At 55.6% G+C, this 59,314-nt stretch overlaps 1 protein-coding gene across 1 annotated transcript; it reads left to right on the forward strand.

The window, feature by feature from the left end:
- Positions 1-37,537: 37,537 nt before the first annotated feature.
- Positions 37,538-40,293, forward strand: LOC148591720 (uncharacterized; the record flags this gene model as incomplete). Its single annotated transcript, XM_088537089.1, has 3 exons — positions 37,538-37,546; positions 38,042-39,661; positions 39,832-40,293. Coding segments are annotated over exons 1-3 (2,091 nt in total), but the record flags the coding sequence as incomplete, so codon positions are not given.
- Positions 40,294-59,314: the final 19,021 nt, after the last annotated feature.

The raw sequence follows: 59,314 nt of genomic DNA on the forward strand, positions 1-59,314 counted from the left end.
TTTTCCACATTTTCCTCTACTTTGATAATTTTCCCATGCTTTCACTTTTTTTCCTTCTCTTTCACAAACATTCCCTCCCATGTTTGTGACCATTTTCCCACACTTGTGAAGATTTTCCTACCCTTTTGTCTTTTCCCCAACCTCTCCTTCTTTTCCCATGCTTTCTCAATATTACCGAGCTCTGTGTTCTTTTTGCACTTTCCTTTTTTTTCCCATCACTTAACTCTTTTTCCACTTTTGTAACCATTCCCGCACTTTTGACTATATTCCTACACTATCGTTCCTTACCCATGTTTTTCCCTATTTTCCAAGATCTGGGCACTTCTCCAATGCTTTTGCACTTTTTCCCACCATTTCAATCTTTTTCCAATGCTTATATTTGCCTTCTATTATTTTCCAACTCTTGCGTTCATTTGCTGCACTTTTCCCTATGCTTCTAGTAATTTTCCCATGCCTTCACTTCTTCCCCTTCCTTTAAGTGTTCTCCTACACTTGCTATATCCTTGCCACTCATTTCCACTTGTACAACCTCATTAAAAACCTGTATGTATCAATAAAACCCATTACAATTTCTTACATATTAAGATGATAGCTAATGTCTCTTAGCTAGGCATGCACCTAGATGGGGACAAGAACAATTTCTTTACATTTTGATTGCAATTAATAAATGGTATTAACTCCCTTCTCCACTCTTACCACTCAATGCTGCACCCACAGGGCAGTAATTTTGGAGGTGGTAAATGAGTGTGGGCAGAAACAAGCCCATGTGGGGAACCTAAGCACAAGAGTCCCAAGTGTTTTGTCTTTTCGTGGAGGCCGGTTGGGGGTTGGCGTCACATGGAGCTGAGGGGGTGTAAAACGCGGCTGTTCCCATGTGCTGACCTGATGGTCGAGCAGGTGGCCACGCTGGTGAGGAGAGCCTCAAAGTGGGAGCAACTCGGGGAGGAGGAGGACTCCAAAAAGAGTGAGGAAGTGATGGCCTGGGATGGCAAGGAATAGCCACGGGGTGATGTGGGAAAGAGAAGCTCAGGGAGGGAGCAGTGGGATGCAGGGAGCCCTGCCTTGGGGTGAACCAAGAGACAATCGAGAGCACAGGGGTGAGGACAGGGGTGGCCTCGTGGTGGGTGTCTGCTATGGAGCGCCTGACAAGGGGCAGCCTCTGCGAGGCCCAGGGAGCGCAGAGTTGTGGAGGGGACAACTCGTCCTGCGCCCCAGGGACCTGCTGAGGAGTGGGGAGAGGAGGTGCCTGGTGTCCCCATGGCGACTCCCAGGGCTTTGTGATGGGGGTGCCCTCACACCCCTAGGCCACTGTGATGGGGCAGTCCCCAAGGTGACCGTGTCCCTGCTAGGGTCTTCACTCTGAGGATTGCGGCGCAACCAGCAGGGAGCAACTCCCCTTGGTGCCCGTGCGAGAGGTCCTCAGAGAGGTTCCTAGAGATGGAGAAGGAGCAGCAGGCGAACGCCTGCACCTCATCCATGGAAGGGAACTCCAGTGCGCAAGAGTGCACGAGTGAGGTGAGTGTTGGGGCTGGAGGGAGAGCTGGGAGGCAGGGACAGGACCCGCATGGAGAGCACAGGGGTGGTGGGGAAGGAGCCCTGGGTCAAGATAGCCGCGCAGGAGCTCCTCCAGCGAGGGGACGTGCATTCCTGGGCACGGGAAAAGCAGCCTGACCTGCACTCTCCCCCTGTACTTGATGCTGGTGATGTTGCACCTCAAACACTGTGTTCAATTCTGGGCCCATCACTAGAAAAAGTAAAAATAAAAGCCATGGAGGCACTGGAGTGTGCCCAGAGAGGGGCACCTAAGCTGGTGAAGGCTTTGGAGCATGGACCCTATGAGGAGTGGCTGAGGGAGCTGGGGTTATCTAGGAGCCTCAAGTGAGACATTATTGCTCTGCGCAAGAACCTGAGAGGTGGTTGTAGTGAGGCAGGGTTGATCTATTCCCAGAAATAGCTATCTATAACACAAGAGGGAATGGCTTCAGGTTGCACCAGGAGAGGCTCAGGTTAAATATTAGGAAAACTTTCCAGGTGGAAAGAGTGGTGAAGCATTGGAAGAGGCTGCCCAGGGAAGTGGTAGAATCGCTGTCCCTGGCAGCCTTCAAGAAATGCGCAGATAAGGCACTTTAGAGCGATGGTTTAGCAGACATGGGGTTGAGGGGTTTACAGTTGGACTAAATGTTTTTGGAGAACTTTCCCAACATAGTGATTCTGATTCTCTGATCTGGATGCTCCAAGGCCCACATGAACCCCATGAGGTCTGTGCTAAGAGCAGAGAGCAGGTCCAGGCCACGCACAGCCGCATTGTGATCAGCCAGGAGGTTCCCTTCGACACGAGGCTGGGGTTTCCTGTGCTTTGGAGCTGCTTGTACCAACACAAGTGTCCCCATCACGGGCCTCCTTCTCCCCACAGGTGGGCCAGCAGGAGCTGCCCGCAGCAGTGCAGCGCAGCAGGAGCCCGGCTTCGTCCCACCAAAGGGACCGGCTGTCGCTGCTGCCCGACCCTCAGGGCTCATGCCCCTCCGAACACAGCATCGCACAGGTACAGAGCTGAGCGGTGGTGGAGGCCGAGCCTCTGCCTGAGTCCCCATGGGGCCGGGAAGCAGGCGGGACCTGCTGGGAGACACCAGGAGGTCTCTGTGCCCGGCAGGCCGAGCGCTGCTCTGCACGGCAGCCTGCACGCACCCGCCTCGGGCTCTCCGAGGAGCTGCCTTTGCCCAAGGCTTGCCCATAGGCACGAGCCCTCTCCCCAGGCAGCCTTTGGGAGCAGGGCAGCAGCCACCTGCATGGCAGAGCCATCGTCAAGGGGGTCAGAGGCTGCCGGAGGTTTCCCATTGGGAAGGATGGAGGGAGGGACCACGGACGGCAGTAAGGACTGCCTTTGTGGTGGCCTTCATTGCAGGTTGTGGAGGAGAAGGCCAGCGATGTCCCCTCCACGGTGCAAGAGCCGCAGCCCTCCACCAGTCTTGCAAGGCCTCAGGAAACGCCATCGCCCTCTCCACGGGAGCCAACACAGCCTGATGCCAATAGAGCTAGGATGGAGCTCGCTGTACCTGTGCCCCCACACGCACTGGCACGCGTCATCCATCAAGATGCCCAGGCAAGATCATGGCAGCTCCAGAGCATAGAGTGGCGCCCCAGCACATCATCCTCCGCACCTCAGACAGGGCCTGATCCCTACAGTCATCGGGGACAATTCCAGTGCAGCATTCCTAGCTGGCCGAGCTGGCCTAGCGGACTAAGCTGCCCAAGTGGGCCAGTGAGAGTACGGACATCACGGACACGGCAGCAGCCCTTGGAGATCACGTGCCACCTCCAAGGAAGGCCAGTGCACGTGCATGAAGACAACACTGCACGCTACCTGGCTGTGCTCAGCATCAGAACAGAGCCGCTGGAGGAGCTGGAGAGGAGCTGCCTGCAGCGCACTGGACAGAGCTTGGCCCAGCTCCGAGAAGGAGCTTTTCCAATGAGGGAGCAGAACCTGAGAGAGAGGCAGGACGAGCAGGAGGAGGGCCGTGGCAACCGTTTCTCCCTGACACTGGCAGGATCACTCAATGCCAAACCCAAGGAGGTGAGTGCCAGGGAGTGCTGGGCCATGGGGGAGCCCTCCCAGTGCTGTGGCCAGCAGCTGTGCCGCGTCGTGCGGGACAGCCGGCTTGTCAAAGCACTGGCGGAGCCCCACGAGGCCTTTCCTCCCTTAACAATCCTCCCTCTCTCCTTCTAGCTCCTCGCCAGAAACTCCTTCTATGACCTCTGGAGACCAGAGATCACGCGAGTGGAGCTCCTCAAAGGCGCAAGCTGCAAGTGGGAGGTGCTGGAGCAGCTCTATGCTCATGCCCCAACCCGGGAGGCACCAAGAGGCCTGGGAGCACTGCAGGAGGAGAGAGTAGAGGACACTGATGAGGAGGAGGAGGATGGGGAAGAGGAGGTGGAGGAAATTAACTCTTTGACCTGGGTCAGAGCCAGCCTCTGCAGCCCGGCTGTGGACCAGGAGACGGAGCACGAGAAGGTGCCCTGCTCGCCCCATGTCAGCACCACAGAGACTGTGAGCGAGGCACCTGGCCACGTGGAGGGCCTTGAGCCAGCAATGCCCAGGGGCGGTGAGCCAGGAGCACCTCCTTTGGCCAACAGCTTTCTGCACGCAGAGGACAGCGTGCCTGTCCCACCAGCAGCAAGTGCAGGAGCAGAACCAGAGGCCTCCCCGGCATCCAGCAACTTCATCCAGCATGCAGGGGAAAATGCTCCTCCGTCTCCATCACTTCCTCCAGAACCTGCACCACAGGCCTCTCCTTCGGCTGAAACCCCTTGGGATGAGATGAGCAGCAGCCCGTCTCCCAAGGAAACCCTGCTGCAGGAAACAACAGCAGCAGCTTCTCCCCCAACTGCAGACCCTGCTGCCCAGGTGATCAAGCAGCATCTCCCCTGTCCCCACCATCCCCGGGAGCTGCTGTGGGAGCTGTGTGGGGGGTGCCCAGAGTTACCCCATTTCCTTGGAGCCCCCCTGCCCATGGCATCCCACTGTCACCCCCAGGCATTTATCCTCTGCCATGTCTCCATGGGGAGATGCTGGCTTCTCTCCGTTTCCAAGTGCCAAAGACACAGGGATGAAGTCTGCTCCAGCCCACATCGCATTCAGCCCTGGGGCCTGGATGCCGAGCGAGGAGGGAAGAGGCAGCCCCAGCAGCAGCCCCCTCCACACCAGGCCACCAGCCCCCTTGTGCCACGCACGCCCCCGGCTGCCTCCGTTCCCCCTGCCCAGCCCTGCTGCTACGGCCCCACAACGAGCCTTGTCCCATTGCCGTGCCAGCCGCAGGTCCCTTCCCTTGGGACATGCAGCCATGGGCAGCCTCCTCTGATCCAAACCCTTTGCCATTGTGCACCCTGGGGCACTGGGATCCTCAGCAGGGCCAGCTGATGGCTGATGGGTGCGTGTTCTTGCTCTGCCCATGCAGGTGGCCTTGGAGCCCCAAGAGGAGGAGGAGAAGCCCTCCTCCTGCAGCCCCACACCCGACATTGAGGCAGGTACGTACCCGCATGGAGAGCCCTGCTGGGGACAGTGGGCCTGTCCTAGCACAGCCAGCAGCACCAGGCCGGCAGCAGGAAGCGGTCGGGAGTTGCTGTGCCGAGGACAGAATCCCTCGGGAAGCCCTTGGTGGCAGGGACAGGCAGGTGCAGCCCTGCACCCGTGCAGCCCATTGCCCACAGCTCTGCTTCCCACCACAGGCATCGCCGCCCTCCCGGACGTTGCAGCTCCCCGGCGATGGCGCTCGCGGCTCAGGACGGCGCTTCGGGCTCTGCGCAGAGCGTTCTGCTGCTGCTGCATCCCGGGACAGCGAGAGGAGCAGCGCAGCTGAAAGAGCCCGGCAGGATCCTGAGAGCGGGGCTGGCGCAGAGCGACAGACACTGTGTCCTGGCGGGCACAGAGATGCTGCTGCATTGTGTCCCAGAGCACCCGTGTGCCCATGTGAGCCCTAGTTGTCAACAGCCATTGCTTCTTTCAAATAAAACCTTCAGAAACTTTTCTCCCTGTGTCACTTTGTGTCAGGCCAATCTCCACATTTAGACTAGAGCAGGCAATGCCAATGCATCCAGTAATGTCTGGAGGGACATTCGTTTACCAGACAGAGTTGCAGAGCAGTCATGGAGGGAAGGGGCTCCTGGAGGTCTCCGCTCAACCTCCTGCTGCAAGTGGAGGCAACAGAGGGGGTTTCCCAGGGCTGGGCAGGACAGAGCCCCCATGCTCTCTGGGGACGGATTCCCCAAGGCTCTGGGTCCTTCCTTCAGTGCCGGCCACCCTTAGCCTCCTCACGCTGTTCCTGGGCACCACTGGGAAGGCTCTGGCTCCATCTTCTCCCCACCCTCCACTTTGGCAGCTGCAGGCAGCACTGTGATCCTCCTGCCTCTTCTCCCAGATGAACAAATCCAGACCCTGAGTCTCGACTCCTGTGTTCTCTCCTTCAACTCGCAGCCATTGCAGGGGTCTCCACTGGGCTCACTGCGGTGTGTCCACGTGCCTCTGGGGCTGGGCTGTTGTGAGAGGGATTTGTCATGGTGATGGTGGGGCTCAAATAAGAAGCATTTGTCCCCTCTTCCCACACACAAGGGGACCAGGACATCCAGCCCTCAGAGCCCACATTTGGTTTCCCACCCCTCAGCAGGCAACAAGGAGGCATTGGGGGGCTGGGGATTCCTGCACCTCTTCCTGCCACCAGGACAGTTCTGCAGCTCCCCCTGCCATCAGGACAGTCCTGGAGCTCCCCTGCCATCAGGACAGTCCTGGAGCTCCCACTGCCATCAGGACAGAAGGGCCATCGATTCCCATTTCAACCTTTGACTCTTTCCTGTTAAGCTACTTTACACATCCATGTCCTTTCCTGCTGTGCATTAATCAGGCAGAGGAAGTGAAAGCTTGACCTGATGCCACTCATGTTCCTCTATGATCTCTTTTCCAATCAGGGTCAAAATTCTCCAAACTCAGAATAAAATCCTGAAGCCATGAGCTTGGCTTATGACACCAAAGAGTAGGGTTAAACATCACGGTGTAAAGCATCTGCAGTTATCTGCCTCTTGTTTTCATGATACCTCTGACATTTTACTCAAGTTTTGGTCATGATTTCACTGGAGAGTGGATGAGATGTGCAGTGGGCACAATGGATGTGGATGCTGAGATGGGAATGTCCCCCTTGGTCTTGTCATGATAGGTTGTGGGCATCCATGGAGGGAAGAACAACATGGAGAGATAGGCAAGATGCCTACAAAGGCTTTCTCAAAGTCAGAAACCTGTCTTTCTTGACTCTGCTGGCCTGAGTGCCTTGCGATTGAAGGGGATCTTCTGTTCATAAGCTCTCCAGGACGCAGGTGCTCACCACAGACATGTAAATAATTCCTCTGAGGGCCACCACAGGTACTGAAATGGAACCATGAAAACATGGCTTTAGGCATTAGCAGGAATGCAGCTTTGGACTCTCACTTCATCTTGCCAAGGGCTGTTGGTTGACCCAGGAGCCTGCTCTGCCTGAGCTCACCCTCAGGCTCCCTGGAGAGACACAGACAGAAAGAGGCTCCTCAGGGACACTGCACGTGCTCATCACGCTCAGGATGGACTGAGGCACAGACAAACTGGCACTGAAGTCCTGGGCTGCAGGCGTGAGTGCTGTTGCCCATGTTGGTACTGAGGGCCCTTTTGGATGCCCTGGAGTTTGCCTACAGTATTCACGGGCACCACCAGGCCATGCAGGTCCCTGCACTATTTCCCCTCACTGTCTGCCAGGAACCCATAGGTATGTGGGAGATCTGACACCATCACAAATGACAGCAGACACCAATATGTGTTTGTGCAGTATATGCGTTTCCATTGGCCAGTGGAGTAGCGAGGCCTATGGGCTGAGATACCCTGAAAATAGTTACAGCAGACGGGGTTGGCTCTCATCCAATGAATCTGCAGTTGGGAAAGTCCTGCCACTCCAAATCTCCCTCTCTGACCTCTCACCTTTCACCACACATGAATTTCCCCTCACCACAGAAACAAACCAACAAATAAAACACAGAAACAAAATAAGCAAGCAAACAAAGAATCAAGAAGACATGTAACCTATCTCAGATACAACAACACTCCTTTATCGTCTGTCAAGGAAGCAACAAGAATGGGACATTATGTCTATCCCTTCTAGACCGTGAAGTTTAATTGATTTAATATCCCCTCTTCCCTTCTACTTTCCAGCATTATCCTCCTTGCTGTGTTCTTCTCAATGGATATCAAGGGTGCAGCCTACTGTTTCCTTTCCTGTATTGACTGTGCTACTGTGCAGAAGCAGCAATGTTTTCTGTGCAGCGGTGGACAACTGCTATGAGCTCTGGGCGCAAGCCCGAGCAGTCCTGACTGCTTTTCTGAGAGCCTCCCCCACCTCCCTGTTGCGCAGACTGTAGAGGAGAGGATTGAGCAGGGGTGTGAGGACAGTGTAGAACAAGGAGAAGACTTTGTTGAGCTGCCTCAGGGGGCCAATCCTGGGCATCAGGCAGGCAATGATGAGGGTGCCATAGAAAACAGTGACAGCAGTGAGGTGAGAAGAGCAGGTGGAGAAGACCTTCTTCCTGCCCACGCTGGATGGGATCTTTAGGATGGCAGCTCTGATGCACACATAGGAAGCCAGTGTGAGCAGGAAGGGGAAGACTGTATCCAGGAAGACTATATCCAGGAAACACAGTAAGAAAGCTACAGGTGTGACAACAGTGGTGTCACTGCAGGCAAGCTCCAGCAAAGGATTAAAACCGTAGAAGAAGTGGTCCACTGCTTTGGGGCCACAGAACCTTGTCTGGGATATGAAAAAAAGTGACTACTGTAGTGGCCTGTATTGGAGATGGAAATTTCTGTGATCTGTAGAGTCATAAAAATCTCCTGTTAGAAGCAGAGGCCAGACCTTGAGAAAGGAGCTGTTTCCCTGCCTAGGCTGAGCGATAAGGAGCAGGGATGCAGCTGCTCAGCCCGGTTCACAGGCACCCCCCCCGAAAACCTGTTGAAGCTGGCCGCTCGGCTGGGCTTGTAGCCAACTTAACCGCAGGCATCCTCCAAACTAGCTTTGGAGGTCAAACACCCGGAAATGAGGAAGAAGAGGAGTAAGGCAGGACCCTCGAATTGAGGGCTGGGACCCCTGACTGGTGTGCGCGCCTGCGCACCCAGTGGGGAGAGCTAGACAACTAGAGGCAGAGTTTGTCCACCCTCCCCGGCCTGCCTCCTGGGTCGGACTGACCCTGCGTGCCAGGATGCACCGGGCATAAAAAAGGACAGTGTGGAGAGAGGCGGGGGAAGGAGAAACCCCTAACTCTGAGGCCTGCGCTATCTCTGCGGGAGCTGGTCAGCAACTCTCTCTCTCTGATCTGCCAGCTCGAGAGGATGTTCGGATCCAGTATCCTGCCAGCAGGTATCACCTCGTGAGTAGTCATCCATACTTTGCTTCTTTTATGTGCTTTCACCTGAATAAATGCTCGATGTAGTCACCTCGTTCTGCGTGATTATTGCTGAATCCTGAGCCCATCCAGAACAAGGCCCCACTGGTTCCATTGGCATCACCTGCTCTAATCTAAATGTAGAGATTGGCCTGACACAAAGTGACCCAGGGAGAAAAATCTTTTGAGGGGTTTATTTGAAAGAAGCAATGGCTGTTGACAACTAGGGCTCATGTAGGCGTATGGGTGCTCTGGGGCATGACGCAGCAGCATTTCTATGCCCGCCACGACACAGTGTCTGTCGCTCTGCACCAGCTCCACTCTCGGGATCCTGCTGGGCTCTTTCACCTGCGCTGCTCCTCTTGCTGCCTGGTGATGCAGTGGCAGCAGAACGCTCTGCGCAGAGCCCGAAGCGCCGTCCTGAGTCGCGAGCACCATCGCCGGGGAGCGGCGATGTCCGGGAGGGCGGCGATGCCTGTGGTGGGAAGCAGAGCTGTGGGCAACGGGCTGCACGGGCGCAGGGCTGCACCTGCCTGTCCCTGCCACCAAGGGCTTCCCAAGGGTCTGTGGCCTTTGCACAGAAGCCCCTGAGCACTTCCTGCTGCTGACCTCAGTGCCACTTGCTGTCCCACTGTCCCCAGAAGGACTCTGCATGCGGGTGCGTACCTGGCTCAACGTCTGGCCTGGGGCTGCAGGAGGACGATGACTTCTCCTCCTCTTGGGACTCCGAGGCCTCCTGCATGGACGGGACAAGAACACGCACCCGTTGGCCATCAGCTGCTGCTGCTCAGGGTACCAGTACCCCTGGTTACACAGGGTCAAAGGGTTTGGGGATGGGGAAGGCTGTCCATGGATGCGCATCCCAAGGGAAGGGACCTGTGGCTGGCACAGAAAGGGGACAAGGCTCTTTGTGGGGCTGTAGCAGCAGGGCTGGGCAGGGGGAACGGAGGCAACCGGGTACATGGCACAAGGGGGCTCGTGTCCTGGTGTGGAGGGGGCTACTTCTGGGGCTGCCCCTTTCCTCCCTGCTCAGTGTCTAGGCCCCAGGGCTGTATGTAGCACAGGGGTGGAGGGGACAACAGCCTTGTGCCTTTGGCCCTTGGGTACAGAGAAGACTCGGCATCTCCCCATGGCGACATCGCAGAGGGCAAATAGTTGGGGTGACAACAGGGCACCACGGCAGGGGGGTCCCACGGGCTGGAGCAGCTCTGAGCACCCCCTCTGCTCACCCCAGACCCAGCTCCCACGGCAGCTCCCTGGGATGGTGGGTGCAGGTGAGGCGCTGCTTGCTCACCTGGGGAGCAGGGCCTGCAGCCAGGGGAGGAACCGCTGGTGCCGTGTCATCAGGCAATGGTTGCTCCAGAATGGGGTTGTCACTCACAGGGGGCACCTTCTGCTGAGATGCCTCCCTGTCTGCGAACAGGCTGCGCAGGCTGGGTCTGACCCAGGTCTTGGAGGTGCTTTCCTCCACCTCTTTGCCTTGCAGAGCCTCTTCACCAGCATCCTCCTCCTCATCAGTGTGGCCTGTGAGCTCATCCTGCTCTGCCCCTAGGGCTCTCTTGCCTCTCCTTACCTGCCCCTCCTCCCTGGGGGCATGGGCATAGAGGCGCTCCAACACCTCCCACTTGCACCTCACATCCTTGAGCAGCTCCACTTGTGTCATCCTGGGGTTCCACAAGTCATAGAAGGAGTTTCTAGTGAGGAGCTAGAGAATAGAGGGAGGTTTATGAAGGGGGCTTCACTTCCCCCCAGAATGGCTTCCTGAGCCCCACCAGCACAGGGACAACTGGGCTGTCACTGTGCAGAGCAGCACCTGGTGCCAGCACCGCAAGGGTTATGGCTGCCTCAGCCATCCCTTCTGCTTACCTGCTTGGGTCGCACATTGAGCGATCCCGAGGCTGTCAGGGAGAAATGTGTTCCCTCGTCCTCCTCTTCCTCATCCTCGCTCTCCTCCAGGCTCTGCTGCTTCCTCAGGAAGGCGCCTTCTCGCAGCTGGGCCAAGCTCTGCCCGGTGCGCGCCAGGCAGCTGCTCTGGAGCTCCTCCAGCGGCTCCGTGCGGATGCTGAGCACGGACAGGTAGCGCGCGGTGTTATCCGGGTGCACACGCAGCGGCTCTGCTCCCAGGTGGCAGATGATGCCCACAGGCTGCTGCTTTGGGCCCTGTCCTGTCCCTGCTCGGCATGGTGGGGCAGCCTTCCGGCTCTCTGCCCTCAGCTCCACCGCAATCTCTGCAAAGATGCTCTCCACGAAGCCAGCAGGCTCAAGCAGGGATGAGCGTGTGGCCTCCAGTGAGCCAGCAGCAGCCGTGTCTTCTGCAGAGCCGTGCGGTGCCTCTGCGAAGGGCAGGCTGGGGAGTTCAGTCTCCCGGGAACCCTCCTTGGCTGCCGGCGTGCACTGCTGGGCATCCTGCAGGGCAGAAGAGGCTCTTTCTTCCTGGCACACCTTGGCGGGTGGCCCTTCCACTTGAGAAAGCTGCAGCTCTCCCCCTTGGCATCCTGAGGATGTGCTTAGCACCAACTCCTGATTCAGCACCGCTGCCTCCAGGCGCTGGTCCTTGAGCTGCTGGCCCACCTGTGGGGAGAAGGAGGCCCCTGGTGGAGGTGGTTGCATGGATACAAGTGGCCCCTGAAACACAAGAAACCTCAGCCCTGTGTCCAAGGGAGGCTCGTGGCTGCACACAGCCTGGCTGAGCTCAGTCTAGAGCTGCTTGCTGATCCTCAGCACAGAGCTCACAGGGTTTGGGTGGCCCTGGGAGGACCCCAGCTGGTGTCTTTTGTCCGAGAAAAAGTACCCAGGGCCAAGAATAAATGAGCTCTCCCCGGAAGAGCTCGTGCCTGGCTATCTCACCCCAACTCCCCTTCCAAACCACTCTTGTGCTCTCCGTGTCAGTCCCATTCCTGCTGCATGCCTCTCTCTTCGGCCCCACTGCTCACCTCGCTCACGCTCTCCTGCAAGCCTGAGAGCCCGTCTGCGGGCTGGGAACAGGCGTTCGCCTGCTGCTCCTTGTCCATGTTCAGGATCCTCTTGTGGGGACCTGACACTGGCACCAAGGGGAGCCGCTCCCTCCTGATCGAGCTGCTCTCCTCAGAGTGGGGACCTGGGGTCTTTTCCCTCAATAAAGGCAGGGTCACCATGGGGACTGCCCCCTCACAATGGTCTTGTGAGCATGATGCCACTGACATCACAAAGCCCTGGTGAGTGCCATGGGGACCTCATCACGATGTCCTGGTGGAGACCATGGGGAGCCCATCATGATGCCTTGGTGGAGACCATAGGGACTCCATCATGATGTCCTGACCATCTCCATGGGGATGCCCATCACCATGTTGCTACCTCCAAGTCCTGATTCCAGCTTCTGAGCCTGCCTGGGAACTGCTATCCAGGGAGCAGAATGAATGTTCCTCCCTCCAGCTCTGCACTCCTCAGGCCTTGCAGAGGCTGCACTTCTTCAGGCGCTCCATAGCAGAGATCCACACATGGCCATCACTGTTGGTCTGCCCATTAATCCTCACCCCTACAATCCTGACTGACTTTCTGTCTGTCCCTAGGCAGAGTTCCCTGCATCTTGCTGTGCTCTCCAGGGTTTCCTTTGTCCACCTCACCTACACCTTTCCCTGCCATCCCAGCCCATCACTCCCTCACCCTTGCTGTAGTCTTCTTCTCTGAGTCATTCTCAGTTTAAGGCTCTCCTCACCAGCTTGGCCAACTGGTTGATGACCATCAGGTGAGCAGATGGGAACAGTCTCCTTCCAGGTGAAATGTGACAACATGCAGTCTTGCTGCCTTGCTCTAAGCTCAGCTCCAGGTTCTCCTCCAGCTCCTGCTGAAAAAAAAAAAAAAAAAAAAAAAAAAAAGGAAAATAGACTTTTTGCTCTTCATCCTCTCCATTTCTTGCTTGTCTTAAGCTGGTATGAGGGTACATGAAAGCAATATGAATTATGGTACCTGAAATGCAGAATTAAAACCTGAATCCTTCGGACATGTTTCTCCTTCTTGTATCAGTGCATGCTCAGATGTGCAGAGCTGCTGCTGCTGGAGGCCAGTTCTGTGCATCGCTGTGCCAGAACAAAGGCCAATCCAAGGGCACTCACTGAAGACTCCAAGGCCAACAGGGAAATCAGCAGGTTGTGAGGAAGCTCCAAAAGTGCCTTCACCCACTCTGCCCATTGACAGCACTAGCATCACCTTTGCTGGCCCCAGCAGGCCACCAAGCATGGGAAAGGGGATAACCAGCGGTACCAGGCACCCAAAGGCCATGCCAGTGCCGTAGGGACCATGGGTGTGCGTGTGCAGGTGCTCTAGGTGAGCACACCTGTATCTGTCACACTGGACTAGCCTGAAGGACAGGGCAGGATGGCTCCCAGAAGCACACTGCTATGTTCCCCTGTGCTTCACTGCGGGTGACATTCCTCCTCTTCTGGGAACTTTCCAGGCCAGCCCAGCTGGGTAAGGCAGCCCCAACAGGAGAAGGAGTTGCTGCCCCACGGGACTCTAAAGTACCTCGAGGCATGTGACAGAGGTAAAGAGGATGTCCAGGAAGGGCAAGTTGCTGCTGAGAAAATTCCTGTTCCTTCTGGATGAGGACAGCCTTTCATGTGGCCACACTGAGGACATCAGTAGCATACTCACTGTCAGGATCACCACAGGTAAGAAGGTTCAGGAAGAGGAGACCCATCAGCCTTTAAGAACATAGGTTCATGAAAAGAGACCCCAGTGTCATGTGTCTCCCATTACTGATTCCTCCTTTCATGTGTTGGTGCTCAGTTGCTGGTCCATAGGCCCTGGACCACCTTGAGAGGCCTCAGAGTTCCTGCCCTCTGCACCCATTCCAGGAGGTTGGGTCTTTCCTGGAGGTGCTGTGCTGTATTTGCCAGCCATGGCTGGCTGTAATGGGCACACCAGGCACCTGACACAGCTCTAGAGACCTTGGACTGAACTTAGGTGCCTGCCGTGCAGGGATGCGTGTGTGTGTCACTTTGCTTTGCTCTGATTTGAGCTCACATGCCCTAAATGCACATGTCTGGTTCCATTTCAGGTGGTCAAGGATACCCTCCTTGCCCCTATGTCCACCAGCTGGTGCTTGGGAAGGATGTCCGTCTCTCAGGATGGTTCCAAGAGAACTTGAAGACCCTTGCATTTGCCTTGGGCCACCCCAGCCCCTCAGGCATTACAAGGTGTTATTACTGACTCCTACCCTCTCTCTCTAGCGATTAGAGATGCCAGGGACATTTCCTACCTGGGATGTGCTGCACAGGTCTCTGTCTTCTTGAGTTCAAGAGAATGTTTTTTTCACATAGTCATGTGAAAAAGTGGTCATGCTTATGACCACTTTGAGGCCATCTGCAGACCCCTGTACTATGGGATCCTCCTGAGCAGCAGAACTTGTGTTGAAATGGCAGCAGTTGCCTGGGCCTCTGAGTTTCTCAATGCCCTGGTCCATACTGCTAACACTTTTATGCTTTCTTTCTGTAGAGACAGCTCTATGGACAGTAGTTTTGTGAAATCCCCCAAATCCTTAAGCTCTCCTGCCAGACTACAGGCATTTCCATATATCTGTGATGCAAAACATCAGGATGTGGCACAGAAGACAGATTGGTCATGGTAGACCCTATTACCAAGAGCCAAGCAATGGCCCCACTTGAGAGCAGAGAAATGCTGGCATGGAGAGAAGATGTCAGTGCAATGGTGAAAGAAGGTTCCCACTAAGAGAGCAAAGCCTGCAGTGCCCAAGGCCAGGGAAAAACATAGTGTGACTCTGAGGAAATGGCAGGAGAGGGCTTTGTTGCCTGAGCCGATTTGTAGCACCTTGGGGCCTGTGACAGAGTTGGGCCAATATCCAGGCAGGAAAAGGCATCATTGAAAGTGTTCTTGGGCTGGAGCTGTCTATGATCCAGCCATCCTGAGGCCATCATTAGCCCAGCCATATCATCCAGGGTGAAAGGAGGTTCTGTTTGATAAAAGCAAGAAGCTGTTAAGAGACCAGAGACCAGAGCAGACACCTTGGTGTGATGTGCCTCTCCCATTTAGGGAGCACGCTTGGCTGTAGGAGGGATGGACTTGGCCTAAAGGCAGTGGTGGGATCCAGTTGTTTTGGCACTGGTAGCGAACCCGAGAGGTCCTGAGGTGCTTGCCCAGCTCCAACTCCAAAGGGACATGGCTTCTCATAGATCCCATGCTAGAGGAGGCATTTGGTTATGCTGGACAATGCAGGCATCTGTCTTGGCCCAGCCAGCCTGTTCCGATGTCACTGAATGATATGCCTGCCCTGAATTATATTAACTTTTTGCACTATGATGATCTGCCTGGGTCTCTGCTTTATACTGCATGGTGCTCACATAATAGTGAAAGGCACCTGGGCTCATTTGAGATGGCCAAGGACATTCCCCACCTGGTCTTGTCCTCAGGCTCCATGAGAATGTGGGTCCGATATTTGCTTCTTAAGAGCAAACAGACATGGGCAGCTTTTTGGTACCTCCACTGTCTCTTCAACTGTCCCCAGTTGAACTCTAGTCACTCTTCAACTGTCCCCTCCATCAGCAGTGATTACAAGGGGAGCTTAGAGAAGGAGCTCCCGTGGAGATGTCAGTGCTGTGCACACTTCAGCGTGGGGAGGCAGAATCCCACCTTCTGTGTGTTTGTGGAGTTCAGGGGAGGAATGTGAATCCCATCCCAGACCAAGGGCTTCAGAACCAGCATGGGATGCCCAGATTGACTCATCTGAATCCATGAGCCCCCTTCTTGCCCCTGTCTGGGTGTCCTGCCTATTAGGGTCTTACTAACTAGGGACTTCCAGAGTGGGACCTTTTTAACTTGCATGGATAGTCATCCTCTGATGAAATAGATGGCAAGTTGGGAATCATTCTTTCTCCACTCAGTTCGAAAGGACAACAAGTGATTATTTTAGTTTACTTAACAAACATTTCCCAGGAGGAGGGAACACGAGGGACAGAGAAATTATTGAGTTCAGCTGGGCCTCTGCTCCTGTGCGGGGCCAGGCTCCTGGGATGGAGGCAGCTCGTGGCAGCCTGGCAGCACTGCCCAGAGACAGCCGAGTGCAGGAGCAGCTCCTGTGCCAAGAGCAGCAGGGCTGCGGGCACTGCCTGCTGCTGCGGACAGGGGAGGAGAGAAGGCAGCGAGAGGTGAACGGCAGAGTGGAGTGGGAACACAGAGGAGAACTGGTGGAGAAAGCGTCACATCCTTTGACACGGTGAGTCTCTGGCGGGAGGGCAATGCTGCTGAGGTTCCTGGAGGGGTCTTCTGACCCCAAACCATTACAGATTGGGGTTTTAATGATCGTTCTCTCACTTTCTCCTGTGCAGAAAATGGGGAGATGCTTCAGAGCAGCGTTCCTGGCACTCTAATGCAGGGAGTGTATAGTGTCCTCTTCTCCTGGGGATGGCTGCAGGGTGTGAAGCCAGGGTCTGCCCAGGGCTGTAATTAAGAGCAGTGTCCCTGTGCTCCATGGTGCTGTGAGCCCGGGGCAGTGACTCTGACACCTGTAAGTGTCAGCACTCAGCCTGCCTGGGGAGCTCCCCATGCCGCTATGGGGAGAAGCTCTGGGTTAGAAGAGAAACCCCCAGCAGGGTAGCTTGAGCCTCCCATTTTGTATTTTCTGCCTTGGGGACATATCAGAGGCTACTTTTCATCAAGAACACCAAGGCAGGGAACTCCTGATAGAAAAGAGTCATCAAGACTCTGCGCTCTCACTTTTATTCTCTTTGGGTGGGATAAAATGGACATGGATCTGACAGATTTAGACAGGGGATGGAGGCTCATAGGTGGTGACACTGATAGAAGAGCAGTAGTAGGAGGACCTCAGCAAATGCCTTCACTTACCCCTCAGCCTACAGACAGAGCCAGCATCCCCTTTCCAGCTTCAGCAAGGTTTGTCTCACCTGCAAACACAAAGGTGCCCTGGGCAGGATCCTGACCCCAGCGGATGTCTGCAGGGCAGAGCCAAGGGCCCAGCAGGTGGGATGGGGTTTGTGAGCACAAACAGGGCAGACACGTAGGGATGGAGGAACAGCTCCCATAGGGGATGGCTCCCCAGGCAGCAGCGTCATGGCCAGAGGTTGAGAGGAAACTGTCACCTCCAGCACCTCCTCTCCTGTCCACACCAGCACAACCCTCTGCTCTGCAAGCTGCAGACCATATTTCATCCATTTCATATGGTCATCCAGACCATATTTCCTTGGCAGAGGGACGTGAAGGAGACACTCCTGAGAGCTCTCTTTCCCCAGCCCTGACTGGCCCTGCTTCCCTCAGCACAGCTATCGGGGTGTTGCTCTGTGCTTCGCACCAGCTCGTGTCCATCCCTTGGACTCTCTGAGCAGGGGGTTTCTGCTGAAGTCCAGACACCGACCCTGTGAGTCCTGCCATGCAGATATGTCCTTGTGTGTGAGGTGCCCCATACCCCTCTGCCCTGTGCTGCTTGAAGCCAGGTACTGTGAGGGTCTGGGAATGAGCCAATTCTCCCTTGAGGACACCTCATCCTTAAAACATTCTCTCTGTATTTTTGTTGGCTGGGCTGCAAGCTGCCCTCCAGAGGGGCACAGCTCCCCCATTACAGCTGAGTCTTATGGAGGGGCTCCATGGAGAAGCTCTCTAGGTACTGAGGCCCTGGAATTGCTGCTGGGCAGGTGCATGGGAACAGATGGAATAAGTCCAATGTGCTTCTGGCTTGAAGAGGAGGACTGAGACCTCCCTCAGGAACTCTGAGACAGGGCACTGGGTTGGGTGATCTGCACTTTGAACCTGGATTCCTCTGAACTCCATGGAGTGATTTATTTCTATGGTGAAATGAGTGAAATTTTCCTCTGCATCAGAGGTGCGAACACAGGGCAGCTGGGAACAGGTCAGCTCTTCTCACTCTGCATTAATGTTATAGTGATCCCTTTTGCCCCTCTATAACCACAGCCATTTACTCAGAGTATAGTAGGAATGCTGGGGATTTCTGTGTCCTCATGGAAAACTCACCCAGCACCAACCAGAGCTCAAGACGCAGACCTCAACGACTTGAGACTTGACTTCATAACATTTGCGAGCTAGAGGAGGGCTTATGAGAAAGATTTACACATGGAAATCTGTTCTGATTTCTCGACAACTCTTTTTCCTCTGTCAGTCCTTCAGTGGCCTGAAGGAGCGAATGTCCAACAGCAGCTCCCCCAGTGAGTTCCTCCTCCTGCCATTTGCGGACATGCGGGAGCTGCAGCTCTTGCACTTCTCACTCTTCCTGGCCATCTACCTGGCTGCCCTCCTGGCCAACAGCCTCATCATCACAGCCGTAGCCTGCGACCACCGCCTCCACACCCCCATGTACTTCTTCCTCCTCAACCTCTCCCTCCTTGATGTTGGCTCCATCTCCACCACTCTCCCCAAATCCTTGGCCAGTTCCCTGTGGGACACCAAGGCCATTTCCTACTTGGGATGTGCAACGAAAGTCTTTTTCTTCCTTTTTTTATTTTCAGCAGAGTTTTCTCTCCTCACAGTCATGGCCTATGACCGCTACGTTGCTATCTGCAGACCTCTGTGCTATTGGGCCCTCCTGGACAGCAGAGCTTGTGTCAAAATGGCAGCTGCTGCCTGGGCCAGTGGCTTTCTCAACGCTCTCCTGCACACCGGAAACACATTTTCCCTACCACTTTGCCAAGGCAATGTGGTGGAGCAGTTCTTCTGTGAAATCCCCCAGATCCTCAAGCTCTCCTGCTCAGACTCCTTCCTCAGGGAAGTAGGGCTTCTTGGGGTTAGCCTTAGTTCAGCCTTTGGGTGTTTTGTTTTCATTGGGGTGTCCTATGTGCACATCTTCAGAGCTGTGCTGAGGATCCCCTCAGAGCAGGGCCGGCACAAAGCCTTTTCCATGTGCCTCCCGCACCTGGCCGTGGTCTCCCTGTTTCTCAGCACAGGCATGTTTGCCTACCTGAAGCCCCCCTCCATCTCCTCCCCAGCTCTGGATCTGGTGGTGGCTCTTCTATATGCGGTGATGCCTCCAGCAGTGAACCCCCTCATCTACAGCATGAGAAACAAGGAGCTCAAGGATGCCCTGAGGAAACTGGTTACATGGGTCCAATGTCAGCACCAATAACTCCGCCATGCACAACCACTCACCAGTTACAGGCTATCTGGCATCAAGTCTTTATGCTGTTCCTTCCCTTCCCTTCCCTTCCCTTCCCTTCCCTTCCCTTCCCTTCCCTTCCCTTCCCTTCCCTTTCCCCTCCTTTCCTTTCCCCTCCTTTGCCTTCCCTTCCCTTCCCTTTCCTTTCTTTTCCTTTCTCCTCCTGTCTCTTTTTTTTTTCTGATGCATTCAAATAGAAAATAAATAAGTGAATACACAAATTCTGAGTACTGATTCCTCTCATTTGTATCTTCTCCAGAGACTCAGTTGAAGCAGGACGCCCTGCTTCCCCCTTCACCAGCAGAGAGGGGCAACCTCAGAGCCCGCTGGTCAGAGCTCCCCCAGGTGTCGTGTCCCTCAGTGCAGTGAGGAGAGTTTCCCTGTGCAGTGTCTCCTCCTGCTTTGGCACCAAGGGAGATCCGAGGCACAGAGTTTTGCTCAGACAAGTACGGATGGGGTGAGACCATGGGTCCCCTGTCCATTAGGAGAGCTCAGCTGCTCCAGGCGCCGTCAGCATGTCATCTCACAGCCCTCTCCTGCACGGGTGACAGCCACGTGTCACTGTGGGCTGGTCCCTTCCCTCTACAGAGCTTCAACATGTGGGAGAGGAGGAACATTGGAGAGGAGGGAACTCGGACAGCAGTTTGTGAGGATAGACCCCATGCTTGACAGTATCATCCCCACAGTGACAGCAGCCTTCCTGTGAGGGCGGCAGCTTTCCTGGAGACACGTCCCAGCAGAGCAGCAGAACTTTTTCTTTTGAGAGCCGCTCTCTTCATTTCCATGCTGTCCTTCCATGCTCTATTCCGTCGATATGGTCCAGCAGCTCTTATTACAACATCTTATTGCAACTCCATGACATCTTTTTCCTCATCCCCTGATCCCGAAGCATTGGAATTTCATTCTGCATGAAGACCCTGGTGCTCCTACCCTTGAGCTGGCACCCCCGAAGCCTGGAGACCAGCCCCCACAAAGGCATCTCCTGCCCAATGCCAAAGTTGTGCAGCTGAGGGCCAGGGTCTTTTCCCCAATTCCCCTGCTCTCCTCCTGCTTCTAGCACCACAAATGCTGTGCTCATGTCAAACCCTTCAGCCTCCAGACTGCCCCGGGGCCTGAGGCAGCTCCAGCTCCTCCAGGGCTGCTCTGGAGCCGTTCAGGATTGGGCTGAGGTGGGTCTGGCACCACCAGGTGGGTGGGAGAGGGCAGCCCTCTCTGCCATGCTGGGGCTGGTGCTGGGCACAGCTTTTCCCTGGGAGCTCCCTGCGGAGTCGCTCCAGGGGATCCTCCACCTCTGCCCTGGCAGCAGCACCAGTGCTCAGGGTGCCGGGGTGGGAGTGCAGAGAGGGCAGGAGGGGACGGACTGCCCCGGAGGAGCATCACGACCTGCTCTGTGCCAGCAGGGATGGAGAGAGGAAATGCAGAGCTCGGCTGGAGCTGGAAAGAGCGAGGGAAGGGGAGGGCAATGCGGAGGCCTCCTGCCAGCACATCCACAGCACAAGGAAGGAGGGAGGGAAATGGGGGCTGCTGCTCAGTGGGGTCAGGTCTGGGGCAACCCAGGAGCCGGTCCCTGCCCACTCCAGGCTGTGCCCCACACAGGGCTCCGCAGGCAGCTGGGCTGCAGGACCTGCTGGGCTCTGCTGCACAAGAGAGGATGTGCAAGCCTGGCCTGTTCCTCTCCCTTGGGATATGGGGACCTGCGGGAGGATGGAGCTGGCCAGGGACTGCCTCACAGCTGGATGAGAACTCAGGTGTGGGACAGTACGAATAGGATTCCCATTAACCTGTCTTTACAACACGCTCGTTGCCACCACACTGAGCATCCCCAGCTGCCAGAAAGGAATACGATGAAAACAGCTCCAGACCCCTTTTTTATTTCTTTGTTACATTTCGGTTTTTATACCCTGCGTTGAGCTGAGCCTTGTCCACACTCCCCCTACCCAACACATGCTGGTCTGGCTCACTCAGGGATGCAAACACTCTCTTTTGATTAACATGGTCAAAGGCATTTGTGCAACCACTGGATCTGTTCAGCTGCAAGATGGTCAACTGCTTCACTCAAGTGGTCTTGCAGTTTATCTAAAACAAGGGCCACACTACAGTCTCACCCTTCAGCTTTCCTTGCAAGAACTGTAGTCCATCACATCCTATCTTCTTCCCAGAACCTCCTTCCATTGCAGAAATTTATTGGTCACTTGTGAAGGAAATTTATATTATACTCTAGTTTTACAGGAAACAACATGCAAGGCCATGTACCCTATGAGCAGGACATCTCAGCTGACCTTCCACAGCCCTGCTCTTCTTATAAAATAGAAGTGCTGCAAAGAAAGCAGTCTAATCCAGCCAGAGGTTGTGCAAAGGTTACACCAGAAGTGCAAAATCAGCCTCAATGGCCCATTTCAGGTCTGCACAGAATTAACTCACACTGTAACATGGCAAAGGGACTGATGGAACCAAGAATCATGAATGGATCTGATTGGTCATGTAAACTAATGTATATGAAAAATTTACCTCTGCTTAAAAGTTAGACAGAAAAATGCTCAGGATCCTAGCCTGAAAGTAGCCCTGAAACTCTGGTTCCCTCACAAAATGCCAAATTCCCAATCTCAACATCATGCCTTCCTGCACAGCTGTGCCCAGTGCAGAGGCCTGGTCATGCAGGGGAGTAACAGGAACTTCTCCAGTGCCCCACTGGAAATACTTCACATCCTTTGGTACCATTTGGAGACATTCCTGAAGGATTTATCAGAAAGTTCTGGAGAACAACAGGGGGGAGTGGAGGGCACTGCTTTCCAGGACAGTTCTCTGCCTGGCTGTGCCATCTCCAAGGCAGTGACCTACACAGTCCCCTACGACACAAAGTACCCTCCTCCTTTGGACACCCTCCCTTAAGGTATTTATAAAAACTGATAAGATCCCCTCCCCACCCAGGATGCCATTGGCCTTCTCGGCCACGCGGGCACATTGCTGGCTCAGGGTCAACTTCTTGCCCACTGGGATGTCCAGGTCCTTCTCTGCACAGCTCCTCTCCAGCTGGCCAACCCCCACCTCTCCTGGGACATGCAGTTATTCTTCCTCACGTGCAGTTCTTAACTGTGTTGAACTTCATGAGGTTCCTCTACCCCCAAGTCTCCAGCCTCTCCAGGTGCCTCTGAATGCCTGCACAAACCCTCCAATGGATCAGCCACTGCTCCCAGGTTTATACCCTCAGCAAACTCGCTGCACTCTGTCCCTTCCTGCAGGACATTAATGAATAAACAGAGTAGGACTGGACCCCTGGGTACACTGCTAGCTACAGGCCTCCAACTAGGCTCTGCGCCACTGATCACAACCCTAAAGCCTAAACCCCAAACCCAGCTGCTCACATGGAGGTGACCTCACAGGGGCAAACCCACCACATCCCTGGGGCTGCCTGTGGCCTTCAGAGACAGCAGCTTCCTCAACCCCCTTCCCCACACAGGAACCACTGCTGCCCCCTCAGCTCCTCTCACCACAGAGACCCCCCACCCACCGCCCACGCCTGCCTGCCTGCTGCCGGCCAATCAGGCACTCACAAAGACATGACGTCACAGTGCCATCCCGCCCAGCTCTCTGTCCCCGCCCTCCAGGGCAGCAATGGCCTCCCCAGCCCTTCCCCGCCAGGAGCCCAGCCCGGGCTCAGCAGCTGCTCCGCGGAGATGATCTCAGCAGCGCAGAGCCCCGCAGGGCCCGGCTGCTGCCCAATGAGGCACTGCGGGAGCGGTGACCTCACAGTCACCAGGCAGAGCCAGCCCTGCTGCTGCCCAATCAGCTCTGCCCACAGCGGGGACCTCCCAAGCAGCAGCCACGCCCTCTCCCTGCAGCTGGCCTATCAGGGGCTGCGGCAGCAGTGACCTCATCATGCCCAGCGCAGCCATTGGCTGTGAGGCCCCGCGGGGCTCCTGGCTGTGCTGGGGGCTGTGCGGGGCCGGGGCAGGGAGGGGAGCCCAGCTCGGGGCTGCTGGTGCTGGGGGTGCTGGTGTGGGGGCCTGGGGGGCTGTGTGAGCTGCTGTGTTGGGCTCAGCCAGCACTGCCCACCCCGGCGTGGGGGAGAAGAGGGGCAGCCAGTGCCAGGGAAACCTGCCCTGGATTCCCTCCTTCTGCCCCCAGCACCCACACAAGGGTTGGAGCTGCCTCACGGGAGCCTTGGGGCTTGGGGAAGCCCCAGCCCAAGGAGTCCTGGCTGCCACGTTGTCCCCTGAGCAAGGTGGGACCCTCAGGCAGGACTCCTGCGGCAGCCTCCAGCCCTGAGCAGCTGCTGCCACAGCCCGGGATCCACAGGGGTCTTTGCGGTGACAGTTTCTGTGTGAACCCTCGGGAAGGAGCTCCTGAAGCTGGGAGCCTTGGTGGAGAGCAGCAGGATCACTGGGAACAAGAACTGAGGTCCAGGCTGCGGGTGGTCATCCAGCAGTCCTCATCTCGCTCATCACTCCCCATCTCATTTGACTCAATCAGCAGTTTGGGAGATGACCAGCTCCCTGCTCTGCAGCTGATGACGTTGGTGAATATCCCTGCAACCTCCCTTCATGCTCTTCCTCATCTCTGCAGAGTCCTGGGGACCATCTTACAGAAGGGAAACACCATCTCCCTGGAATCCCATCAGAGATGTGGCTTTCCAAGTCACTGCCAAAGGAAGGACTTCTTTGGGTTGGTTATTAAGTCTGTGGCAGCTCATCAGTGATGCTGTGAGCCCAGCTCTTCATGCTGGGGGTCTTGGCCCATTCTCTCCCCTGTCTCCTGTGTGTCTACCTAAATCTCCCATTCCCACATGTCCTGTTCAAAGTGACAATTTCTAACATCCCCTTTAGGGCACTCTCTGGACACATTGTGACTCCTCCTGATGCTCTGTTCATTCAGAGACTCAGCTGCTGTTTTGCCCTTTAGGGGGGTTAAAGCTTGCTCTGTCTTTCTGCATTCTGCCCCATTAGCCAAGTCCTTACTATATGTATGGACTTAGCATACATTCAAAGAGGGTCATTATTTTCTATGAAACTATACTCTGCTTTATTTTTTTGTTTCTTTGTAACTAAAAGAAGATCCCCCTGTGCCTGTTCACAGCCATTTGTCTAAGTAAAGCAAGTGAGAATTGGGGCAGGTGAGCTATAACATTGAGTGCAGACTTAGGTGGACTAAGGCTGGCTTTCAACAGGAGTGTTTTAAATTCCCAAGAGGCTGATGAGGGAAATAGTAGGGCTGGGGAGATGGGGAGGAAGATTGTGCATAAGGTGCCTGATCTCTGAGACACTGCTTTTCCTACATGTGCAGACTTCATTAGGAGTCACTCTGGATGGCTATGAATTGGATGGTGTGCTGTCACCTATTCTTTAGAATAATAATAATAGCAAACTTTAAAAAGATGAAATACTTGTATATAATTGTTGTCTTCAGCTTTCAGCTACACGTCCCAAACCTCTCCAATTAGCCATGGACAGTTGAAGGAAATAGCAGGGCGAGTCCTGGTTTGTCAGGGCTTTTTGCTTTTTAATGATCTCCATGCAGTACTTGGAGCTGAGTCCATGAATTGCAGCTATTGGAAGGAGATTGAAGAAATCAGTGGAGAAGTCAAAGTCAGAAGGAAACCCTAAAGTTTTTTAGAGCATTAATGGATCCCACTGAGGCCATGAACTACAACAACTCACCAGGGGCTGATTAAAGCTAAAAAATATAATCATTGGTAATAGTTAGGTAGAAAAATTACTCAGGTGGCTCTGATGCTGAATACGCCCTTGATGTGTTTTGTCAACACACATTGGCCAAGCACAGGCAGAGAAACCCTGGAAAGGGAGATCCTTTCCTCCATGTGTTGCCCAAGCCTCCTCCTGGCATCAGTGTTTGGGTGAGGGTGTGCAATGCTGAGTGCAGGACAAGCACACGACAACTCCCAGGGTCCCTAGAAGGATAAAGGGGGTAAAGAAGTCCTGGTGATTTGGGGTATGCCTCGGTGACAGACACAACAGCCATAGTCAACAGTATAAAGACATCCATTGTGTTGGGGCCTTGGCAGTGCCCTTGGCCATCTCTGCCATGGGTCATCCTAGACCTGCTCCTGTGTCCCTGGAGACTATAGACACCCAATCTGCTTCCCCAGCAAGTTCTCACAAGAGGTTCTCCTTCCCTTCATTGAGAGCTTTTTCATCCTCAGTGGCTGTTTCTTGAAACATAAAGCCATTGGTGGTGACAGACTCGCTCTGAGTGTCCTGTAGCACCACTGCACTATCCTTCAAGTGATACTTCTTCATCCTATTGCCAAATCTGAGCTTCCCAGGGTGTATTTTGGTCCTGTTTCCTCTTTTCATGCTGCTTCCCACTACCAAAGAAATCTCTTGGCAACCCCACAATGTGGGGACGAGTATAACCTTGTGTATCACGACAGAGTGGAACGTGAGGAACTGAAGTGCCAGGGCCCGCACAACAGGCCCGAATCGGGGTTGACTTAGAGATGAATACGGCACTGCCTTTGCAGTACACAACACTCGCCTCTAGAACTGCTTATGCCAGCTTGCACGGAGGCTTATTAAACTCTAGCTTTTTTAATCTCTCGTGCGGCTGTTTTTGACCCTGAAGGGAACCCTCCCATCCGAGGCCTGGGCTCTGACCAGATCCCCATCCCACATGATAGGGAAAGTATGCCACATCAGATGTTACCGCTCACAAACAAAATGCAAGTTATTATGATTTGCTGATTTGGCTCTATAAATGATGGACACTCTTGCCACGATTTTGGAGACCTCACAGGTGGATGCACTATGTAAGACCTCCCAGTTGCCGGGAAGGTTCTCCAAATCCTTGCTGCAACAGGGACTCCCCAGCGAATGTGGGTCTGGATGATGATGACATATTTAGGCATTTTTACGCAATTGGTGATGTATCTTTTAATCACTATTTTCTTTCTCGAATACTCATGGCTAGGTGCACTGCCTTGCTTATTTTGTCTGATGTTAAAACCAGTGTGTAATAAGCTTATTTTGTTAAATCCCGGAATCTCAGAATGGCTGAGGTTGGAAGGGACCTCTAGAGATCATCTAGTCCAACCCCCCTGCTCCAGCAGGGACACCCAGAGCACGGGGCACAGGGTGGCATCCAGGCAAGTTTGAAGATCTCCAGAGAAGGAGACTCCAGAGCCTCTGGGCAGCTTAAATGTATCATTCTGAACTGCCTTAATTTTAATAGTGAAATAAGATCATTCTTTCCAGTGGCGTCTGGTTCTTTCCGTCGCCCCACATGCCCCAGAGCTGTGCCGGTGCTCTTCTTTCTCATCATGCTCCTTTGCATGCCCCAAGCCCCTGGCCCTAATGGCCCTGAGTAGCACGTGTGTGTTACAACCAGGATGCAAATTATTGCCTGATGACTTTTAAAAGAAGAGAAAGATGCCTTTTCTCTTGCTGCTCTCCAAGAAAAAGCAGCCCAGTCTGAACCAGGCAATGCCTGTAACAAGACCAAGAAAGGTAGAGCAAGGTCCTTCCTTGCGGTCAGCTTCTTCTATTCCCAGTCGTCGCTTTGACCATGCAGGTCACAGGTGAAAAGTTGTCTGAGGTGTGAAACACAGGAATAACAGCAGAGGAGAAATTGCCACTTTGAGATGTGATCGTGACACATGCAATGGTGCAGTGTGGCAAACAGAGAAGGGGTAAAGTGAAGCAAGCTAACCATCAGGAGGCATGAAAGCAGTGCGAGATGCAGTGTAATAAATGCAGCATTCCAATGTGAGCCCCTTTTTGCATCTATCAGGCAGTGCTCAGAGAGTCTCTGATGTGTGAAGGTCACTTGCCAAGGGCCAGAGGTACAAGCAGTATAACTGGAAGGACTCGATTTCTTGCAGTTTATGGAGCTCTGTCGGATGTGGGCACTGAACAGTGCAAGAGAGTCCCCTCAGTGCCCATGGTTTTGTGGGTGTCCAGTTTGCTGATGCGAGCCCTACTCAGATCCTCCTCCAGCAAGGGAAAGTTTTCCTTTCTCCATTTCTCCATGGTCTCCAGGGCCTAGGATTCCTGAGGGTCACTCTTAGCATTAAAGCCTGAGGCAAAGCCGGCCTTTTCTGTGTCCTCTCTCACCAGGTCTCTAGGCCCATTTAGCAGCAGGCCCGTATTTTCCCTAGTCCTCCTTTTTTTCCTGCTGTATTGTTGTATTGTATTTTAAATAATTATTTATTATTATTTTATCAGGAAGGTGAGAGTAAACATTGAGAAAGAAAGAAATGAAGAGCACATGTTTCATGCCAGGTACATGGGAATGACAAGTGACTGCACACAGGACAGTTTTTGGCACTGACATTGTAACCATTGAGGAAGTTTCCTCGGTGCCTCCTTGAGCTCCTTGTTCCTCATGCTGTAGACAAGGGAGTTCAGTGCTGGAGGCACCACTGAGTACCAGTACAGAGAGATGCAGAGCTGGGAAGGGTATGGAGGTGGAGGGGTGGGCAAATAAAGTGGCTAAGGGTAACATTTCAGTGCCCCTGTGACCGGGGGTAGAAGTCAGACCCAACCAAATGGGTATCACGACCTCTAATCCCTCTGGGGGACTGCAGATGAGTGCACAGTCCAGGGCACCTGGACTGCAGAGCATTTCCAAGGGTGCTCGTTGTGTCCAGTTGTGCCTATGCATCCTGCCCCTGGTGTTTGATAGATGGTGACCCAGAGGGCTCTCCATTCTCCCTTCTTCATGACAGTTGAGTCCTCACTGCCTCTCCTGAGACTGCAGAGTCCTCTTTTGCCTGTGAATACCCAGTGCTTTACCTCTAAGAAACTCCATCTTCGAGGACCTCTCCCTTTTTGAGGCTCTACTCACAGGCCATCCCAGGCATATGCAGTCCCAGGAGGATCTCTGTGCTCTCCTGACACCTCCAGCTTCCCCTCCATGAGAACAGCCATCTGACACTGTGCCTTAGTACGTAGGAGAGCTGTGCATGTGTAAATCCATGACCATTAAGCATCTCCACTATCCTTGGACTCTGATAGGTGAATTCTCAAACCAGCCCTTGATCTCTAAAAGATCATTACATGTTTCTGAGCTCTGTGTTGCTGAACCCATGGAGAATCCTGTGCAGAAGGCCCTTCAGGGGTGCAAGTCCTTGGGCCTACTCTTGACACCAGCTTTGGAGGAAAAGCCCAGCTTTTACCCACTGTACTGATAGAAATTACTTTATTACAAAGATACTGTTAGGGAGCCAGTCCTTGTGCAGCATTCGACACAATTGAGGCTATCAGGTGAGACAAAGCAGACACCATAAAAAGGGGAATGAATACAAGTAGTTGTTTAGGAACATGATAACAATTATTATGACTAGTAAAAGCCATATAAAAATAACATGAAGAAACAATGCTCAATCCAGTTACAGGATACAGAAAGAGTCATTTGTGGAGAGATGTGGAAAAATAACCACTACTTAAAAAGGTGCATGAAATCACTTTCCTAATGGCATCCTTGAGCTCCTTGTTCCTCATGCTGTAGATGAGGGGGTTCAGTGCTGGAGGCACCACCGAGTACAGAACAGCCAGCACCAGATCCAGAGATGGCGAGGAGATGGAGGGGGGCTTCAGGTAGGCAAACACTACAGTGCTGAGAAACAGGGAGAACACAGCCAGGTGCGGGAGGCACGTGGAAAAGGCTTTGTGACGGCCCTGCACAGAGGGGATCCTCAGCACAGCTCTGAAGATCTGCACGTAGGACACCACAACGAAAACAAAACACCCAAAGCCTAAACAGGTACTAACAACAAGAAACCCTTCTTCCCTGAGGTAGGAGTCTGAGCAGGAGAGCTTGAGGATCTGGGGGATCTCACAGAAGAACTGCTCCACCACATTGCCTTGGCAGAGTGGCAGGGTAAATGTGTTCCCAGTGTGCAGGAGAGCATTGAGGAAACCACTGGCCCAGGCCACTGCTGCCATTTTGACACAAGCCCTGATCCCCAGGAGGGTCCCGTAGTGCAGGGGTCTGCAGATGGCAACGTAGCGGTCGTAGGCCATGACTGTGAGGACAGAAAACTCTCCTCCAAACAAGAAGACGAAGAAAAATATCTGGGCAGCACATTCCAAATAGGAAATGGCCCTGGTGTTCCACAGGGAATTGGCCATGGCTTTGGGAACAGTGGTGGAGATGAAGCCAAGGTCGAGGAGGGAGAGGTTGAGGAGGAAGAAGTACATGGGGGTGTGGAGGTGGTGGTCGCAGGCTACAGCTGTGATGATGAGGCCGTTGGCCAGGAGGGCAGCCAGGTAGATGGCCAGGAAGAGCGAGAAGTGCAAGAGCTGCAGCTCCCGCGTGTCTGCGAATGGCAGGAGCAGGAACTCGTTGAGGGAGATGTTGTTGGACATTTCACTCTTTCCAGGCTTTGCGGATTGTTCAGAAAAGAAAAGATATTGAGCAGTTATCCCAGATTTTTAAAGTTAAATATCTCCTAACTTGTTCCAGTTCTAATGCACTGCCCATATTGCCTCTCTTCACGGAGATCTTTTTGCAGTTCCCTTCCTTGAGCCTCACTGTGGGGTGGCTGAATGTGCTGTGAGGAGCAGGGACATCTCCCCATGGGCTCCAGAGAAGTCTGTCCAGCCCTACAGTAGTGGGAAGGAGACAAGAGGGGTGATGAGCTCTGAGATTCACAATTTTTCAGGTTTATAAAAGGGTTTTTCAGTAGCTACAGCACCACTTCTAATGAATGTGTATTTAGAGCACAATTTGGGGATTTTTGACATGTATTTTCTTTGGGATGCCCCTCTCACCTCTGCAGAGTGTTCCTCACAGGCAGAATTTTTCAGTGTCACGTTATTCAGAGTGAGGAGAGCTCCTCTGCCTATTAGCCTTGATTGCAGCTGTTCCTTGATTGCAGCTGTTGTGTGCCCAAACCTCTTTGAAGTGCATGGTGATCACCCTCATCAGTTGCCCTAGAAAGAACCCAGCCCCTCCTAAGAGCAGACAAGTCCAGTTTCAAAACCTCGGATCTCCAACTTCTCTCCCTTTCTCAGGGCACCTGAGGGAGGTCTCCAAGCTTTGCCTCTAGCCAAGATTATGCAGGGCTCTTTTCAGCTGCCCATATGCAGTTTCCAAACTGTTTTTTCATACTCTCAGTCTCTGTAACAGATTCTTCAGAGGTCTCCTGGACATCACAGCGATGTCAGGAGGCAGCAATGTCCCTCCTGAGGGCACCTCCAAGTCTGTTAAGACATTACAGGCAAAAGGGTCAAATGAAGTTGCATTGAAGATGGACTGTGCTTAAGGGAGAGTTAGCTCAGTTCCTAAACCCATGGGCTGCATTTCCTGGAGTTGCACAGGTTAGAGGGGACTGGAGGCGCCTCACTCCCATGCATATTCCTCTCTTCCGCAGCTTGCAGGGTAGGTGTCTGAACTGCATCTGAAAACTCTGCAACCCCAGGGAGCCCAAGAGAAGAACAGGAGGGGGAACAAGGAGCAATCCTGCGATCCTTCTGCCAAGGGGAGAAAGGAAAGACAGGCAGAGGGGCACTCAAGAACACCCTTACCTCACCTATATGGGTGTGCTACCTCACAGACTGTGACACTGAAGGCCATGCATCTGAAGCCCCTATATTGGGCAGCAGGAAATGTGCCCATAGCAGGAGGGATGCCCCTGTCCTTTGCCAGGGATCTGGCTGTAGTGGAGTGGGCTGATACCCTGGACCCCAAGGCTGTCAGTGCAGAGAGGCTGCTGGGTGGCAGAGGAGACGTGGCAGGGCTTGCTCAGAGGAAGGCGTCCGCATTGGAAGGACTGAGCATGACTTCCCCAAATCCATCCTCCCATCACGGTGGGCACTTCCCTCTCCTTCCCTGACCATCTCTGCTGCCCACAGCAGTCCCTGATGGTAGCTTACTGCCATCCCAACTATTTTTGTCAGTCTGTGCTCACAGAGACATCACCTTTGTGTGCTCATTTCTGCCCTACACAAGCCTCTGGGGACAGGGCACTGTCCAGGGGCATCGCTGTGCAGGCACTTTACGGAGCAAGTAAAATAAATTGCACAAAGGCGATGCTGATGCTGTCTGCAGACTAAGGTGGGTTGAAGAGGCTATATAAAGTTTCTCACAGACCTATTGATACCTGAGAGGGAAGGCTTGAGTCCCACTTCCTTGGCAAAACAGAATACACTCCTCTTTTCTCCCTGCAGCAGTTAGGGAGATAACGGAAAGTGCAGACAGGAAGAGGAAAGTTCCTGCCCTTGGCAGTAGCCCTTCTCTTGATCTTCTTTTTGAAAAGACTCTTGGGACATGTCCTGCACATGAACAAGGTGAGCAGACTTGACCGAGTCAGCACAGTCTCAACAGGAAGATGATCGTGGCTGACTGGGAGCCAGCCTTGTCAGAGCTTCTCTGTGCAGCACTGACCCTTGCAGGCAGCAGAGTCACTGCCCAGGGTGCTCCCTCGGGTGCAGGGATGCTGCTGTGATTCAGAAACCTGGAGAGACCTGTGTGCACACCCAGCACTTGACACCCCTGCAGCGATACCTGGAAGAAAGGAGCAAGGTGCCCTGCCCTGTGAAGGTGCATCAGGGAATCCCTGAGCTGAATCAGCTCCTTGTCCTGCCATGCCTTGGATACTCCAGGAGAGACAAGTCCCATCAGTCATGGGGTGGGATGGGTTCAGAAGATCCCTCCAGGAACCTCAGCAGCATTGCCCTGCAGCCAGAGACTTACCACGCAAGGGGTTGTGAAGATTTCTTCCTTCAGTGAGCTCTGCTCTGTCCTCCCGCTCCACACTGCCGTTCCCCTCTCGCTGGCTTCTCTCCTCCCCTGTCCGCAGCAGCAGGCAGTGCCCGCAGCCCTGCTGCTCTTGGCACAGGAGCTGCTCCTGCACTCGGCTGTCTCTGGGCAGTGATGCCAGGCTGCCACGAGCTGCCTCCGTCCCAGAAGCCTGGCCCTGCTCAGGAGCAGAGGCCCAGCTGAACTCACCAATTTCTCTGTCCCTCGTGTTCCCTCCTCCTGGGAAACGTGCACTGTAGTCAACTAAAATAATTCCTGATTATCCCTCTCTAAACACTAGGAAAGACTGGTGTCAGTTTCATCAGAACTTGGTTACTTGGAAGAGCTGAAAATGTCCCACTTAGGAAGCCCCTCTTCCCAAATCTTAGCTAGGCAAGATAAATGAATACAAGAATAGAGCTCACTTTCCCAGTGTTCAGGTTCAGTGTTCATCTCCTGGTTGATGTTACCCAGTTTGGGATTCTTAGGCTGGTTTAGAAGACCCTGGACTGTGATTATATTCTGTGGTGAGCTCCACAGAAATGCACAGCAGGTGGGATTCCCCTTGCCCAAGCTGAAAAGAGCACAGCAGGGATGCCTGGATGGGAGGTCTTGCTCTATGCTCCCAATCAGTGGTCATTCAGGGTGGGGGTCAGCTGCACACGCACAAACCCTTGGTGACACTGGAAGGGTCAGAGGTGGTTGAAGGCATGTGCCAGTGTCTGGTTGCTGTGATCACCATACCTACTTTCTTCTAGATCATGTGTTGGGACCAGGTAGGGAATTGCTTTCGTCCACCAAAATGTTATCAGATGCCCACTGCTACCAGAGCTCTACTCACTAGGAAGCTGAGGCACAAGCAGATGATGGCATTGAAAAAATTCATCTCATTCTATTCAGGCACTTGTCCCTTTCAAGTGGTTTTGGGCACTCAGGTTTCTTAACAGTGCCCACACACCTGGATCCCACCACTGTTCTTCAGCCAAGTCCTAACAGTCTAAGCCAAGTTTACTTCATAAATGAGAGAGGCACATCACACCAAGGTCTCCGCATCCTTCATACCTTCTAGCTCTCCCTCTCTTGAAACTCTTCACACCCCTAGATGGCATGAACGGGACTTGGGCCAATGATGATCTCAGGCTGTGAACTCAGGCCAAGGGACTTTTCGCTGGCATCTTGTCCTTCCTGGAGATTGGTTCACCTCTGTCACTGGTCCCAAGGCTCCCAGCCTAACTACAAAATGCTGTCTAAGGATGTTTGAGAATGTGAGAATGAGAAGGATAAGGAAAGCGGGACCACCACATTGAGGAATGAGACCCCCTTCTGGAATGTGCGCGTGCACAGTCTTAGAAGGATTCTATGACAGGAAGGTGGAGATTTGCCCACCCCTGGGCAGCCTCCTGGCATGTACTGGCCTTACGTGGCAGGATGCCCCAGGAATAAAACATGAGGGCAGACTCCATTGGGATGGAGACTCCCAACATCGAGGTGAATGTTGTCTCCTGCAGGGATGCCCGCTATAACTGAGAGCCTGCCAGCCTCTCCACTCTGCTATCTTGGAGAAATGTGTGGTCTCATAGTTCTGCTGGCAAGTATTATTCAGTAACTAACCACTTCCTATTCCTTTGTACTTGTAGCTATGTTGCTTTGATTAAAGGCATCAGTGTCAGTAAGTCTGTCTCATCAGCTGTGTTTTTATTGCTGAATCCCGAGCCCATGCGGCACACCTGCTAGGGAGCAGAGGCCCAGCTGGACTCACGAATTTCTCCATCCCTTGTGCTCCTTCCTCCTGGGAAATGTGCACTGGAATAGACTGAAATAATCAACTGTGGTCTTTGTCTAAGCACTGAAGGAAGATTGATGCCAGCATTGCAGCTGGTCTCATCAGAGGATGGTTATTTGCAAGAGGTGGAAACATTCCACTCTGGAAGACCCGATTGGCATCTCTTAGCTGAGCAGGACACCTGGATGGGGACAAGAAGAGAGCTCATTTTCCCAGAGTTCAGGTATTGACTCAGATGAGCCAGGCTGGGCTTCTCAGGCTGGCCTAGGAGTCCCTGGGCTGGAGGGGAATTCAGATCCTTCCCATGTGCTCTACAAAAGCACCCAGGAGGTGGGATTCCCCCTGTGCAGGCAGAAGGGAGCACAGCAAGGCTGTGTGCAAGCAAGATCCTGCTCCATGCTCCCTTTTAAATATCTGGGGATGGAGGGGGAAAGCCAGCTGCTCACACACAAGCACGTGGTGACACTGAAAGCGAGCGAGGTGCTTGAAGGCATGCACCTACTTCCGTCAAGAGCGTGAACTGGGGACCAGGTAGGGAGCTGGTGACATGAAAGGACACCGGATGCCCACTGCCACCAGAGCTCCTCGACTAGGCAGCTGAGGCACATGCAGACACTGCAAGCACTTGATGTCGATCAGTGCAGGCACTTGACTCAGTGACACCAAAACAGGCCCACAGGGACAGGTGGGCTGCCTGGGGTGTCCAGCACAACCCCATGTCTCTAGCAGATACAGCAGGGCACCTATAGGAAAACCAGGACCCTTTGGAGTGGTTTCCTGACAGCGTCCAAACAACTGGATGCCACCACTGCCTTAGGCCAAGTCCTCCTTATGTACAGTCAAGCGTGCTTCAGAAATGGGAGAGGCACATCACCCCAAGGTCTCTGCGCTAGTCGCTGCACCCTTAACACCTTCTATCACTCCCTCCACTGAAACTCTTCACACCCCTAGAGGAAATGAAGAGGAAATGGGCTAAAGGTGACCTCAGGCTGCCAAATCACAGGCTGACCAGATACAGGGACTTCTTCACTAACTTGATGTTATGATGTTATGATGAAGCAGTCCTGTCCCACATGCTGATCACTGAGGGATGCCACTAATAGCCAGCTGCCGCTTGGCAGCACTGCACTGCTGATCACTGTTCTCAGTGAGCCTGATACTCTATCCACCTGCTTTATGGTCCACTCTGCAGATCAGTTCACAATTTGACTAGAAGGACACTATAAGAAACCTTTCCAATGCCCTTGCTAAAGCGAGAGTTCACAAAATCCCCCGCTTTGTCCTTTTGAACACAGGCTTTCCTCTTGAGGCAGGAGGCAACCAGGTTGCTCTGGGAAGGGCTAACTTTACTCTTGTATCAGGTTGGTAGGTGTTTCACCAGAGAAAACTCCTGGCTCCTGTCCCAGTGCTGCTCAGCTACAAAAATTATTATTAGTTTGTCCTTAAACTCTCTTGAAATTCCCTTTGCTGCTGCTTGTCCTTGTTGTCTCTTGTCCTTTCCTGCCCTTGGCCCCAATCAGACTTTCACCGAGGACAGTGACACCTTCACCTCTAAGCGCAGCCTTGCTGGGGTCTCCAGGCACCGCGCAGGCAGGCCTGCTCCATGGTAGGAGAGGGGTCTGCAGAGATTGGGGCTGCCTTGGGGACCCTCAGCAACAGGCAGCAGAGCAGGGGCACATTGCAGGCACCTGGCGGTGACAAGAAGGCAGGAGCGTCCCTCCTCCCTGGGGGCAGACGCCTTCTGAGAGCAAGGGCACGCTGGAGATGTGGGGGACCCTGGACCCTTCCACAAGGCTTCACACACGGTCTGTTTTTCTCCTGCTTTGGGTGTTTTCCCCACAGATTAATTTTCAGTAGTATTCTCGCACTTTGCCACTTCTTCCCACATTTTTCTCACATTTTCCACTACTTTGATAATTTTCCCACACTTTGACTTTTTTTCCTTCTCTTTCACAATTATTCCCTCCCATGCTTGTGACCATTTTCCCACACTTGTGAAGATTTTCCTACCCTTCCATCTTTTACCCAACCTCTCCTTCTTTTCCCATGTGTTCTCGATATTACTGAGCTCTTGGTGTTCTTGCGCTTTCCTTTTTTCCCATCACTTCACACTCTTTCCACTTTTGTAACCATTCCCACACTTTTGACCATATTCCTACACTATCGTTCCTTACCCATGTTTTTCCCTGTTTTCCATGATCTGGACACTTCTCAAAATATTTTTGCACCTCTTCCCGCCATTTCAATTTCTTTTCCAAAGCTTACATTTGCCATCTATTATTTTCCAACTCTTGCGCTCATTTGCCACACTTTCACACTTTTCCCTATGCTTTTAGTAATTTTTCCATGCTTTCCCTTCTTTCCCTTCCTTTAACTGTTCTCCTACACTTGCCATATTCTTCCCACTCATTTCCCCTTCTAGAACCTTGTTAAAAACCCTGTACATACCAATAAAACTGAAAATGATTTCTTACATATTAAGACGATAGCTAATGTCTCTTAGCTAGGCAGGGCAACTAGATGGGGACAAGAACAATTTCTTTACATATTGATTGCAATTAATAAATGGTATTAACTCCCTTCTCCACTCTTGCCACTCAGTGCTGCACCCACAGGGCAGGAATTTCAGGGGTGGTAAATGAGTGTGGGCAGAAACAAGCCCATGTTGGGAACCTAAGCACAAGAGTCCCAAGTGTTTTGTCTTTTCCTGGTGGCCGGTTGGGATTGGTGTCACATGGAGCTGGGGGGGTGCAAAACGCGGCTGTTCCCATGTGCTGACCTGATGGTCGAGCAGGTGGCCACGCTGGTGAGGAGAGCCTCAAAGTGGGAGCAACTCCGGGAGGAGGAGGACTCCAAAAAGAGTGAGGAAGTGATGGCCTGGGATGGCAAGGAATAGCCACGGGGTGATGTGGGAAAGAGAAGCTCAGGGAGGGAGCAGTGGGATGCAGGGAGCTCTGCCTTGGGGTGAACCAAGAGGCAATCGAGAGCACAGGGGCGAGGACGGGGGTGGCCTCGTGGTGGGTGTCTGCTATGGAGCGCCTGACGAGGGGCAGCCTCTGCAAGGCCTGGGGAACGCAGAGCTGTGGAGAGGACAACTCGTCCTGCGCCCCAGGGACCTGCTGAGGAGTGGGGAGAGGAGGAAATGACGCGGTGCCTGGTGTCCCCATGGCGACTCCCAGGGCTTTGTGATGGGGGTGGCATCACACCCACAGGCCACTGTGATGGGGCAGTCCCCAAGGTGACCGTGTCCCTGCTGGGGTCTTCACTCTGAGGAGAGCGGCGCAACCAGCAGGGAGCAACTCCCCTTGGTGCCCGTACGAGAGGTCCTCAGAGAGGTTCCTAGAGATGGAGAAGGAACAGCAGGGTAATTCCTGCTCCTCATCCACGGAAAGGAATTCCAGTGCACAAGACTGCACGAGTGAGGTGAGTGGTGAGGCTGGAGGGAGAGGTGGGAGGCAGGGCCAGGACCCACATGGAGAGCACGAGGATGGTGAGGAAGGAGCCCTGGGTCACGATAGTGGGGCAGGAGCTCCTCCAGTGAGGGGACTTGTATTCCTGGGCGTGGGAAAAGCAGTCTGACCTACACCGTCCCACTGTACTCAGTGCCAGTGAGGACGCACCTTGAATACTGTATTCAGATTTGGGCATGGGAAAAACGTTGAGGTGCTGGAATATTTCCAAAGGGCAACAAAGTTGGTGAAGGGTCTGGAGCACAGACCTTATGAGGAGCGGCTGAGGGAGCTGGGGTTATTTAGTATGGAGAAGAGAGGCTCAGGGGTGACCTTATTGCTCTCTACAACTACCTGAAAGGAGGGTGCAGTGAGGGGAGGCTGATCTCTAACATACTGATAGGAAAAGAAGAAATGGCTTCAGGTTGCACCAGGAGAGGAACTGGTTAGATACTAGGAAAACTTTCCACATGGGAAGAATTGTAAAGCATTGGAAGAGGCTGCCCAGGGAAGTGGTGGAGTCACTGTTCCTGGCAGTGTTCAAGAAACGTGTAGATGAGGCATGTAGGGATATGTATAGCAGGCGTGGTGCTGAAGGGCTTACAGTTGGCCTTGATGGTTTTGAAAATCTTTCCCAAACATAATGATTCCATGATCTGGATGCTCCAAGGCCCACATGAACCCCATGAGCTCTGTGCTGAGGGCAGAGAGCAGGTCCAGGCCAAGCTGAGCCGGATTTTGCTCAGCCAAGAGGCTGGGGTTTCCTGTGCTTAGGAGCTGCTCGTACCAACACAAGTGTCCCCATCACAGGCCTCCTTCTCCCCACAGGTGGGCCAGCAGGAGCTGCCCGCAGCAGTGCAGCGCAGACGGACCCCAGCTTCGTCCCACCGAAGGGACTGGCTGTCGCCGCTGCCCAGCCCTCAGGGCTCACGCTGCTCCCAACATGGCATCGCACAGGTACAGAGCTGAGCGGCGGTGACAGCCAAGCATCCATCTGGGAAGCATGGAGGGAGGGAAAAGGAAAAGTAACCTGGCCTGTGTGGTGGGCTTCGATTGCAGGCGGTGGAGGACAAGGCCAGTGATGTCTTCTGCACAGTGCAAGATCTGCATCCCTCCACTGGCCCTGTAAGGAAGAGTTCTTTAGGACCCAGCAGGACACGTCTTGGCAGGGTTCCTGGAAAAGCGGGGACATCAGACGTGCCCAGCTTCCCACCTCTCCCAGCCAAGGCAGCTTGGCAGACACAGGGAGGCTTGGAGGACTCTGCAGTGAAACCAGCAGGATCTGCAAGCCACAGCAAGCTGCCTGCTCTGGAAACGTCCTGCAGGTCTTCACCCAAAGGCAGGGCCTTTGCCCTGGACAAGGAAGAGGTGGCCAGGAAAGTCCTGGACAGAATGAACATGGCTTTGGAGAGGGTGGCTGCAAATTCCAGCAAAGCTGCTGCCAGGGAATGCTTCCCACCTGTTCCTGGTGCTGGGGTGGCTCTGGACTCAGGGAAGAAAAGGGAAGAGCAGAAGCTCAAGCCATCGCGTCTTGCCCTGCCTCCACTTCAAAGACCCCAGCAAGAAACTAGTGCTCTCATCCAGGTAAATCAAGAGCATGTGCAGTTCCTGCCTCAATCCAGGCCTGAGTCTTCAACATCATCAGTGGGAGAAGGCAGGATATTTCAAGGGGATGATGAGAGGATGAGTCTATCCCTGAAAAGCCAGCAGCTCTTGGGAAGCTCCTCCTTTTTCCTGAGAGCACAGAGCATTCCTCCTGAAGGGCAAGTGCCTGCGATGGAGAATCCTCAAGAAGCAGCGGCCTCTTCTGCCCCGGATGATCCCGAGCAGGGTGCGATGGCAGCTGAAGGTGTTTCGGAGGAGGCTGGACTCAGCAGCTCCTCCATTGCAGTGCTGCCACCCAGCTCTGCACAAGACGTCACTGCCGGGTGCTGCAGTGAAATGGCCCCACTGGAATCCCCATCGCCCTTCTCGCCTGAGCCTGTCAGCCTGGTTCAGAGCGTTGATGGAGAAACTGGCACAGAACTGAGATCTGAGAGCCAGGGGCCTGTCCCACATGGCCCCACACCTCCTGCTGTGGGTCTGGAGGAGGCAGGCGTGGGGCTGGGGTCTGCCCCCTTGAGCCATCCTGATGATGCGAGCCCTGGAGCCAGCCAGCAGCCAGCACAGCCTGATGCCTTGGCACACACCATCGATCAAGGCACACAGGCAAGCTCGTGGCTGCTCCAGACCATGGAGTGTGACCAAGGAAGAGCCCCTGCAGCTGAGGAAGGGCCTTATCCCTGCGCTCATGGGGAAGAAAGGGAGGTCAGCAGGGCTGGGACACCAGCTTCCCCAGGCAAGGATGGTGGGACAGGGACACCACGACAAGCACCAGCAGGGCAGGACCCGAAACAACAGCCTGTGGGCATCACCTGCCACGTGCAAGGAAGGCCGCTGCGTGTGCACGAAGACAACACCGCGCGGTACCTGGGGGTGCTCAGCGTCAAGACGGAGGCGCTGGAGGAGCTCGACAGGAGCTGCCTGGCCCGCACGGGGCAGAGCTTGGCGCAGATCCGGGAAGTCACTTTCCTGAAGAAGGAGCAGAGCCTGCAGGAGAGCCAGGGCGAAGAAGAGGAGGGCCATGGGGAGCGTTTCTCCCTGTCAGCATCAGGATCCCTCAATGTGAGACCCAAGGAGGTGAGTGCAAGGGAGGGCTGGGCCAGGTGGGAGCCCTCCTGGTGCTGGGGCCGACCCCGGTGCCACGCTGTGACAGACGGGTTGTCCCAGCACTGGCAGAAAATCCCCCAAGAGACCTTTCCTTTTGGGAAAAGAAGCTCCCTTCAAAAATTCTGCCTCTCTTCTCCTAGCTCCTTGCCAGAAACTCCTTCCACAACCTGTGGAAACCGGAGATCACGCAAGTGGAGCTCCTCAAGGATGCCAAGGGCAAGTGGGAGGTGCTGGAGCGCCTCTATGCTCATGCCCCCCAGCAGAACATTGAAACATGGAGGAGAGACGTGGAGGAAATAGCAGAGCAGAGTGATGATGAGGAGGATGGTGATGAAGAGCTTCTGCCAGAGGAGGAGTTGGAGGAAAGTAGCTCCTTGGCCTGGATAAGACCCAGCCTCCGCAGCCTGTTTGCGGAAAGGGAGATGGACCTGGAGAAGGTGCCCTCCTTGCCCAACATCAAACAAGCAGAGGCTGCCAGTGAGGGACCTGGTGAGGTGGAGAGCCCCTCTGTTGAGCCAGCAATGCCCAGAGGAGCTGAGGAATCTCTGCTGCAGGAAGCAACAGCAGCAGCTTCTCTCCAGGCTGCAGGCCCTGCTCCCCAGGTAAGCATGGAGCATGTCACCTGTCCCCACGACCCAAGGGAGCTCCTATGTGAGCTGTGTGGGGGGAGGTGCAGAGGGCATGCCCAGAGCTGCCCCATCCCAAGGGATCCCCCTGTCCACGGTGCCCCACTGTCACCCCCAGCCATTTGCCCTGTGCGTTCTGCCATGGGGAGATGATGGGTCCTCTCCATTTCCAAGTGCCAAAGGTGCAGGGCTGACATCCCCTCCACCCCTGCACCACGTTCAGCCCTGGGGCCTGGATGCCCAGCGAGGAGGGAAGGGGCAGCCCCAGCAGCAGCCCCCTCCGCACACAGTGCACGAACCCCCTTGTGCCACACACGCCCCCATCTGCCTCTGTTCCCCTGTGCATCACGGCCCCTGCCCAGCCCTGCTGCTGTGGCCCCGCAACGAGCCGTGTCCCATTGCCGTGCCAGCCGCAGGTCCCTTCCCGTGGGACGCACAGCCCCGGGAAGCCTCCCCCAGCCCCGAACCCTTTGACCCTGTGTAACCAGGGGCACCGGTACCCTGATCAGCAGCAGCTGATGGCCGACGGGTGCGTGTTCTTGCTCTGTCCATGCAGGAGGCCTCGGAGCCCCAAGAGGAGAAGTCCTCATCCTCCTGCAGCCCCACGGCAGACACTGAGCCAGGTACGTACCCGAGTGGAGAGCCCTGCTGGGGACGGCGGGTCTCTCTGGAACAGCGAGCGGCACCGGGGTCGGCAGCAGGAAGTGCTCGGGGGCTGCTGTGCTGAGGCCACAGCCCCTTGGGAAGCCCTTGGTGGCAGGGACAGGCAGGTGCAGCCCTGCGCCCGTGCAGCCCATTGCCCACAGCTCTGCTTCCCACCGCAGGCATCGCCGCCCTCCCGGACATCGCGGCTCCCCGGCGATGGCGCTCGCGGCTCAGGACGGCGCTTCGGGCTCTGAGCAGAGCGTTCTGCTGCTGCTGCATCGCGGGGCATCGAGAGGAGCGGTGCAGGTGAAAGAGCCCGGCAGGATCCCTGGAGCGGGGCTGGTGTAGAGCGATGGACACTGTGTCCTGGGGGCTACAGAGAGGCTGCTGCGTCGTGCCCCATAGCAGCCATGTGCCCACACAAGCCCTAGGTGGCAACAGCCATTGTCAGCTCCAAATAAACCCCTCAGAAGGTTTTTCTCCCCTTGTCAGTTGTTGTCAGAAAATCTCCATGAAAAGACTAGTGGGGCTGTGGGGCCCTAAGGCCATGGGTGACTCCTGACTCCGCACTGGCCTTGGTGGCTGGGGTGGGAAGCAGATCTAGCCAAACAGGGCTGCTCACGACTGAAACGGCTGGCACGTGTCCAGGCTTTTGAATGGTTCTCAGAGTGACCCCTGCGCTCTTGCAAGAGCAGGAGATGTTTTCAGGTGTGCGTTAGCGCCGGCCTGTGGTGTTTCACTGCGAGTGCATGAATCACTCTCCAGTTCTCCTTCCCTGCGCCTCCTGGGTCCCCCCTGCTTCTCCAGGGACTGCCGAGCCCTCCTTTCCCCAGGCATGCCTGCATTTGCTGCGCGGTCTTTGGGGGACTCTACCATGGGCTGCCTCATGTTTGGTGAGACTGCACTCACTGCCACCCCTAGGCATCCCCGGGGTTCCCCTGAGCTCTCCTGGAGCCTCAGGTTCCCTTTCACAAGGATGGGCATCTGTCATCAGCACTGTCACCTGTGCGACAGCCCCAGGCATGCAATTCAGAGACCATTCTGCACCTCCCATGGCAGTGCTCCCAGGGACATGAACCCCGAATGCAGCCCTTGGTCCCTGAAAGACCACGCTGGGCCTCTGACCTCCTGCCCTGGAGCCCACAGAGCGCACAGGCAGAGCAGAGGCCCTTTCATGCTGCAATCCCTTGGGTGCATTGGTGTACCGTTGACCCCAGCTTCAGAAGAAAGACACAAACTTAATGTTTTTCTGGAGGCTAAGTCTGGCGTAAGGCTGCCCATTGCCTTGTCCTGCTTTACTCAGGAAACACATGGAAACACAACCCCACCACCACTCTGTCCCTTCAAAAGTCCAAAGGTGTCTGTGTGTGTCCAGCTGCCACCCTCTCTCCATCCCTATGGATTACGAGCTTAGACAGGAAGCTCCTATGCAGAGAGACATAAAATTTAGTCAAGGGGAAACCTCCTGTGAACTTGTGGAGCACAGAGGAGGGAACTGAACCCCGCTGCATCCCAGGAGCTTCTCCATGGGCATTTGGTGCATGGATTAACTCCCCGTGAAGAGCCCGAGGAGCAGGAGGAAACGAACCAACTTCCTGCTCCTGGGCAGGTGTCCTGTCCTCTTCCGTGGCGGGAGCAGAGGCTTCTGCAGTGGGACATTTCCAGCCCACAGAGGATCGCCCCCTGCTGGCACCAGCCGCAGCGCTGGGCTCCAATGTTACCGATGTTATCGAATATTCATTAATCCGCAGCCAATCAGGTGGCGGCGGCGGGGCCCGGGGGCGGGGCAGGTACTGCTGCTGGCAGGTGGGCGGAGCAGCGGCAGAAGCAGCCAATGAGCGCGCGGCGGGAGGCTGGGGGCGTGGCGGCGCGTGCCGTGGGCGGGGCCAGCGCGTGACGCGGCCGTTGGGCAGCGGCGGCTGCAGGCGGCGGCGGCCCCGGGGCCGCAGCGAGGCGCGCGGCGGGCGGCGGCAGCTGCGGGCGGCGCGAGTCCCACACGACCGATCCCTGCGCGATCCCCGTGCGACCAGAGGCGCTCGGGAGTGCGGGAGGCGGCGGCTGGAGGCGGCCCGAGGCGCGAGGGGCCGGCCGGGGCCCCGCGGCCTCGCAGCCGGAGGCTGGGGCCGTTGCTGGCTGTTGTGGACAGCGGCCGTTGGGCTGTGCGGGAGCGCGTGGCAGGTGGCGGAGGAGCGCGCGGCCCCGGCGGGCCGGTCCGGCAGGCGGCGGCCCCACAGCTGCAGCCGGCCGGCCCAGCCCGGCCTGGCGCGGCCCCCCGGGAGCGGCGGCGCCTGGTGCCAGGGAGCTGCGCGCGGCCGCCATGGGGAAGCGGAGCTCGGCCGGCTGCGTGCCGAGGTGAGCGGCCCCGCGGGTGCCGGCCCCGCTGGGCCCCGCTGGGTGCTGCCGTCCCCCGTGGCACCCCCAGAGCCGCCCCCTTGGGGCTGGGTATCCCCCTGCTTTGAGTGCCAGACACCCCGGGTGTCTCTTCCCCCCAGTGCCGCTTCCTGTGGGGCCCGTGTCCCCCCCGCCCTTGAGTGCAGGGTCCCACCAGTCCCCATCTACCCCCACCCCTGGTCCCCGTCACTGTCCACCCTGCCCTGGGGTGCAGGGACCTGCCACTATTGTCCTCCCAGCGTCCCCTCCCCATGTGACACGGCCCCACAAACACACTCGCCTGTCTGCAGACATGGAGAGATGCCTGCGCACAAGTGCGTGTGTGTAAGCGAGCACGGGGACGCGCGTGTGCTCGGGTGTGCACATGCTCGGAAGTGCCCGCGCCCGTGTGTGCGTGTGCGCTGCGCCCGCTCCTGCCAACTCGTGGCAGGGGCCTGCGTGGCCCCGGGGCTGCGCGTGAGCCCGGCCATCCGTGCGCGTGGTGCGTGCGAGCTGGCGAGTGTGTGCGCTGCACACGGGAGATGCACCCCAGGCGTGCGAGTCTTCACGGCCACCCGTGCCTCCTGTGACACGTGTGTGCTCGTCAGCACACTCGCGTCCTGCGTGTGCAGGACACGTGTTCTCATGCATATGGTCACGTCACCCGTGTGTGAGACATGTGGGTGCCTGTGATCACCCTCACGTCACCCGTGTGTGAGACACGCTGGTGCTCGTGCACATGCCCATGACACCTGCTTGCAGCACACACATGTGCTCGTGCGCGCCCTGCCCGGGGTCCCCATCTCTCCTGCTGGGATTATGGGAATGGGCCCAGGCTTCGGGGCCCCGCTCTGTCCATTGACTGCCCCCCCATCCTCCCCAGGTTCTTCAGAGCCTTCCTGAAGAGGCTGCGGATTGTGCGCAGAGTGGTCAAGAACCCCGACGCCACCACTGCCGAACCCCAGGTGAGACCCAAGGGGGTCCTGTTGGTGGGAGAGCTGGGACCGAAGGGTTCCTACCCCCGGGGGGGACACCAGGGTATCTGGGGGGCTCAAAGAGGTCTGTGGGGAAAGTGCCGAAGGGGCCCCTGGCACTTGAGGTCTGGGGGGTCCCATCGCTGTCGCAGGGCAGAGCTGGTGGGAGGGGGTACCAATGGGATGGATCTTCGGGGCTTTTGGTGAGGGTCCCAGAGCACTGCTGGGTCCAAAGGGCACAAGGGTCCTGTCCCGGGGTGCAGGCAGGGGTTGGGAAATAGTTCCAGGGGCTTCCCAAGATGCCCTATGGTGCAAGAGGGGGATTCCAAGGGGCCTGGAGGGGCCCAGGGATGCCCCAGGCTGCAGGCAGGAGGGTCCCAAGGGGATTCCAAGGGTGCAACGTGGGTGTCACAAGGAGTTGGGGGGATGGTGTCCCATGGGTGCCCCAGGGTACCACATGGGGGTTTAAATGGGCCTGGGGAGATCCCAGGGTGCAACAAGGGTGTCCCAAGTGGTCTGGGGTGGGAGTGGGGGGTTCAGTGGTTCCCTATGGTGCAACGGGGGGGTCCCAAAGGGTCCAAAGGGACCACGGGTCCTCCAGGGTGCACACAGAGGGTCCCAACAGGTCTTGAGGGGCACAGTGGTACCCCTGAGCATGGGCAGGATGGACCCAAGGGGTCTGGGAGCCCCAAGGATGCCCCAGAGTGCAACAGGGGAGCCGCAAAGGGTCTGGTGGGGCCCATGGGTGCCTCAGGGTGTAGGCTGGGGTGTCCCAAGGGGTCAGCAGTGTCCCGTGGGTACCCCAGTTTACGATATAGGGATTCCAAGGGATCTGGGGATCCCGTGAGTGTCCCAGGGTCCAACATGGGGGTTCCAAGGGGCCTGGCATTGCCATGGTGCAACATGGGGATCCCAATGGGTAATGGTGGCCTGGGATGCAGGCAGGGGGATCTCAGTGTGTCTGGGAGGTTCCAAGGGTGCCCAGGGTGCTAGAGTGGATCCCAGTGGGTGTGTGTGGGGCAGGGGGGCAGGTCAAGGGTGCCCAGAATGCAGGCAGGGGGTTACGAGGCATCTGTAGCAGGCGGAGGGTTCCAGAGGTGCCCTGTGATGCAAGAGGGGAATCCCAAGGGGTTTGTTGGGGTCCCATGAGTGCCGCAAGGTTCAGGCAGGGGGTTCTGATGGGTCTCTGGGCGTTCCATGGGTGCCCCAGGGTGCAGCAGGGGAGTCCCAAAGGGTCTGGGTGAGCAAGGGAGTCCCAGGGTACCTGGTGGGGGGTCCCAATGGGTCTGGAGGGCAACAAGGGTGTCTCAGGGTGCAGGCCTGGGAGTGACAAGAGGGCTGCAGGGGGGCAAAGGTGCCTTGTGCTGCAACAGGGGGTCCCAAAGGATCTGGTGGAGTCCCCTGTGTTCTCCAGGGTGCAGGCAGTAGGTTGCAAGGGACTGGGGATCCCCAGAGTGTCCTGTGGTGCCACAGGGGGTCTGAAAGGGCCTGGGGGTCCCATGGAGCTCCAGGGGCAGGTGGGAGTACCAAGAAGTCTGGGCAAGACCAAGGGTTCCCCAAGGTGCAATAGGGGGATCCCAGTGGGTCTGTGGGGTTCCCAGGCTGCCCCAGGGTGCAGGCAGGTCCCAAGGCATCTGGGGCTCCAGTGGTTGCCCTGGGGTGCAGACATGGGTCTGGAGGGGATCCCATAAGTGCCCTGTGGTGCAGCTGGGGGTTCCAGTGGGTCTGGAGAGCTGCCAGGGGCTCCTGGGGCAGGAGGGAAACTCCATGGAGTGGCTGGGGCTCCAGGGGGAAGGGGGCCCTGCCCCCCTGCACTGCTGGGTGCCTCCTGGTGACACCGAGCCCGGCACAGGGCTCCCCGCGGGTGCTGCGCTCCAAGGAGCTGGAGGGGGCCGTGGGGCCCAGCGCCCCCCCCACGCTGGAGCTGCAGCTGCAGACAGGGCCCGCGGCCCCGCGAGCCCCCGCACAGGTGCCCCCGCGCGCGGCGCCCCTCGCCCTGCGGCCCCCGGCACCCAGTGCCCCTGGGGCGCTGCCACCGGGACCTGCCACCCTGGGGGTCCCAGCACAAGGAGCCCTCGCTGTGGGGCCACCTGCACCACGAGCCCTCCCTGCTGGGTCCCAACCAGCTGGACCCGTCACCTTCGGGCCCTCAACACCAGGGCCCCCCACTCAGGGACACGTCCCACCTGGGCACCTCAACCTCGGGCTCCCAACCCCAGGCCCCTTCATCCCCAAAACATCTGACCATGTGTGTATCATTATAGAACCCCCACCCACAAGACCTCCCACCCCAGGCCAATGTCCCAGTGAACATTCACCCGTGGGAACAAGTCCCCAGGATCCCTCAGCCGCCTGCTCTAAACATCAGGCTGCTTCAGGCCCACGGCTAGGCCCAGGGGACCCTTCATCCATGGGACGGCCCCCCCAGGACCACTTCAAACATGGACCCCCATTCCCAGGAGCCCATAGACCCCCACCTATGCAACACATCACCCGTGGGCCCTGGTACCCGGCACCCTTCATTTCTGGACCCCCACCTCCCGGCCCCTTCCCCCATGGGCTCCCAAGTGTCAAACCCTTCTCCCATGGGTCCTGCTTCCCTGGGCCCTCCTTCCGTAGTGCCCCCGGCCCTGGACCCTTCACTCGTGGGCCCCCGCCCCCAGTAACCATCCCCCGTGGACCCCAGATCCCAGACCCCACAACTTGTATTCCCCAACCTGCAGGACCCAATTCTCACGGGCGCAAAACTCCTGTACCCATCACTAAGGGTCCCCCCCCATCAGCACCCTTACCCCGTGGGCCCCCACCTCCCAAATACTTCCCCTGTGGTCCCTGTTTTCCTGAACCCTTCACCCGTGGGCCCCCACCTCCCGGCCCCTTCCCCCAACAACCCCCACCACCAGAAAACATTCCCCATGGGACCTGGTCCCCTGCACCCTTCTCCTATAGGGCCCCATCACCCGGCTCTTTCCCCCATGGGTTCCCACCTCTACATTCCTTTATCCATCCACCCCCACATATGGAACCCAACACCCGTGGTCCCTGGTTCCCTGACCCCTTCATTCATAGACCCCCAACTCTCGAACACGTCGTCCCTGGACCCTTCTTCCCTGCACCCGTCCTCGGAAGGGTCCCCTCCCCTGAACCCTTCACCCGAAGGCCCCAACCTGCAGGATGCTTTACCCGAAGACCCTGTTCCCCTCGACCCTTCATTCGTGCACCCCCACCTCCCGGCCCCTTTCCCCATGGGCTCCCAACTGTCAAACCCTTCTCCCGTGGGTCCTGCTTCCCTGGGTCCTCCTTCCGTAGTGCCCCCTGCCCTGGACCCTTCACCCGTGGGCCCCCACCCCCAGTAACGATCCCCCGTGGACCCCAGACCCCAGACCCCACAACTTGTATTCCCCAACCTGCAGGACCCAATTCTCACGGGCGCAAAACTCCCGTACCCATCAGCAAGGGTCCCCCCCCATCAGCACCCTTACCCCGTGGGCCCCCACCTCCCAAATACTTCCCCTGTGGGCCCCGTTTCCCTGAACCCATGACCCGTGGTCCCTGGTTCCCTGACCCCTTCATTCGTAGACCCCCAACTCTCGAACACGTCGTCCCTGGACCCTTCTTCCCTGCACCCGTCCTCGGAAGGGGCCCCTCCCCTGAACCCTTCACCCGTGGGCCTCCACCTCCCGGCCCCTTCCCCCATCAACCCCCACCTCCTGAGCCCTTTCCCCATGGGCCCCGATCCCCTGCACACTTCTCCCATAGGGCCCCATCACCTGGACCCTTCCCCCATGGGCTCCCACCTCCACGTCCCTTTATCCATCGACACCCACCTATGGAGCCCGTCACGCCTGGGTCCCGGTTCCCTGAACCCTTCATTCGTAGACCCCCGCCTCCTGAAGCCTTCACCCCTGGGTCCCGGGTCCCAGAACCCTTCATTCGTAGACCCCCGCCTCCTGAAGCCTTCACCCCTGGGCCCTGGTTCCCAGAACCCTTCATTCGTAGACGCCCGCCTCCTGAAGCCTTCACCCCTGGGCCCCGGTTCCCTGAACCCTTAATTCGTAGACCCCCACGTCCTGAAGCCTTCACCTCTGGATCTCGATTCCCTGAACCCTTCATTTGTAGACCCCCGCCTCCTGAAGCCTTCACCCCTGGGCCCCGCTTCCCTGAGCCCTTCCAAAGGGCCCAAACCTCTGGACCCTTCCCCCATGGGCCCCCACCTTGTGGATACAGCACACGAAGACCCCAGGCCCCTCCACCTTTTATTCATAGGGCCCCAGGCCCTGAACACTTCTTCCATGGGCCCCCATCCCCTGGGTCCTTCATCCGTAGGTCCCCCTACCCTGGGCCCTTCACTCATGGACCTTCACATCCCGAACACTTTGCCCGTGGACCCCACTTCCCTAGACCCTTTACCCGTGGACCCCGCTTCCCTAGACCCTTTACCCATGGACCGCGCTTCCCTGGACCCTTTATCCGTGGGCCCTGCTTCCCTGGACCATTTATTCCTGGGCCCCGCTTCCCTAGACCCTTTACCCATGGGCCCTGTTTCCCTGGACCCTTTATCCGCGGGCCCCGCTTCCCTGGACCCTTCCCCCATGGGCCCCAACCTCGCGGCCCCTTCCCCCATGGGCCCCCACCTCCCGAGCACTTTCCCCGTGGGTCCCGGCTCCCCGGACCTTTCTTCCATAGGGCCCCGACCCCCTGAACACTTCAGCCAGGGGGTCCCCATCTGCTCAGTTCCTCCCCTCCCGGAGCCACCACCCATGGGCTCCCACCTGCAGAACGGTTCCCCTGGGTGTCCTTGTCCTCAGTGCCCATCCCCTGTGGTCCCCCCCCAGCACAGTTGATCCATAGGCCCTATGAGCCTTCCCCCTTGTGCCCCCACCCCCAGGACCGTTGACCCTTGGGTTCCCTTTCCCCAGCCTGATCCTCCCCCCAGCAGCCGCAGGGCCCTGTTGCCAGGACCCCCCACCCCCAGGACACTTCCCTCCCAGCCCCCGTCCAGGACCCCTCCCCCTTGAGCTGCCCCCAGCCCCCTTCACCCACAGACTCCGGTGCCCAGGACCCTTCCCCGCGTGGCCCTCACCCCAGCCCCCTTCACCCGCACAGCTCCTGCCCCCAGCGCCCCTCGCTCCCCGCAACAGCCCCCGATCCCTCCTGCCACAGGTGCCCGGGACCCTCCAGCCGCCCATCCCCTGGCCCCTTCACCCACAGCAGCCTCCCCCGTGCAGCCTGGATGTCCAGAGCTCGTGCCCGAGCCCCTGCAGCCTTCAGGGCAGGGGTGCCCACATTGTCCCTGCGGGGCCGTGTGTCCCGAGTGCCCTGCACCCCTGGGTACCCACGTGCCGGCGGGTGCCTGCCGGCTGCCCCAGAGCATGCGCCCCTCGGGTGCCCTCAGGCTGGTGCCCCGGTGCCTGGGGTGCGTGCGGGTGCTGGGACACCTGGGTGCGTGCGGGTGCCTGTCCCCAGTGTGTCTGCAGGCCAGTACCTGCAAGCCTGGGCCCTTGGGTTCAGGCGGGTGCCCGGACGCCTGGGCCCTCGGGTGCGTGTGGGCACCTGCTGGGGGGCACCCCGATGCCGGGGTCCTCGGGTGCCTGCGGGTGTCCAGAGTGAGCAGCGAGCTCGCAGACACCCAGGTCCGTGGTGCATGCGGGAGGCCGGAGGCGAGTGTGGAGCTCCTGGGTGCCCAGCGCCCAAGGTTTGCAGGTGCTCGGGCAGAACGTGGCAGTGCCCCACACCAAGATTCGGATGAAGTCTCAAGCGGCGCGTGGACCACAAGGACAAGAGCAGGATGCCAGGTGAGGCCCCCGAGGCACCCACGGGTGCCCCGAGTCCCCGCTGACACCACTGGAGTCAGAGGGGAAGAGCAAGGAATGGGGATGGCCAAGGGCACGGGGCAGCTCCCCCAGCAGTGGCAGCACCCGCCGAAAAGGGGCACGGGAGCATCCCCGGGGTGGGCAGCCCAGCCAGGTGCTCACCCATGGGTGCCCCCAGATGACTCTGCTGACATGGACAACTGTTCAGAGGAGGAGAGCATCTGCTTGGAGCAGGAGGGCAGCGACGACGCTCTGCACGGCAGGTGGGTGCTTGACGGGTGTCCCACTGCCTACACGGCACCCACAGGTGCCGCCGATGGTGCCATCCTGTCACACTGTCCCCCAGGACCTTTTCTACAAGAAGGAGGAGCTGCAGAAAGTGAAGAAGAGGAGGAGGACACTCCCAGGCTCTGCTTGGACCCAGGTGAGCAGGTGCCTCTCCAGGGTGGAGGTGACAGGGTGCCCGGAGGGTCCTGCTGCAGCCTTGGGTGTTGTGGGTGCCGCAGGAGGAGCTGGGGGCAGTACCCAGGATGCTCCCCCACGTGCCAGAGTGCCAGGTCCTAGAGTTGTCCCCAGGATGTCCCCAGCGGTGCTGGGTCCCCAGGCTGCCCCTGCCTCTGCCCTGACCTACCCGCTCTCCGCAACAGCAGCCCAACATCAATCAGAAATTGTTGGCCTTGCTGAGACACTTCAAAGTGTTGGGTGAGGTAGGGTGTCCCCCCAGGCACCCATGGGTGTCCCTGGGCCCCCAGGCTCCCTGTGGAAAATGGGGCTCTGCAGATGGTCCCAAACACCCCCCAGCTCCCTCTACTCCCACTATTAAGGTGTCCCCAACCTCTCCCAGACACCCCTGGTATTGGGCTGAATCCACCTCCCTTCACCCCCACAGTATTTAGTTCCCCCCAACCTTTCCCAGACCCTGCCCAGGATTGGGGTGCCCCAAGCCACATTTTCAGCCAATATTGGGGTGTCCCAGTTCCTCCTCAGGATTGCAGTGCCCCCAAATCCCTTCACCCCCAATACTGAGGTGCCCCAATCCCTTCACATCTAATATTGGGTGCCCTAGGACCCCCAGCACCTTTTAATATGGATATCGGGATGCTCATCTCCCCCCCAATATGAGTTTCCTCTTTATCCAACATTCTGGGGTACCCCAGACTCCCCTCACTATTGAGGTGGCTCTCATCTGCCTCCCCCCAGTACTGGGGTGCCCCAGGATCTTCTAAGTGCTGGGCTGCCCTCTAATGCCTTCCTCCCATATTGGGGTAGCTCAGACTCCCCCAGTATCGGGGTTCCCCCAGCTCCCTTTAACCCAATAGAAGGGTGAGACCCTCCCATAATGGAGTTCCCCAGGTTCCATCTCCTGATATGGGAGGGAATTGCCCCACTTCCCACTCAGGTTTGGGTTGCTCCCAAATCCCTTCATCCACAATTTTGGGCTACCCTGGGCCACCTCTGTAATGGGATGCCACCAGAAACCTTCATCCCTAATATTAGGAGTCCCCAGAGACCCCAGTATTGTTGCCAGACCCCCCCAGTTCTGGTGGTTCCCTCAACTCTTTTCACCCCTGTCCTGGGTTAGCGCAGAGCCCTCCAGTTTTGAGGGTGCCCCCCAGTTCCCTTTCCCCTCAGTTGTGGGGTGCCACAGACCCTCCCCAGCATTGGTGATCCCCTCCACTCTGTACACCCCTAGTGTTAGGGTGTCCCCAACTTCTGCCAGGCTCCTCCTAATATGGATCTGCCCCCTGCTCCATTTACACTGGATATTGGGGTGTCCCAGAGCCCTCCCCAGTATTGGGGGTGCCCCAGACTCCCTTCAGCCCAGGTATTGTTGGGCCCCAGCTACTTGCACGGCCAATACTGAGGTGCCCCCGACATCTCCCAGACCCCTCCCTGTAGTGCAGGTGCCCACAGCTCCCTTCACCCAAAATACTGGGGTGCCCCAGATCCCCCCAACATTGGGGTGCCCAAAGCACCCCTGGCTGCCAGTATTGGGGTTCCCTGGAATCCCCCAGTATTGGGGATGCTCCCAGCTGCCTTCATTCAGAAGTTGGGGTGCCCTGACCCTTTTGCCAAGTATGTGGGTGCCCCAAATTCCCCCCCGCCACACACATATTGGAGTCGCTCCTAGTTTTTTGAGACCCTACCCAATACTTCTCCCTCAAAACAAACAAACAAACAATATTGGGGTGCCCTAGAGAATTTCACCCATAATATTGGGGTATTCTGGACTCACCACCCCAGGTTTGGGTGCCCCCAGCTCCCTTTTCTCCCCAAATGGGGATGCGTAATTTCCCCCCCATATTGGGGTGCCCCAACTGAGTGCCCTAACCCCCCCAGTGACCTTTCCCTGCACAGGCTGCAGGAGGAGGACCATAAAAAGCTCATGGATTCTGGAGGAATCCCCGAAAAGTTGAAGACCCAAGTGAAAAGCAGCCAAGAGGAGCTGACATCAGCCAGGTAAGGGGCAAGCTGGGGTGGAGGGTGCCAGGCAACCGAGGCTGGGGTTTGGGGTAGAGGGGGGGAAATGGGTTGAGTTGGGGTCCTTGGCTCCTGAGGTGTGGGGACATTGGGGTTGCAGGAGAAATTTGGGGTCCCTAAAGTGGGATTTGGGGTCCCCGAGTGGATGAGGGATTTTGAAGTGCAGGAGAAAGGGGGGAAACTGGGTTCCCAAGAGGGCTTGGGGGTCCCTGTCGAGGAAGCAAGAAGGGATCTGTGGGGTTGGGGGGATTTTGCATCTCAGGACAGGGGTCATCTCAGGCCCCTGCATGTCCTGAGTGGTGCCCTCGTTGCCCCAGAGCTGCCAGCGCAGGACAGAGGTGCTCCAGGCGGTGGAGGTGGTGGTGGTGGGTGCACAGGGGGGCACAGCCCCCTGTTCCCTTGTTTCCTGCGGCGGCTGCTGCTGGGCACCCGCCGTGCCGAGTGGCCGGGCTGTCTGCGCTGCCTCCTCGTGCTGCAGGTGCGTCACCTTGGTCGGGGACAGTGCAGGGACGTGGGGGGACACAAGGCATTGGGGGCCACGGGATATTGGGTGGACACAAGGGGCATGAGGGACACATGGGAGATTGGGATCACATGGTCAGGGACACAGAGGGGACTGGGGACATGTGGGATCAGGGAGACAGAGGGCAGGGAGGGAAACCTAGAGATCTGGGGACATGTGTGGCATGAAGAGTGCAGGACATTAAGAACACATCAGGACATCGAGGGGACAAGGGCATAGAAGGCACACAAGCCTTTGGGGACACATGGGGAATTGGAGAAAGATGGGGAACAGGAGGAGACATAGGAGATCTGGGAACATGCAGGGCATTGAGAGACACAAGAGCTAATGGAGAGTACGGGACATAAGAGGACACAAGACACGTGTGGACACATGGAGCATTGTCAGGACAGAGGCCATGATGGCATGTACAGAGCATTGGGGATATGGAGGACATGAGGCACAGAGCATTTTAGGGATACATAGGAAATGGGGAGAATTTGGGTCATAAGGAACACGAGACACTGGGTGCACAAGGATGATGTGGGGCACATGGGCCATCAGGGGGACAGAACATCAGGGGTTCACAGGATATTTGGGGCCACACAGAGCTTGGGAACACGTTTGCCACCAGGTACATAGCACATTAGGGACACCCAGGGCATGGGCAGACACATGGGGAATCGGGGGACACAGGACATCAGGGGACAGCCAGAGCATGAGGGACATGTGGAGCATTAGGGACACAGGACATTAGGGACACATGGGAGATAGGGGGGACATGGGGCACTGGGGACGCATGGAGTATCAGGGACATGTGGGACATTGGTGGGTCACAGAGAACATCGGGGGACATATGAAGCATTGGGTGGACATATGGTGCATCGAGGAGACATGGCAAGTTAGAGACATGCAGGACATTCAGTGACTTGCTGGGGAAGGAGACACGCCAGGGATGCAGGATGTCACAGCAGGGATCGGGGCAGTGGGTCTGTAACAAGACAGGGACAGCCCGAGTTTCCCCTGTCCCAGCCATGGGCACTATGGTGGTCCGTGGGGTGGTGACACCAGTGTGGGCACAGTGTGGGGACACCCTGGGAGCCACCAGCGCTGGCTTCCCGGTTGTCCCCACCTTCCTGGGTGCCCCCGCGGATGCTGAGCATGTTGGGGCCCCCACAGGGCTCCCGCCAGGTGCTCCCTGAGCAGCTCAAGCCGCTCTGGGTGTGAGACAGCCCTTCCCGAGAGCATCGTTGTGGTAGAGACGGCCGAGCGGCAGGGCCAGGTGAGCGTCGGGGCACCCCCAGGTCCTGCTGGGAGCAGGGGGACACGGGGACCCTGCTTGGCACATGCTGACCCTACTGCACAACCACCCCTGTCTGTCCCCAGCTTGTTGGGGACCTGCTGCAGGAGCAGAAGAAGCCACTGGTGGCTGCTGTCAAGGTGCAGGCCGAGCTCTCGGACATCCTCACCTGCATCCAGCACTAGTGAGTGTCACTGCTGGGTCCCCAGGATTACTCCAGTCACCCTCAGTAGTTTCCATGTCTCCTCTGTGCCAGGCCTGGGGTGCCCATGTTGCCCATGTCCCCTTCATGTCATCTTTGGGGTGCTCCTGGTCCCCAGGTCCCCCCTGTGCCATGTTTTGGGTGCCCATGGTCCCCATGACCCCATTGGGTGACCCCACCCACCCCAACATGACCCAACGCTCCATGGGATCCCCAGTGGGTCCCCCCCAACCTGGTACCCCCCGCACACAGTGGGAGCCACTTTGGGTGCCCACTCCCAACCCAACATGAGAACTGCTGGGTTCCCCCGTGACCCTGCTCTGGGCCCAAAGGGGACCCCAAGCGTCCCCTGCATGTCCTGAGTGGTGCCCTCGTTGCCCCAGAGCTGCCAGCGCAGGACAGAGGTGCTCCAGGCGGTGGAGGTGGTGGTGGTGGGTGCACAGGGGGGCACAGCCCCCTGTTCCCTTGTTTCCTGCGGCGGCTGCTGCTGGGCACCCGCCGTGCCGAGTGGCCGGGCTGTCTGCGCTGCCTCCTCGTGCTGCAGGTGCGTCACCTTGGTCGGGGACAGTGCAGGGACGCGGGGGGACACAAGGCATTGGAGGCCACGGGATACTGGGTGGACACCTGGGGGATGAGGGACACATGGGAGATTGGGCACAGATGGTATCAGGGACACAGGGGGCATGTGGGATTAGGGATACAGAGGACAGGGGAGGGAAACATAGAGAACCGAGGACATGCGTGGCATGAAGAACGCAAGACATGAGGAACACAGCAGAACCTTGAGGGGACAGGGGCATAGAATTCACATAAGACTTTGGGTGTGGGAATATATAGGATAAAAGGTTCATGAAGGGAACCTGTTGAAGATTGCAAAACTAGGACTGAGGAACTGCTGGTGAAGCAGAGGAGATCCAGGATTGGTCACTGGGATGCTGACGCTCCAGGATTGGTGGGTTAAGATGTGTGAAGGTTATATGAATACCCAACCCTGGTTGGGTTTTTATACCAACCCTTCAGCCTTTGGCTGAAGACCATTGGCCCATCAATTACTCTACAGTGCTTATAAGCTACTTTCCAAAGGAACTTCGTAGCATACAACAGTTTTCCTCTGTCTGCATTCGTGACACATCTGAGGATCCTCACCTCCCTCAGCATCACAAACCTCAGCTTCTTCTGACGATGATGATTCTATAAAATGAAATAAAACGGCAGAAAGTGATGTTTCACCTGTTTATAACTCCAGAAAGCAGTTTCAAGTGTCTTTTCTCAATGCATAGTACAAGGGAAACACACACAGTAGCTTTTTTCAGGACACAAAGTGACAAGAGGGTAAGAGTACCATGTTGGGTTTATGACTTTTCTTTCAAGGATATGTACATATATCTTTTTATACTTCTCAGTGGAGATCTTTAAATTAAAATCAGTAAGTTTGGATATGGAAATAGCAAAACTTAAAGGTTAAGTTTTTGATAAAACAGTGCAATGAAAGAAAAAAAGTCATTATAAACTAAACTACAAGTAGAAACAGATTTATAAAAAGTAGACCTTCTGAAGTGACCCTTTAGCAGCCCATTTGTAATGGGGCATTGACAGAAATGGCAATGAGCAAGTGAAGTGGCAAAGAAATGCAATGTGCACAGGTTACATGCATGCAATAAATGCAGCAAAATGCACTTGCAGAAGAAATTTAAATCAAAGCTGTGTGTGTGTGTGTGTGTATATAAATATATTCAAGAAATTGTACCTCATTTATATGCAATAATTTAGCCCTGGAGAGTACCTGTGCACATAACCTACTTTCCAAAGGAGCTTGGTAGCATATGACAGTTTTCCTCTGCCTGAGACCGTAACGCTTCCGAGGATCCTCACCTTCCTCAGCATCACGAACATCAGCTGCTTCTGACGATGATGATGATTCTGTAACTACAGCAGGAGGATACACTTCAGAGGAGCTCTCATGCACATCTCCCTTCCTGAAAATCCTTGCTGTGCTGCACAAAACCAGGAAAATTGCCCCACTATTGCTGTAGCAAGAGCACTGTTTCCCATGCTGAATAACACTGCTCGTTTACTTGACTTCCCACCTGTCTGTGGCATCTGTTGCCTTTTATTTGTGTTTGGTCGTGAGCATGTTGTGAATGTGTTCCTTTATTTTTCTGAGCATCTGTCCTGAGCCCAGCCCAGCCCAGTCCTGACATCCATCCCTCTGGCTTGTAACCCCGATGGCAATAGAGAATTATGCACACATGGAAATTATCCAGTAGTTAGCTCACTTCTGTGAGCAGTAAAGATAATTTAAAGCCAGAATTAACCTATCACCTGAGTTGCATAAGCTTTTTCAGCAGCTTCATTCTTCTTGGAAGCGTACATCAAGTTTCCCTGCTTAAAAGAACGAAGAAAATCAGTCACAAATATGCAGAGCACCTGACATGCACGTACTTTGTGCCTGTATAGAAACTTTATCAAGGAACTGCATATACACAAAATATCCATTTTTTCTGCTCTACTTGAAAAAAAAGGAATTTGGACCTAAGCAGGAAGCTATGAAGGCAACTTTCTAGCCTTCTTCACAAAATGAAGTGTTCAGCATCCCAAACGAAGAATTCCAGTTACCAGCAAAAGGAGGCAATAAGGATTGCTGTGTGCTTCAACAGCACCTCCTCCAGGGGCACAAGACTACTTAAGATGACGTGCAATGCAGGCACAGCAACAAATACACAGAAAGCAGCCACCAGGAAATGTGGTTTAGAAATTAGAAGGCTTCAAAACCCTAAAAAGGTAACTCTGGAAGTGGCTTTTAATCAGTGAATATTCTAAAATGGGCTTTAAGTCTACTTAAGAAAATGCTTACATGCTACATTTGCCTTTCACAGCTGATTAAACTACACAATACAGGACATTCTTTGTAAAGTGAGGAGATTTTAAGAAAAAAATACAGGTCATGAGGAATCAAAGTTTGAGTCACGTCACACTGACAAACACACGGAGGCATTCTACAGTGCATTTTATAGGCTATATCTTAACTGAGCTTTCCAAACTTTTTTTTTTTTCCTTTTCCCCCATGATCAGAAACTTAACTTAGGAACGAAGGCTGAAAGGACAGACAGCTTGGTTGTGCCTATGTGATGAGAGGCATTGGGCAGTCTGTTTGCCTCTTTAATCCCCAGTCACAATTTTCGGTAAGTTTTGAAGTGAATACCCAAGTCCTAGTAAATCTGTAAACAGTTTGTCCATTCAAAAATCGCTAAAAAGCAATTCAGGAAGCATGGTGTAGGATGTATATGGTGGCATTTCAGTGCAGCTTCACATTTTCTAAAGATGAAATTTCCACCACCCTTGGAGAATACTTGTGGGAATACTTGTGTTATGAATGAAGTTCTTATTCCACTGCTATAAAATTCATCTTACTAGTGTTTATTTACATAGGAAGGTTCTTATAATGCATTCACTTTTAATATCCTTCCCTTTCAGTTTTTGCATTGTAACAAAAATTTACTCAGCTCTGTAATTTTGGTCCAAGTGAAACCACTGAAAATCAGTGAAACCTGCCAAACTCCCACGTTTCATTTAACAATCTATTCTCACAACAGCTTCAGCTGACTTCGGCCAGTGAATTCCGAACTTTGGGGGCTAAGTGCAATAGAAGGGCAAGGGTTGACCAAGTGCGACCCTCATCTAGAAGCCAGCCTCAACGGAGATCCTGGAGATCCTTTGGGGTTGCTGTTACTCACCTTCTTCCGCTTCCTCATTGCTTTTGTCCTCATCTGCTGTCAGGTCTGGGGATTGCGTCCACAAAGAAAGAGGATGGGGAGAGAAGGGAGAAAAGAATCTCTGCATTAGTTTGTCAAGAGTAGTTTATCACTGCAAATGCGCAAGCGTGCAGATAAGATCTCAGCAATCAACAGAAAGAGAGATCCCAAGACAGGTCGGAAAAGAGGTAGGATTTTTATAAGAGCGGATGACCTTCTCTGGAAAAGTCACTCTGCTTCTAGAGTGCTGACATTAAAGTTAATGTAATCACGGTTCCTTTGTAGAGTTTTAGCTGCAGATGTAGCATAGCACTGTTCACTGTATATGCTATTACACTTCCTTTTTAAAGGTTTTATTTGACCAGACATAGGAAACATAGGAACATATTTCCTGGAAAAGTTAAATTCCATGTCTAATGAAAAGGATGGAAGCACATCTGAGGACGATGACACATCTGAAGGCGGTGGAATCATTTCTCCAGCTGATATTGAACTGTCTTCATTGAACTAGTGTCTTGAAGAAGGTTCCTAAGAAAAGAAGGAAATTCAAAAACTACCCGGAACTGCGGAGACCCGGGGTCTGAGTCCTCCAAAGCTGAGTGTCCAAGGCCAGCTCTCAGGGACCCAGAGTGCACGTCTGTTTGATCTAGAGGTATATACACATATACACACATAGACACGTTGTCTGGATGCATGAAAACCTGCTCAGCTTCAAAACAGAGCCAGCGAAAAACCTTCAGCACCTCCATAGGGCCACCAGGTTCCACCACTCCTGACAAACTTCCAAACAAGGAGCAACATTTAAAGGAGGGGTTTATTTATCAACACACAGCCAATCTAAGCAACTAAAAACCCTCTAGTTCTGCTGTATGAACCGCGCAAGCTGGTGATTACCAAGGTTTTGCCCTTAGGTTGTTAAAGAAGAAGAAGAAGAAGAATCTGCATTTCTTAGATATTC

This window comes from Tinamus guttatus, unplaced genomic scaffold (genome assembly GCF_059628265.1).
Source record: "Tinamus guttatus ecotype Peru unplaced genomic scaffold, ASM5962826v1 Tinamus_guttatus_pri_ptg000724l, whole genome shotgun sequence".
NCBI lineage: Eukaryota > Metazoa > Chordata > Aves > Tinamiformes > Tinamidae > Tinamus > Tinamus guttatus.